Source organism: Ornithodoros turicata, chromosome 3 (assembly GCF_037126465.1).
Source record: "Ornithodoros turicata isolate Travis chromosome 3, ASM3712646v1, whole genome shotgun sequence".
Classification (NCBI taxonomy): Eukaryota; Metazoa; Arthropoda; class Arachnida; order Ixodida; family Argasidae; genus Ornithodoros; species Ornithodoros turicata.
Window position 1 is genome coordinate 60,299,951 of NC_088203.1, and position 71,893 is coordinate 60,371,843.

General features: G+C 46.3%; 4 protein-coding genes and 2 long non-coding RNA genes across 6 annotated transcripts in view; 4 read left to right on the forward strand and 2 right to left on the reverse strand.

Moving 5' to 3' along the window:
- The first annotated feature begins 3,091 nt into the window (after positions 1-3,091).
- On the forward strand, positions 3,092-7,250 carry LOC135387169 (uncharacterized). Its single transcript, XR_010420908.1, has 4 exons — positions 3,092-3,218; positions 4,616-4,855; positions 4,923-5,132; positions 5,209-7,250. It is a non-coding gene; the product is annotated as an uncharacterized LOC135387169 (long non-coding RNA).
- A 16,434-nt stretch (positions 7,251-23,684) lies between these two features.
- Positions 23,685-25,538, forward strand: LOC135389543 (uncharacterized). The gene is made up of 2 exons (XM_064619579.1): positions 23,685-23,750; positions 24,072-25,538. Exons 1-2 carry the CDS (start codon positions 23,685-23,687, stop codon positions 25,536-25,538), a joined length of 1,533 nt encoding a protein of 510 aa, XP_064475649.1.
- Positions 25,539-25,727: 189 nt separating this feature from the next.
- Positions 25,728-28,144, reverse strand: LOC135389544 (uncharacterized). The gene is made up of 5 exons (XM_064619580.1): positions 27,939-28,144; positions 27,129-27,409; positions 26,876-27,078; positions 26,587-26,789; positions 25,728-26,346 (listed from the first exon to the last, which is right to left on the reverse strand). The coding sequence occupies exons 1-5, from the start codon at positions 28,142-28,144 to the stop codon at positions 25,860-25,862; spliced, it is 1,380 nt and encodes a 459-aa protein (XP_064475650.1). The 3' UTR covers positions 25,728-25,859.
- A 90-nt stretch (positions 28,145-28,234) lies between these two features.
- Positions 28,235-29,577, forward strand: LOC135389546 (uncharacterized protein K02A2.6-like). Its single transcript, XM_064619581.1, has 3 exons — positions 28,235-28,247; positions 28,372-29,469; positions 29,555-29,577. Exons 1-3 carry the CDS (start codon positions 28,235-28,237, stop codon positions 29,575-29,577), a joined length of 1,134 nt encoding a protein of 377 aa, XP_064475651.1.
- A 40-nt stretch (positions 29,578-29,617) lies between these two features.
- LOC135389547 (uncharacterized protein K02A2.6-like) lies at positions 29,618-30,595 on the forward strand. Its single transcript, XM_064619582.1, has one exon. It carries the CDS (start codon positions 29,618-29,620, stop codon positions 30,593-30,595), a length of 978 nt encoding a protein of 325 aa, XP_064475652.1.
- A 23,684-nt stretch (positions 30,596-54,279) lies between these two features.
- Positions 54,280-71,893, reverse strand: part of LOC135387170 (uncharacterized) — a 17,853-nt gene continuing 239 nt past the window's right edge. Inside the window, exons 2-3 of the long non-coding RNA XR_010420909.1 lie at positions 56,617-56,805; positions 54,280-54,689 (exon numbers count right to left, since the gene is read on the reverse strand). This is a non-coding gene — a long non-coding RNA (uncharacterized LOC135387170). The remainder of the gene's footprint in view (positions 54,690-56,616; positions 56,806-71,893) is intronic.

Consider the following 71,893-nt stretch of genomic DNA (forward strand, 5'->3'; position numbering starts at 1 on the left):
CTCGTGTTCCAGCTACACACCCCTTATGAAAAAAATTGATGGTCTATACTCTGTTGACAAATGTTAATAAGAGTACAAAGAAACACGGTAGATGGTCTATGGAAACTCTACTTACTCTCTATTCCAAATTGGCCACCGTGTATGTATTAAGAAGTGTCAATTCAATAGAGACGTCTCTGTATAGCATAAGACAACGAAATAAACATGCCTGAGGCTTAATATTTGGCGTTCTTTTTTATTCTAGTGAGAAAATTATGCAATTTTAAAGAAGAAAACATGGTGTAGGGATGTCCTATTTATGTCTCAAATCCTCTCATTGATGTTTCATTGATGTTCTTGGGACATCAGTTTTGGGGGTAAAAGCATAGTCCCCGGGGTGTCTCATGGTGATTCCTAGGCTCTCTGAGAAGCTCACAGGGATGTCAAAATATCCATTTGCTAATTCATGGATGTCCCTAGGACGTCTACGGTTTACTTGGCAGGCGCTTTCGCTATGAGACTGCCCTTCGCCCATGTTCATCTTCTGCCTTTGTAACTGTTCGGAATATCGAGCATGACTTAATGAACTATCATGATGATTATGATGACAGTGGGGAGGGACCCACTTAGTACTTAGTGGTACTTGTTTGGCTGATCTATAGCACCCGCGGTAATCCGAAAACTTCCGTTACCTTCCACTACAGCTCTCCGTTTGCTCACTCTTTCATGCTCACTCACTCCCTGCTCCGTTTGCTCACTCATGCTCAACTCATTCGCCACATGGAGCATGAATGAGCATGCTTATGAGTGAGTTTTGCCGAGGTACGCAGGCTAGTTCCACCGGATTTCGAACAGGCAAGCAGCTCTTGGACTGGATTGACAAAGGAAGAAATTCGAGAGTTTGGTCAATGATGAAAAAAGGGGTTTCATCTTCGGGGACAAATCCGTTTGCGAGGGAGAGGGGACGACCAGTCGTCGCTGGTGATTTCACAGATTTCCCTGTAGCCCATACGGCACGTCACAGAATACCACAACGTTTACTATGTAACGTACACTTGGTAGGTAACTACTTGGTTATTTGGTTTTGCTGTAGCAGCAGCAGCAGCAGCAGTTTTTTTAAATTTTGAAACCCGTGAGAGACCGGGAAAGTGGCTGCTTTTCGAGCGCTTCTCCTACATGACCGGTTCATCGCAGAAACGTGTCCCCACGAAACCCACCGATGTCTTTGCCTCTCAAAGCCTCTCAAAGGCGCGCCCGCAAATACGATTTTTTGTCAATTTTCGGAAAGTCATGACCTGAAATTAGCGTACCTTGGACGCTTGTAACGCGAAAATGCCACTAAAATTATGCCGCCGGTTTTTTATATTCTGTACGACAATCCTTGTGCAACATCTCGAATAAAAATTGGCATTCGTTCACGACCGCAGCCGACGCGGTGATTTTTCAACGGAACGCCGGTGCGCGCGCTCAAGCTGTCCCATCGTCTGACCTGCGAACTTGAGTGGTTAAATAGTGATGTCGTGTTTAAAGCAATCGAGCATTTTCATTGTTTCGAGGACGTGAATTTCGAGATCGCTGATTTCGCAGTCGCATTGTTTAATACATATTTATAAAAAGGGAATTGTTGTGGGAGGATATGATATCGGTTCTCCCAGGAAAAGTGATGTATATAGCGGAGACGGTTGGTGTTTTCAACAATGCCAGTCGTCTTGCTGAAGGTGGCCGGATGGCATCTTTGTGATCGCATCAGTCAGTGTGTTCACTTCAGCAATGAGGACTGCGATTCCATTGTGTTGCTGCCATTCGTTTCAATTTGCTTGTTCGTACCGCGCACGCATTTCATATGCCCGCGGCGATGCACAGTGGCAATCGCATTTATTGCGAGGACTACTTCCACAAGCGCAGGAAGAAAATGCTGCGCGCGAAGGACTTCAGATATGTTTCTGCTAAGTATTCGAGTGATAACCGTGCTTGGTGCTGAACAAGCCAAGGATCCCAACGAATCAGATGTGTTCCGCAGGAATTGTGTATCCGAGAACGTTAACGCTGGCGGAGGAGTCCTCAACGTCCACTTCTTCGGAAGGCAGTGATGGGGATGTGCGTTCTCGATAGAAGATCAAGCGATCGAGGGCATGTATTCATTGATAACATCTCAAGAAATTGTTGTGCGAGAAAGCACTCTAAAATTAATCTGGCTTTGATTCTGGGGGGGGGGGGGGGGGTTAATAATACTCATATTTTGTATCATAATACAAATGCATAATAGTTCCCAGAACTCATGCAGTATTATAATACAAATACGTAATACTTTCCAGAAATCGGTATTATAATACTACTACATAATATTTTGATTTTGGGGTATAATAATACATAATACTAATACTAATGCGTTTTACACGAGTGATACTACTAAGACATTTTTATGCATACCTTGGGGTTTTTAAAGAGATAAAATTGAAATTTTCACAATTTGTGCATTACTTACTCAGATTGACTATATTCTCGAATTACGTTTTATTTCAGGCGGTCACATTTGAACATGTTCTCAAAGGGGCAGCACTCTAGTGCATGCCTAGCTATTCGGTCTTAGAAAAAGTCTGGCAAATGAGAATAGCCTCTCCGACGTGATGAGATAGCGCTGATCAATTTCGAGCACATTTGACGCCTTGCTCTCACTGTGGCAGAGTGTGAGTTCGTTCAGGGAAGAAACGGGCTGTCCGAAATTGCGGGTCCACAGTACAACCGCCTGCAAGAGTGACTGGGCTGGACGCACTGTATCAGACGATAAAGTCGTTGGAAATGAGACTACTCATTCCTAGGGACACTGAACTAGAAGGAATGCAGGATAGCCTCCAGTCACCGACAGGCCCAAATGGTAGTTCTGATTACAGTCACTAAGCCTAAGTGAGTGTAGGTCTGAGCATCCTCCTGTAATATCCGGAGCCCATCCGTTTAGCAAGCCTCGTTCCAGCGAACCTCGTTTTACAGACTTCTTCCTAGAGGGCCACGTTTTAGAGAATGACGTTTTAGCACAGGGGTGGCATCCAATGTATTCCTCCGTAGACGAAAGCGTGCTGGGCGAACGCAATGCATCCTGGACAGGTCCTGGTCGCACGTCACAGCAAACGTTAAGGCGCACGTGACCTTAAAGATGGCGGTGCCCGTGATCGGCGGCCAAACCGTTTGTAAACAATGCGGTTGTTGTTTCTGGACGACGTTTTGGATGTTTTTCGATCACGGTAATTTTTTTTATCCGATAATCTTGCAGTAAAACGCGCAGTTTTGCACACAAAGCCTCGCATTGTTGACTTCCAAAGATGTGATGACGACTGCGCGTTAATACTTACCGAGCCGATGCCATGTACTTAAACTAAGGGGAAATGGGCTACCATGTTGCGGAAGAAGCACCGCATAGTTTACGCTAGCAAAATACGGTAATCTCTTGGTGTTATGACGGCGAAAATATGTCGGTAAGCGGCAAAACGACATATAAACAAAGTCACATGACCTGAAAATGACGTTTTTTATGACGTGCGACCAGGACAAGATGGCAGTTTTGCCAAAAGCACCCGCTTGAGGGTAGTTACAACAATGGCGGGTTTGTGTCACCCCTGTGCGTTTTAGGTAAAATCAGGGTTGGTTACCGAAAATATTATTGTTTCCGATTCCGTTTCCGGTAACTGAAAAACTCGGCTTCGCTTCCGTTTCTGTTTCCGTTTCTGGACGATTTTCGGTAACGGTTACTGTTTTCGTTAGAATTTCGTTTCCGTTTCTGTTTTCGAGGTAATTTCCGGTACTGGTTTCAGTTTCTCATCCGGAACTCGTACCGTCTGGTTTTGGCTTTTTCGTGTCAGATATTCAAGGTACTAAATGGATACAAAAGAACAGCCACTCCAAACACAAACACTAAAGACTTGAATGCAAAGTTTGTCACGAATCTAATACACCGCAAGTAGATACCTCTCTAGATTGCGGAAATACGTGCATTTGAGTTTCAAAAGTATCCGTTCGTGCGCAAAAGTAGCACGTCATCCAAAACTTTCGCGTCCATCTTGCTGCGCAGTGGGCTTAACACGAAAGAAAGTCCCGAAAATAAACGCTCCACTGACACCTGCGTGACCGGCAGAGAGAGTACCGCCATGGCAGCGTCTGTCAGGCGCTTTGCAAAAGGTTCATCGCGGGAAAGCCGTCATCTCAAGATATTCGTCTCCTTTGGCACCCTTGGGGTTGTCTCATATTCTTGTAATGACGTTTTGATGTCCTGCTTATTGAAGGTCAATGGCGCTCCGCAGGAGCTGACTCATTTCGCGAGACCTCATAAGACTTTCCAGGGGGTCATCGACACAAGCTTCGTTGTCATTAGCGTCACAGGGCACCTCAGCAAAATGTGCTTCAGCGTCGTGTTCTCTTTCGGTCATTTCAGCTAGCTTCTTTATTATATCAATTAAATACAGTTTAAATGCGTCCGTAGCGTATTCACTGAGCAGTGGACTGTACCTGGGGTAACAGTACACAGCTGCTAGAAATATGTTGTTGTTCAGCAGCAAGCCTTCTCGCCTTTTTATGCTGGACAAAAGCTGCCGAGCCAATTCACTTTCGATGGCTTGAAGGTTAAGTTTCATTCGCTCCCATTCAGCAAAAAAGTCACCGGCAAGTAGTGACTCTGCTTGCAGCCGAACCGTTGCCACTTTAGCGGGTTCTAATGGCACTTGTCCCAAGCAGCCACCTCCAAGATCAAATCCGGAATTGCGAGGGAAAGTTCTTCCACAACAGCGGGCATGTCCATGAGAGATGTCGTAGGTAGACATCCACCTTGTAGGGACATCTAAGACTGGTCTCTTCCCGCAGCGTTTTCGGACCAACTCTCGCAGTGAAGGTACTCGCAATTTTTTTACAACCTTTCGTGCTTTACTCATGTAGTCTCCGCATTCTCTTTCTTTCAGGACATCGCGTACACTTAACTGAAGGGTATGGGCGCTGCACCTCGTGCTTGAGACAGGTACATTGCCTTGTCTTCAGAATCAACGTCCTCATCTTCACCGCTGGGCCCATCGTCGTCATCAGTGTGACCCTCTGACTCATTCGTTTGACGCGAGTTCCTATTGCTGTTCATCAGTTTGACGCAGCGAACCATGTTGGCGCCATTGTCTGTGGTAAGGGACAGGACCTGAAGTACGTCCAAGTTGTACCTTTCCAATGTCTTAGTTACAGCACTTGTGATTCGTGCAGCTGTGTGTGGTTCACTAAGTTCCAACAGCGCAAGCGTCTTCAACTGAAGCCTTCCGTCGGCAACGAACTGCACATTTATCCCCAAGAAGGACCTATACAGCCTGGTTGCGGCATCTGCCTTTAAACACAGTAGTTTGTTTTGAAGAGGCTTTCTTGTAGCGTCTCTGCACTTTTCTTCAGCAGCCGATATATTTCTTCCTTTACGTTTTTTCGATCGAAGAGGAGCCCAAGAGCCTCCATTAATGGTGACACAAGACGCTTAAACCCAGAGTCGCCAAGTACTGAGAAAGGCCGTCCGTTCCTCGTGACTAACTCTAGGCATCCACGTTTAGCGTCTAGGCTCAGCGTTTATTTTCACTTCAACACTGTCTGACACCGCCATCTTTGTTTATTTCATGCTTTGGGAACCTTCACTCGTAGAGACGTCGCTGGCAGAACGCTTGATGCCCTTATGGCCCATTGCCTGCTCCTTACTTGCAAGCTCATTGTAGGCTGCACCGCCCTGCTGGAAATAGTCCAGTTCAAAATAGCCCAGAAATCTCATTCGGTTTAAGTGGATATCACATTCACAATTCTCATTGAAAGGAGCCAAAATTTCCCATTCCGAATCGACAATTTTAGACAAATACCATATTGAAAACTACTGGAATTTAGTGGGTTTTAAAGAGAAATCACTGTAAATGTCAATGGGGACGAAGCGGAAGCACGCTTAATCACACCCACTGGAGGCCAGTCTAGTTTACCATTGGCTCGATGTGCTGTAGCTCTGATTTTCCCAGTAAACTCACATAGAAATTCTCATTGTCGATGCACCTTTTGAATGTGCAATGACATTCGATTCTGCTGCATCGAATGAGCAGAACGCATGTTTTTGCTGTAGAAAGGAGTTACACTAAATGCCGTTTCTGCGTGCACATTTATGTTTTCATACATCACAATACAGTAGATGTTAAAATATTACAAGTGGGACATATAAAGGTGGAAGTTATTTCAAATGTTTTGTAAGTGTGAATATTCACCAATCAGTTGAAAATCGCTAGCAAGACATAGTGAACAACAAGAGTAAAAACTTGATTCAGCACTTACATATGTTTTGAAAGATACTGTCCATCATCAACATACACAAAATAAATTTCCAATCAGTAGCTTCATAGTGATGTGCCTCCAACGTCCGCACAGCGTCGACGAACAAAACAGAAGGTCTTGAAGCACTCAACCATCATGGTCTTCTGTGCTTCGTAGATGTTTCACGATACCCCGTCCAGCCTGCCTTTCATGCGTGAAAAGTAACCCCATCCACCTTCGGTAAGATTCCGTTCTGGCCACCTGCTGACAAATGCCTGCGCACCTATGCCAGCTGCGTCGCACCAGCCTAACCTTCAAGAAACAGAATTTTTAAAAGATACAGGAACAGCAGCCTGTCAGTGTGAGTGGGTGTCAAATATATTACATACCGTTGTTCACAGCGCGGGAGGTAACACTGACTGCACATTTCGCTCTCCTCCCATCACCGGTTGTAATGCCTACGAACAGGGATAAAAACATGTGAGACTCTGTAGAAAGAACGGGTATGTTTCTAACATCGACTACATACAATACAAAGTAAAAAGCAACGCCAAAGTCCAGTTGACTGTGATTACACTGAGGGAAGGTAAAACGGGTAGGAACACTTTATTACAATTAAGATGAACAAGGCTTTCGTGCAGAGCCTGCACTTCATCAGGTTAAAGAGTAGCCGTACAACAGGACGTATATATACCAGTAGAAAGGGAGGGAGAAAGGGGAATAGAAAAGCAAAAACACAATCGAATACACTTATCTGGCTGAGGGAGTTGAAAAAACAATAAGTAAAATAAGTAAAAAGCGAAGCAGACCGGACAAGACCAAAACTACAGCCCAGGGTCATGTGTCACAGACACACAACAGGGGGAAGTTCACAGCGCTGACAACCGAAATATGCAAGGCGACCCTTCCGATGCTCCCTGTAACCGGGAGTGTCGGGGAAGGCTCAAGGTCGCTCCGTGGTCCCGCTGCCACCCCCCCCCCCCGGCCTGCAAACTAGAGCTCTACGTTAAACGTTTAAACCTCAAAACGTTTACACGTTTTCTTAAGAAACGCGTTTTGTAACACGTTTCACAGATAAACGTTTTCTTAAAACACGTTTAAACATGTTCTGTTAGATATACGTTCAACAGCACGTATACGTTTTTAAGCGTTTTCCCAGGATACGTTTAAACGTTTTCGTTCGCATAAACGTACAGCGGCACGTATACATATATAAACGTTTTCTTAGGAGACGTTTAATCGTTGTCTTTCCTCCTCTAAACACTGCAGCTTACTTTCCTTGAAAGACAGTGCAGGGTATCGTTAAAGTGGCATGTTACTTTGTCCCGCTCATTTCTGATGGTCTTGTGTTTAATAAAGAACAGTCACAGCGCAGAGCGCATTTTATTCCGTTTCTTGGTGGTTAATAGAGCGTTGCCACGACCCCGTTCGCAGCGTACACCGAACTACGCTCCGCGTCCACTCATGGCGTTAGGATCGCTGACACTCCAAAAACGGAGCTTTATCTCATCGACATCGTCCAGCACAATTACAATTCTGGGTGTTATCCTTTTCTCCATCCCAATTTGTTCATAACGGGAGGTGTACGGCTCTTTGTGGGAATTCGCGTCAGCGCATCATGCCACAAAAGTCGTGCTCATCCCCTTTTTACCACTCTGGCGCAAGAATGATATCATTCGGGACAGTGATTGGTTCTTCACGCCAATGTTCTGGTCAGTGTTCTGTGCTGGCCAATGTTCTGGTCCGCCAACAAATGTTCTGGTTTTAGAGTGCAATAATGGGAACCAGTAGGAAAGAGCAGGTTACATGCGTCAGGATAAAGTAGTCGCTCAAGGTGACCATCTTCCGCGTTGGTCTTTTCACCAAAATACTACTCGCGTAAAGAAGGTAAATACGGAATTTTTAGTATAAACTACCTAAATGATTCAAACGTTATCACCGACATTACGAGCTCGACATGTTTAAAACTGTAGTGAAACACGTCGGTTCATAATGAAATGTACGACGAAAATGGACACTGAGAGAGCGGCTTAAAAGCCAAGCCAAATATGAACTGAAGTAATAGACTACTTACAACACAGTGAGAAACTGGCGTAGTTGGTAATTACTGATGGGAACCATGGACGCGCCTGGCATAACGGGGACAACGTCTGTCTCTGTCCCCGTAATGCCTGGCGCGTCCATGTTTCCCATTAATAAAGATAAGAATTTGCTTAAATAGCTACCCGTTTCGAAAGGCGTTGCGTTTCGTATTAACAAGACGCTTAAACGCTTCACCTTGACATAACGTTCAACCGCTTCATTATAACAAGACGCTTAAACGTTTCACATTAACGACACGTTTAAACGTTTCGCATTTACAAAACGTTTAATCGAGAGATAAACTGATGTTCTGAGGCTGGAACAACATAGAGGGGACAGATACACACAAAGCCTCAAATTGCCTAAGAAATCAACGATGAAAGATGAAAGTCACTGAAAATGTTAGCCAGCTGTAGGGATCGAACCCACATCGTCGCTGGAGAGGCGTGTTAGCTTAGCTCAATTGGTAGAGCCCTGGACCGGCAATCCAGAAGATGTGGGTTCGATCCCTACAGCTGGCTAACCTTTTCAGTGACTTTCATCTTTCATCGTTTAATCGTTTCGCATTAACCAAACGCTTAAACGTTTCGCATTAACAAAACGTTTCGTAAGGAAACGTTTTCCAGACTATACGTGAATCTAAACGGCGTATAAAACGTTTAAACGGAAACGTTTTAAACGAAAGTCGGAAAAACGTGTTAGATCCCGAGCCCTACTGCAAACACATCCACCCCCAACATCCACACTTCCTGGATAACGGAAGGACGACCCACTTGAAGCATAATTAAAAGTTGAACAACTGTAACGGGCCAGCGTATATGTTTAACCCATGTGGCTGAAGGGAGCAAATTTTTGAGATCAGGTAGGATTCGGAATTTTTTCGTTTTATGTCATTTGTATATCCGAATTCAAGGAGTACAATTGATAGATGAGTATTAAAGTCATGTCCTGATGCATTAAAGTGTACAGAGACAGGGGTGGGGCGATTATTAACTATGTCAGATTTGTGGCCATAAAATCTTTCTCGCATGGAGTTTGATGTTTCACCAATATATTAGACGTTGCATTTTTTGCACATAATCAAACATAAAGAGAACAACACTGGCCGACCGATAATTTCGGGCATCAACACACCGGCTCGAGTGCAAACATATCCCTTCTTGTTGACCACTGCATAAAACACATTCCGTTGTTTCTTCCATCATACGTCAAGGACACCAATGATTTCCTAGTCAAAATTAACTCGTTAAATGAGCAATTTATGGATTTTAGTAATATGACTCTCGTTACCATGGACGTTGCATCACGATACACCAATATACCACATGACGAAGGTCTTAGCGCCGTGGAATCTTACCTCTCTTCCTTCCCTTCTGAGATCCTCCAAACTTCCGCCATTATTCACCTTCTTCAACTCGTTTTCCAATATAATAACTTTACTTTTAATGACAACCATTTTGTCCAAGTGCAAGGTGCAGCTATGGGATCACGTGTATCCCCGAACTATGCAAATATTTTTATGGGGCAGTTCGAACAGAAAGCACTGGACTCTTTCCCGACGAAACCTCTAGTTTTTCTTAGATACATCGATGACATTTTTGTTATTTGGTCTAGCGATGAAGATTCACTGCGCTCGTTTTTTGAACATTTTAACTCTGTTCACGATACAATCAAATTCTCTTGTGACCATTCTAACACCTCGGTAAATTTCCTCGACGTTAATATATCTATACAATCTGGCAAACTTATTACCGACCTCTACAAGAAGCCAACCGATAAACGTCAGTACCTACATTTCCAAAGCCACCACCCAAACTTCCAAAAAAGGAATATACCGTACGGCCAATTTACACGCCTTAAGCGCATATGCTCTAACGACAATGATTTTCTTGAACGCGCTAGAGAAATGTCAGTTGACTTTCAGAAACGCAATTATCTGCCGAACCTTTAGAGAACGCTCTATTAAAATGTAGTTTTTTGCAGAGAGATACATTGCTCTCCCATCAGCCTATTAAACAGCGCGATGATATCGCTTTCGTCACAGTCTACAACAAAACATTGAACAACGCTAGATCCATTTTTGAACGCCATCTGAACATACCGCACAGCGATGAAAAACTTAAAGATATTAACGAATGCAAACAACTCAGGGAAAAGAGGTGCTGACGCCAGGAATCGAACCTGGGTCTTCTTCCACAGGTTCGATTCCTGGCGTCAGCACCTCTTTTCCCTGAGTTGTTTGCATTCGTTAATTTCTGGGCGTTTGAGGCTTACTTGTCTGTGTCGTCCCTAATTGTTTGTCTGCCTCGGCCAAATCTCGTTGTTTAAAGATATTTTCCCCACTGCTCCAGTTGTAACTTTCCGCAGGTCTCGCAGTATTCGCAACATCCTCACCTCCTCGCGCTTAATGCGGCAGCAACCCGGTTGCTCTCCTTGCAATAAAACACGCTGTCAAACATGTAATTTCATAAACCCATGTACATCTATCTCTACACTCTTAGCCCGGTTACTTCTAGTAAAGGTAAACAAATTGCAATATTGTTACCTGTACACTAGATGGGTACAGCGTTACCTCTGCCGGGGTTACCTCTCTAAAAGTAACCAGATGCATCGTGTATTTAGAAGTAACACCGTTCCCGGGGCTCCGGGGCTGCACCCTCCCGTTCCTCGCGTCCGTGCATGAATGCAGCAAACTGCATGCAGGCACACACGCAACACGACACGGGTGACATTCCAAAATACAATGACCATGGGCTTTCCTGGGCACGTATTTTATTGTAAATATCAGGAAAACACAACCCAGCATTGGCAACGTAAGATAACGAAGATATCGTTTCTCAATGTGGTGGCATATGTGAGACTATGTAGAATGAACAGAGCTCCAAAGGGGCTTTGATGTGTTCACAGAATCGCGTGAAATATTGTGTTGTAAAATTGCAGGGGCGGCATGCATGCATACGGACCTTGTCCTCATTCTTGCTTGTTGCTGTGGGGACGGTGCCGCTTTCACCACCATAAATATCTAAAATGGAATGGGCACTCCTTATTTATCGTTCTCACGTTGTTTGGGTACATCATTAATAGCAAAAGCAGATCTTAATTACACTTGTGCAAGCACGAGTAATGAATGCAAAAAATATAGATACCTGATATGTTGGAAGACTCGGTGTTCGGTATCGTAGCGTCGTTTGCAGAAAAACGGGGGATTTTCCAATTCACGAGCTTCCATTTTTGTACATGTAGCGGCAGTGATGAAACCAGCCACAGTATGAAGTTCACATTGAACTTCCTCAATGCAAGGTGTAATGCAGCATAATTGTGAGGCCAGCGATACATGCACATAAAAAGAAAAGAGTACGGAAATGTTAACTTCCAACAAACACAGATGGCAAAAATTTTTGTGAATGGCAGGTCGTTATATGTAAGAAAATAAATACCATGGAAAACGTCACAGCTATGCCCTGTTTCCTCCTGTGGCTGCAAGTTCGCGTCCTGAACATGTTCTTCACCCCCTGAGGGAAATCAGTCGACATTAGTTTGCAGGCCCTTGACATATTAATTACCACCAGCCCTCCCGCTCCTCCACTGCCTGACTCATCGGGATTGGGATTTAGTTTGCCTGGTAGATAAATTCACCTGAATGTAATTCAATAGCAGATGTGATCGATTTCTTATTTTTTAACAGTTTACTGACTAGTCGGTGTTTTTGACTGATTGATTGTCTTGACTTTCTTCATTGGTATAATTCGCGAGATGCTATCTAGTGGTCAGTTGTACTAGCAAACCACTGATAACAACCAATTAAGGCATCAATGTGGGCAACCATTCCGGTCAATTAACCACATCGACCAATCACAGTGGCCCAAGTCATACCGTGCAATCAGTCGACCCATTCACCACGAAGTCAGTGGAATGGACGAAGGCAATCAGCCAGAAAATGACTGAGTCAATTCATCAACCAGCCAGTAAGACGACGAAATAACCTGTCATTGACAACACGACCCTGAACAAGTCAAAATCAAGCCGTATCAAGAAGTAAAGAAAATAGTAATCGCCCCCCCCCCCCCCCCACACACACCTGTGCATAAAGAAACGCAATCATAAAATTACTGTAGTGGTCAACCAGTTGCCTATTCATGAGGAACTCCATATTGCGCATCGTTTCATTAGTGAATCGAGTAGGCTTTAGTTTTTTAGCAATTAGCCCATACACCAAAATCTATTAAGTCCGTCAGAAAAAAAACGAAATGAAAAGTATAACCCCACGATAAGAGAACTAAATACTTCTCAGAACAATGTAACTACGAAAAATCCAGTTTCTTTTCGTTGTCATTGCTACGACACACAGACTATAGCGCTTATCACTCTTCTTCAACGCTGAATGGAAACAATTTGCTCGTAGCTAAATTTTATTACACAAAACCCAATGTCAAAATGGCTCTATAGGTATCGTATACCTTTCAGCGTATGAAACATGCTGGTACAAGACGGCGACACGGAGAGATACAAAGTAAAGTTGATGTAGAGAGCAAAGCTGGCAAGAGAAAGCAAATGCGCTAAGGCCGAGCGTTGACACTGCGACCAACAGCTTACATATGCGCAGACAGCACATCATGTATGACTTACCATAAGACAGGAACCAACAGCGAATCTACTTAGAACGATCATGATGAAATACGCACTTACCTATTTCACGTATCCTGTTATGTGAAACCGGGCTGTGCGCACAGTATTCATATTTTAGATGACGACTGCCGGACTCTACTATGTATTTCTTGCAGTCCTCACACTCTTTGCATCTGCCTCTCGGCACTCCCCAGAAGTCCTTGTTTGTAAACGTCATTTGGAAGCAGTTCACAACACATCTACAACCACGAGCGTGATTTAACTAGTCAGCCACAGAGGCGTCACGTTTCAAAAGATGCAACCGACAAAACACTAGGACGCGATGTAGTGTCCCTTCTCGTGTGATACTGTAAACTGTTGCCAGATGAGCGACCAAAAGCGATCAAAAGCGGCTGTGATTGCTTGCGAACGCATTACGACGTAGAAGTAACGGACTCCCACTAGAAGTAACACGTACAAGTAACAAGGAGAAGAGAAGGGTTTTCCCCACTTCCGTGCACTGGAATGTTATACGAATGCAGAAACAATAGCTTAAAGTAATAGGTGCGTACGAACTTACCACGGCACATGTGTTTTTGAGTATATGTTCACGAACATTTGGAATAACGTAGCGAACTATTTTCAACCCGGACGAGCCACTATGCGGCACGGCACGGAAACGTGTTACAACGCGCCCGCTTCGGACTCTGCGAGCGGCGACATCGGTGAACGGCCTGCTCAGTTGATTTGTACGGAATAAATTTGCATTTACTTAATTAATTAATTTATACTATGTCAGATTTTCGTTCAATTTTCGCTTGCAATATATGTCGATATGGTGCGTATTCTGCAATTTCATTTGTTCGAATCGAACGCGTTCCTAATTCGAGGAACGCGTCCTAACATGAACTAATTCGAGTTCATGTTCTACACGGACGTACGGCGCTCGTCCTAATTATATTATTACTTAATTAGAGAATGATGATGTACCATTGGTCATCATTACGCTCGTTCCTTCAGCAACTGGCTTCTCACTTAGGCGGCCATGCAACATGTTGGATCCCACTAAATCAATTGGAAAGCAGTTTCTCATTGGTACACATTAGACCAATTCCTCATTCCTTCTATTGGTGCAGTCTGTAATGCACAACATGTTGGATCTCATTAAATAAATTGGAAGTCAGAGTTTCTTTTGGTTTTAAAGTTTAAACCATTTCGTTCAATTGGTTCCTTGCTTCGTGATGTGGTCTTCGCCACACAACATGGCAGAGCCCGGTTTCGCGAAGGCAGCTTCCCTGCTTAACTTTGACTTCAGTCAATGAGAAATAGTCGGCTTTTACACGTTGAACGAATTCGCAGTCTGATTTCTCATTGAATCTCATTAAAATTTCGGGGAAGGCAATGAGATCATGCCCACTATTTCCAGCAGGGCGTGCGCATGTTTCAGGTGCTTCTTGAGGTTACCTGCGTGACGGCCCTGCGAGCAACAAGACACATATACCTGTTGAAACGGAAAATACACTTCAAGGGACGTCTGTAAATGACGAAACTGTCCTTTTCCAGTCTGAATACTCGCACCTGGGGGGTGTCTCCCAGCACGGCAACAGCGACAGTGTCACCGCGTCAGGCTAGCTGAGGGCGACTAACAGTGAGAACCCAGTGCGGCACGATTGTGCGAACGTTTACTCTGAGCAACAGAGATCGAGTTTTATTGCGCATATCGCAAATTGTATACGTGTATTGCGCATGGGCAAAAAAAAAAAAAAAAAAGAAAGAAAGGAAAGAACAAAGATGCCCGCAAACCGAAACTATGCCATGACGAAAACCTATCACCACGCAAGTCAACACAAGTTAGTTGCACAGACTCGCACAACGAAATATGCACAGCTTTGTGTAATCCGTGTATGCTGTGTTGCTATTTCTGACGCTGATGATTTGCTACCGTACATGCTTTGGAATTCCAACAAAAGCCACAAGCTTTGCCAGAAAAAACACTTACTGATGTTGGTGCTTTGCAGACTGGGCTTGCGTGACATACAGTTTTGTCACTCTCCATGTCGTACTTGAAGTACGAAAAGACAGGGGATGAAAGCGGTCTTCCGCGGCCACTCATGCTCGAACTCACACATAAACGCGAGCACGGACAAGTGGAGGGATCACCAGTTGCGGTTTCGAGAGGATTGGATTGGATCGGTTAGGAGCCCTTTTTGTTCAGAAGCCCACTCATGTGCCGGCGCGGCGTTGGCGCCCTAGTGAGCAGATATCTCCCTGCCTACTTCTGAAGTCCCAGTATTATTTCATGAAGTTAAGAATGAATTATGACTGGAAGAATAGTGGATATATATACTTTTCATAGTAACGCGAAAAGACTGAGAGAAACGTCCTGCGAATTGGGTTTCCGTTAACGTTACCACTCTCGAATTTTGTTTCCGTTTCGGTTTCTGGTAATGGAAACCAAAACAATTTTGTTTCCGTTTCCATTTTTGTTTTCTGCTGAATTTCGGTAGTTACCGTTTCTCGTTTGCGTTTCCGTTTCCGGTAGCCAACGCTGGGTAAAACAGCGACGCGTTACGTCACAGCAAACCAACAATGTCCCCTGGACGTCTGCAGAATGTTCCGGCTGGGACAATGAACACCTCCTTAGGACGTCCATCATTTATGAGATGTTTCTGGGACGTTTATTATATCGCCAAACTGACATCCTCGAGCGTCTACAATAAGACGTCCGAGCAGATGTTCAATGGCCATGATTTGGACATTCCACCAAGCCCCTGTACATCCCTTGTTTCTTGATTTGCAGTGCTGCTCTCTGTATTTCGTTCCTCCAGTAAAGTGACACACACACGCCATAAAAGAGGAAGCCAAAATATTTTATTAGTATACCTTAAAAACAAAATATTAAACTTTATTAAAAGCTTGTGCTTCTCATCACACTGATAAATGGCAAAACTGCACGAAATTCGCGAATTGCGATTAAAAGCAGAATAAGTATAATACTGACACGTGGATAAGGACACTGTATATGGCGTGATACTGATAAACGAATTATACATGGCATTCGAGCTAATGTACATGAAGGATATGAAAAGGACTAAGAACTCAATGCGAATGATGATGATGATGATGATTCAGGTTTTCTTGGCGCATAAGCAACGAAGGCCTCGATGCGAATGAAACCTGCTAGACATTATTTAAAGCTTTGTGTACTGATGATGAATGACGCATAACTATTTAGCCAACATTATAATTTCTTGTTTTTGACTTGAGGCATATGTTAAATCTCTGTGATGATGACGAAGCCGCCATCATCTCGTGACTCCATTCTTCTGTTATTAAGCCATTAAACATAGTCACACCTACCCGCTGTCCTGTTTTCCACAAAATGGTGCCGTGACCAGGATTTGAACAAACGACGAACGTGATCGCCTTACGAATCTGACCAAACTGAACGACTTAACCGGCAGCGAAGGCATCACCGGGTAACGACAGGACGCTAACCTGGCAGAATGGAACGATCTCACCTCATCCACAAGCGACAGGAGCTGCGAACGCAGGTGGGCATCTTCATGACCGACCTCGAACGGCAACGATCCACCGAAGAACTGCAAGACATAATCGTAATTCAAGTAAGGATGGAGCAACTACGCAGATTAAACGTCCACAACAACGAACAAATGGACAGCAAGATAGAATTGATGCTTACCGAGGCCGAATTTGAAGAAGGGCACACGAAGCAACTAGTTCTCCAAGACGAGATAGAAACTGCACTTCTCAGAGCTAAAAGATACCAAGCGGCAAGAACAAATGGTGTCTCAGTTTCAATGTCAACCTCAAAACCGAGCAGCCGCGCGCCGCCCGGGACATCATCAACAACCACACAAGTGCCATCAACTCTTGCTAAATTGCCTGCAGCGCACGACATAGTCCAGCCGCCGGATTTCACTTTTGTCAACTTCAACGGCGATATGCCAGGCCAACCGCAGCATCTCAACCCCGATATAGTGATACAAGACTGCACTTACACACGCACGGCTCTGGAACTACGAGCTGCACAAGTGACGTACTTTGATCTACCAACTGGAACGATAACGCAGGAAGAGGCTGAGAGGCCTACGGACAGACTAGGTGAAGAACCTAAAGCGATCAAGCGAATCGGTGAAGCATTGAGGGGAAACGTCCTCGAAACGCCACAGACTGCAAAATGACAGCCTGAAGAACAGAAGGCTTCAGAAAGGCGTCAGACGTTTGCGCAGCTGGAAGTTCAATATAGACGGTACGTGAAAAGACAGCCGAACCAAGGCGAGGGAGTCAACAAGCCGTATACAGGTTCGGACATACGACCCCAAGCAAACGATGGAGGACAGGGAGCGGAAACGCCGACCAGCATGTTGCTCTCAACGGCAGACATAACTGTGAAAGCAGATTACAATGAAGAAGAAAGAAGGACCAAGGTACCTGATGGCAAGTGCCTACCCAGAAGAGAAAAGGTGACAGAGGATGATTGGTCGACGTCAGAAGGTTATTTGAGCTCAGTAATGGGACGATCAGTAACAGGAGCACTATCAGAGGTACCACGAATGCAGGACGAACTGTGCGATCAGCAATCACCACCTACACCAAAAATTGTACAAGACCATTATGGCATCCTTCCCGATACTGCTGGAAATACATATTGTATGAAGGCTTCTAGGCAGAAGAACACCGTCATCAGTGAACTCCGACACTGGAAGCCAGCGGCCTGCTAATTTGGGAACATCCCAATTAGGGAGATTTCAAAGGGGGGGGGGGGGTACGTTTGTTGGCAAATGGACTTGCTATGCGATATAGGAGAAAGCCGATGTTGGGAGACTTTTATGTGCATTTGTAACAGGGGCACGCTTGACTCCAGCAGACTCATCAGGCACAAGTTTTGCAGCAACAGACTTTACCCTCCCCAAGAAACTATCTGGGTCTCTGGCTGTGACGAGGCCATGCCACTTTCTCAGAAGAACGTGTAGACACGAAACTATGTCTCTGTTCTCTAGGCCATACTCAATTGCCTTCAGATTCAGCACTACTCGTTCAGCACTGCCTCAGTAACGTGGCTGAACTTCAAAAGCCCACCTGGACTTCCCAGGGAAGCTACATAGTAGTTGTTGTTGTTGAACAGTTAGTTAACAAGTCATTAAAAAAGTAGTTTGCATAATACATCACAACCATCAGTTACAGTTGTACATCGCCGTCGTCAGTTACGTGGACAGCGACTGCAAACACTTTCCGTTCAGCGTGCTTATCATGAGATCTTGTGCGCGGTTTCGACCACACATGTACAGCTCAAAGTCGGGAGCTGGGAACACGGAGGAGAAGGGCCCGCACGGATAATATCGTAGTCCGATCCTTGTCTCGATTTCGAAAAAACAAACTGATGTTGCTATTAACGTATGTATTATTAACGATGTAGCGTTTAACGTAGTTCTTGTGCTCCTCCGACGTAACGTGGGTAACAACAGTGTCGCACGGAATGCTGATGTTGCAGTCTTAAACTGTGCAGAACACATGCTGCCCTTTCCGGGACGCGATCACGCGTCCCGTCCCATTTCAGTTGTCTATTGCTTGAGAAACACGTGCAGATACTTGTTTCGCTTACACGGAGCCGTGATCGGCAATATGCGAGGCAGAAACACAGCAAAGGGGCCCTTGTCGCTCGAAAACACGGACGAAATGCGCGGAAACTAGAAGCGCTAGAACTAGAATAGAAAGCGGCAGCGATACCGATGGCAATCGGGCTGGTATGGGATTGACGTTTACGTCTGTGTGGCCAGACAAAACGCAGGCGTTCTAGATATAGAGGGGGAAACTGCATTTTCCGGGAGATTTGCTTCTCGATCGTACAACCGTACAAAACGGTCTGAATCCGAAGTCTCCCGGATGAATCGGGAGACTTGGCAGGTATGGAAATCCCAACTAATGCCAAAAGCTCCGCCGTGGCTGCAAGATTCACCGCTGCATGACGTTATTTTTGCTCATATCGTCGGCAACACGAGCAATAGTCGACGACCCGCACGGTAACGCCTTCCGCGGGGGGCAGCCTGTTAAATCTTTGTGATGACGACGAAGCCGCCATCATCCCGTGACTCCATTCTTCTGTTATTAAGCCATTAAACATAGTCACATCTACCCGCTGTCCTGTTTCCCACAACATATATAAAGTCAGGGCCGCGTGGGTAACGTTGTTCGTATAGTCGCCCATGTTTTAATAAGCATAAGCAAGTCGGCGTGCTCATCATCACTACTGGATAGGATCTGCAATGAGGTGCATGCTTGCGTCCTTCTTTGCGGAGTAGAAACATGTTCGTCTGTGTCATCAGCGCTTCGGACATCCCCTCTGACATCATCACAGGACGACGCGCCTGACGGTTCAGGAGTTGCATTTGACAACGAACACGCTGTTACCTCTGACATTATACACGAGAGTGCGGTGACATCACTCTCTATTTCGGACAAAACAGCAAAGCTGCTGTGAACTTGTAGAAGGACGTGAAGGATCAAGCTCAATGACGTTCAGGGCCTGCTCAGAATTCCGCAGCGCCCTGCGATAAGCGTACCCTTTGTCTCTTGCTTTGGGCACGATGAACAAAAGTTTGTGTGGTCCTCGATCAAGGGCGTGAAAGGAAAAGGACCGGAACAGCCAGCTGATCAGAACAAATGAACGATTTTATTTCGCGCGGCCCGCGCACCTAAAGTATAGCCGGCACTGCACGAGAGCGTCGTCGTCGGTGGCGCCACAGGAGCTCCCCCTTCGGAGACCGGAGCGTTTTTAGCCGCTTAGCGTTTAGTTTAACGGAGACGGGAGATCACAGAGAGCGGTCCGAGCGCGTGGACGACGTGAGAGTGACGGCCCACGTCACGGACTTGCTGGGAGGCTTACATGAGGAGAATTCAGGGACACTCCCTCTGAACGCTGGCTTCACCTTACTTCAGAAATGCCTTGATGTGCATTAAACAAGATCAGCAATGCCACTGGTCACAACAGCTGAAAGGAGGAACTGTCGGGTAGGGCGGGAGAGTAAGCCAGAGCGTCGTGAAACGACTTATCATTGTTTCGCTATCCTTCTGCCAGCACGGTTATCAGTTTATCATTTTTGTTTCCCTGATTTTTTACCAGACGCCTCCTAAACACGCTGAAGAAGCAATCTTGTTTCGCCGCTTCGGTTGTACGCCGATTTGAAAGCTCGCCGTTTTCAGGCTACAGCTTAGTAGTAGCTTCTCAGTACAGCTTAGCAAAAAAAAAAAAAAAAAGAAAAAAAAAAGCCTCTGAAATGCTGCGATTTCGTATTGAACTTCTCTCAGCCTCCCCTGCTGCTTGGGGAGCAGGTGTTGAACAGAATCCTTGGAATAAATTAACTCACGGATTGTGTTCAAGAAATGTTCCCCTAGGGCCGCAGGGGAAGAATTTAAATACAAGATTCCAGCGCTATAGGAACTTTTGTCCCAAGCTGTGTTCACGGCATAGGTGGATAGAATACAAAAAGCCCATCACAGGCTTAATCATGAACTGCACACAGCAAGCTTTATTTTTGTTCTCAAAATTGGCGCGCGCAGGGCTGCATGCGCATTGACCGTCGCAGTGCATAACGAGGACGTAGAGCATGTTACAGGATATGTGGCCCCTGAGGTGATAACTCAGTAATCAAAAACAATCTTTAAAAATATAGATTGAAAAAAACGGGGATATTGAGTTCCGCCCACGTTGCAGCAAGCTCATTTGCAAGCGGCTTTTTAAAAGCGATATCAGGTGGTCGTGCAACCTTCATGACGCTTACCAAACAATGCGGCCTTTCTAATACATGACTACAATTCTGCTATCCTCGTGCTTCCGAAAATCCACCAAAGAGAAAGTTAGTGAGCTAATTTTGGAAATATTCATCTGACACATATGTACTGTTGGATGAGGAATTTGCACCACGCTGCGTTCATGTCTATACGAAAACAGAATGAGTATGCCACTCATAATTACGGAGTCCAAAGTTTGCGATATTCGATATCTTATTTTACCCACACAGTGGCTACCTCTTCCTTTTATCAATGCTGCGTTTTAAGTGACCAAGAGCAAAATAGCAACTACGTTCTTGCACACTATATATACGTCGTGGCGGAAATGATACGTCCGGCGTGCTTGACGAAAACAAAAATTCGCTAGACTCGCACCGTTGATTGCAAGAAATTAAATCAAAAGCCCGCAAAACAATGTGATATAAATAAGCTAAGTGGTTAGAAGCTTTCTTATGCCCTTGAATTAGTTGCAAGACTTTCGTGCAGTGGTTTCGCAAAAAAGGTAGCTAATTAGCCCTTTAAGGAGCTACTTTTCGAAAAAAAACAGATAGCTTATTTGTCGTTCGGCATCAGAAACATCAATATTTTTCACTGCAATTGCCAATGCCTTCGTAATGAAGATAAATGCGATTTCGAATAACTCGTGGTGTGTGCGCACCATTCGGGTTTTTTGACGGCGTCTTTCTTCGTCACTTTTTTTTTTTTAATGCGAGAGCTACAATTCTGCTAGCTCGAATATTTCAGAAGTCAGCCGTAATTGAGACTTCCTACTTATTATTCACTGGGCACGCGCCTACTCCCGGTCATATTATTTCCGTATATATCGTATACAATATAGCAGTAGTACGTGCAGTAACCAAATTACAAAGCTGGGTCGATTAAGAGGAAACTCTGTACAATGATATACATGGATATATAACGTCCATGCGCTGTCGCTGTTGGTCTACAGGGTGTCCCGCCTAACGTGTAACGAAATTATATTTGAAGAGGGCGATCAAACGAAAGCGATCGCTACTTTTCTGCTACTTGAGTTAGAAACACGTGCTACGTCAAAAGTACCACCTGTTTCTAACTCGAGCAGGGGCAAACTTGCATTGTTTTTCTTTTATTACTCTAATTAAATATAATTTGGCGACATGTTAGGCGGGACTCCATGTATGTGGATGTACTATGTATATTGCATGTATACTTCCATTTAGACACTGTCTTATGTCTTGGTAATGTGGCTCTTTTCGATATAACTTTTTATGCATGAAGGTTTTGGAAAATGACATGTTCATCGTTATGTAATGCGCACGCCGGACGTTTAACGTAATACAGTGCATTATTAAGAGTAATAAACTCATCTTCTGGGAGTACACGACAAACGTACGAACAGCCTCCGCTGCACTGAGTATATCATAGTCCCGCCGCGAAGCACGAGCAAGGAAAGCAATCTTGTGGATTGTCCTTGAGGTCGATGCTCCGCCGCAGGCTTCATTCGCCGTACATCCGTACATCGCTCAATTTCACATTCTTAACTGCAAAAATATATCCCCCCGCTCGAAAAAATAAATAAATACTGTCGTGTTCGGCTGATATCGGCACATAAACGATCGCCCCTGGGAACTGTGGGATATTGCGCAACACAGTGTAACACGCTCTCAACGCGTCAGTCGCGCACAGACTCCCGTAATGGAAACTATACTCCTATGTACTCTGATGTCAATTAAACAGTTGGAAAATACAACAAATGGCGACGAGGATGGGATGTCTCACACCGATGTGATCTCCGACATCGATGGACGACTGATCGCGTGTGTCTTACGACGTAGAATCATCGATCTGCCAACTGTGAGTACAGGAATTCGCTACTAAAATGAGTGCACCCCTTGTCGGAAGACTTGATGCCTTTGATGAAAACGTCGAGAGCTGGACCTCATACGTTGAACGTGTAGAGGAGTATTTTGTCCTCAACAATCTTCAAGAAGACAAGAAAGTGGCAGCGCTTATAACCAGCATGGGAGCGAAAACATATAACACTCTCCGCAAATTGACATGCCCGAAGAAGCCTTCGGAGTTAAAGTTCAACGAGATCAAAAAGTACCTCACGGACTATTTCTCTCCGACGCCGTTGGAAATGTCAGAGCGGCATCGTTTCTACAATCGTGTTCAAGGACAGTCTGAATCAGCAAGCGAGTTTTTGGCTGAGTTACGTAAACTCTCCGAACATTGCAATTTTGACACATTCCTTTATGAAGCCCTTAGAGACAAATTTGTCTGTGGCCTGCGAAGCACCTCTGTTCAACAGCGCATGCTCACCATGAAGGATTTGACCTTGACAAAGGCGCTTCAAGAAGCGGTGTAATGTGAGCTTGCAGCCAAAGGTGTGGAAGAACTACATACCAAAAGAGAAAGCATAAACGGAGCCGCGTCTAGTGTTTCGAAAGTTCGAGACGAGGAAAAGAAGCGCTTCCGCTGCAACAAGAAGGGTCATGTTCCTTCGAAATGCCGATACCTCGACGCTGTATGCCTCCACTGCAACAAGAAAGGTCATATACGTCCCGCCTGCAGAAATCTTGCAGCAAACAAGTCGTCCACTGAAGCTAAAACGAAGCGAACCAAAAAGAAGGACACTACAAATACTTCAAAGGCTGAAAATGTTGGAACCATTCGCCAGGATGTTGACTCAGAGCTACTTGCGCACGTCACTGGTGGTGGGTGCGAGCCCATTTGGTTAAAACCAGAAATTGAGGGTCATGTAATTCCAATGGAAATGGACACAGGGACAAAGTATACTATACACCCTTTTCGAAAATCAGCGCCATCTATCGCCGCGCGTCGGAAGCCCCTAGCGGCGGCCATGATGCAGTCGAAGCGGCTAGTGTCATACTGTTTCGCGTGGGTGGCGTCGACTGCTGTTGTTGTTCCGCATGCCGTACCACTGTTGCGTTCCCGTTTGCCGACAGCGCGGCTACGTCGACGAACATGGACAAAAGGTATGTACAGAAATAGGGTTTACAACTCTTCATCTGTTACAAACGCCGCCGTAAACATCAATCGGATAGTTTCGATTTCTTGTTGCACGTAGTAAAGTCGAAAGGTGGACTGATTTCCTTTCTTCTTTTTAGTATTTCGTACTCAGCAGATAACCTAAACGTAGTCACACATTGCAACGGCACTTGTATCGCGAAAATATTAAGTAGTAGTAATGACAGCGTGATAAAACACGCGCACTCGTTTAGCGCTTGCTGCACGTGAGCGCGTGTGTTTGGTGCAGTTCGCTGGACGTTTTCATCACGCACTTCTCTTCTTTTTAGGTTTCCTTTCACAGATTTCCGGAGGACAGTCAGGTTCGTAGGCTGTGTATCGTCGCCATCAAGAGGGATCCGGGGAAGCATTTCCAAATTACGAAAAACACAAAGGTGTGTTCACTGCACTTTAAGGAGGACGATTTCCTCAGCAATGTTGCAAGCGGAATGAGGATACTACGGGATGGTGCGGTTCCATCCATCCTTGCTTTCAACAAGCCAAGGAGGGAGCGCAAGGCGCCAAAACCGAGAACAACTATGGCAAGTCCCGAGTATCCACTGTGCTCTATCGAAAACTTTGAAAACACACTGGACGACACACATGACTCCTCACTAGTCGAAGCTTGTTCATGTGGCAACGAAGAAGAGCTTCAGAAAGTTAAAGCAGAATTGACTGAGCGCGACAGAGAGATCAGAAAGCTTCACCGAGAAGTGGAAGAAGCACGAGCAGAGATAAAGGAGAAAAACGCCACCATATTTAGACTAGAAGCAGAGCTCAGCAGTGCCAAGCAGGAAAGTGCTCATTTGCAGGACCTATGTCCTCCTTTCTCTGTCAACAAATTTACGAGCAGTGCAGACGACATAAGCTTCTATACTGGCCTCCCAAGTTATGCACATTTTAACGCACTTCACAGTTATCTGGACCCCGGAATCGACGGAAGCAACATGAAGTGGCACGGTTCTAAAGGACAAGCCGGTGATGTCTCACGGGGCCGCAAGCGAAAACTAAGCACAGAGAATCAGTTATTTCTTGTCCTCGTGAAGCTTCGGCTCGGACTCTTCCACAGACACCTAGGACATTTGTTCAGCATTTCCATAGGCACAGTGTCCAGAATACTGACCACCTGGATTGATTTCATGTATGTGAAGCTTGGCAAGCTACCGATCTGGGCACCCAGAAGTGTGATCGATGCCACCATGCCTCCACAGTTCAAAGCTAAATACCCCTCGACTAGGGTTATTATCGACGCCACAGAAATCCGATGCGAGGTTCATAGCTCACTTGCACTACAGTCTGCAACCTATTCGCACTACAAATCGACAAATACCTTCAAGGGACTTGTTGGAATTGCACCTGATGGACGGCTCACGTTTGTCTCAGAAATGTTTACAGGCTGTGTGCCAGACAGAGAGATAGTCGTCAAAAGTGGGTTTCTGGACCTAGAGTTTGCCGCAGGTGACTCTGTGATGGCAGATAAAGGTTTTAAAATAGCAGACCTGCTAGAGAAGAGAGGCGTAGGCTTAAATATCCCGCCCTTCCTTAGAAGTCGACAGTTCAGTGCACAGGAGACATTGGAAACTCAGGAAATTGCAGCTTTGCGGATACACGTGGAAAGACGGATACAGAGAATCAAGACAAACCACATATTTGACAGATGCCTACCAATATCTCTAGGACCCATCGCAAACCAGATATGGACAGTTTGTGCCATTTTGTCTAACCTCCAAAGCCCACTGATCAAGGACATTGAATAGCTGAGCTACCAGTGAGACACCAGAAGTACGAAGCCCAGTACACCTCATGTGTGGCATATTCCTGTGTGCATATTTAAAAATGTATATATTTATTTACAACTACTTATTCAGGCTATTTATTCTCTCTTGCATGGATGAAAGGCAACTAATGTAACCAAAATGACTTAAAGTATTAAAATCAAACACTGCTTCAAGTTTTAAAAGTTTATTAATACATAACAAAAGTTTGTTCTAGCGCTGCTATCTATCAACATCTTATCTTATCTTATCTTATCTTATCATCCTATCTTTCAACAAGCACATTACAAATGTGGTGCAAGCCTATGAACATTCCTGCCTTGCAAAATATGGTAGGGCATCACTGAAATAAAACGTTGTGAGCTTCGCCTTCATATCACCCCATTCCTGTTCATCATATCTGATCCTTTCCACGGTCAGAAATCCGGGCCCATACATCACAAAGTCTGCCCACTGCAAACCTGTTAGTCCCATTTGGCCAATAACCTGGGCATAATAGTCGTGGTCCCTTCTAAGCTGGGGGTGCTCGTTGTTGAATGTCATATAAAATCTTTGCTCCTTAAGTAGTTCCCCTGGTGTGTCACGGAGTGAATAGGGGCACTTAACTTCCAGCACGCCGTGTGGGCTCCTCTCGGTGGGATCAAAGACAATCCTATCCGGTGTAGCACCGAGCCATGGAGTTGCAGGGTCGACAAACAGTCCACAGGATAATAGAGCAACGTCATGGCCAACTGAGCACATGACTGGTCTGTAACGCTGGACAGCCGCGGCCTCATTGCTGATGCCATATCTGTAACATCAAATGACCCATGTAGTGACGCAGGTGCTGCATTGTGAATGCACTAATGCCTGCTGGCACAGATACAACGATATTACCATCAATTTTGCCATCTCCTAGTGAAAATTTTTAACAAGGCAGGAAAGTATTCAGATCTAAAAGTGGCTCCACAACCAAAGAAACAATGCCACTTTTAAAGATAGGAGCGTATAGAGTGAGACTGCAAAGGATTGCATGTGTTGAACGACGTACTGGACAGCACGAACTCTGGAGAGATCCTTTCGCCTGAAAAGGTTATCCAGCCCTCGTCTTGTCCATGTTGTTCGTTTCAAGATGGTGCCAAAATTTGATGCTGTCACTCGGCGATTCCTGGCTTCATTCCATGTTGCGCTGGTACTCTGCTGCCGTGAGTTCTTTTCTAGGTCCCTTGCAGCACTCGGTGTCAAGCACAGCGGCTGCAAATATATGCAACAACATGAATAACGACAGCATGGTAATAAACCCTGCTGGGTAAGATGAACGTAAAGTGAGGTGACCTTACCATCAGAATGGCTTGGTATGGCGTAGGGAGGCTATCAGGAACTTTCCAGGGATTGCTGTTCCTGTAAAAGGTGGCACTAAAGGCATCCTGAAGCTCACAGTGTGTCCCACGAAAGTTTGGAGACAAGAAGGACTCCCCGATGGCGTCAGTGATTGTTGGTACGTTAAAGGTGCCCCACAAAGAGACTGTCCGAACTTCGTTTCCTGGAACTCATGCCTTGCGTCAAGAAGAGAAGCAGCAAACCCTTTATCACCGTCGAGCAATGCAAGGGCTCTCCCAAATCGTTTTATAGCTTCGGTTTCCTCTTCCTTAGATTGTGCCTTCTTTCTTGCGTCGTAAAGTCGCACAGGGATCCTGTTCTCGTTTCCGCTTTCTTCTGGTCGCCTCCAGTCAACCGCCTGTACTGCAGAACCGTTAACAACTTGTTGCCTTGGCACTCGCCATTTTTGTGGTAAATCTGTGCAGGAAAGCTCAGCCGGTGCCTCTTTAAAGCCTTTCAGCTGCAGCAGTGCCAAAAATCGCAGCGAACCAAGGCTGTGGTTACATGTACGTTTTGCTATAGGGCATCCACAACTGCTATCTATAACAACGCCGGTGTTGTTGAGACAGATGAGAATCGTATATGGGTCGCTTCTCTTCTTCTGACTCCGGTAACATTTGCATGTCACATACAGCATGTTGTCCCTGCGGAACAAGCAGTACAAAATTATGTCTCCTCCTCTATCACACTGAATGTCAAATGCTGAACATCATATTCCTTGAAATGATACTGTTTTAATGACGGTCGACGGCTAGTTGTTAAATGTTTCGTTGTATGTCTAACGGCATGGTGGCATTTGGCAATATCGACTGGCACAGTGATAATCGAAATATAGCTGAGGAGCGGTGTGTATATTTACAGACATTTAAGAACATCCAACTTCACCTAAAAACATTTCAGACATCTTCAAGCGACGACTAAAGTTATAAATGGTTTTCGTCACAGCGCCGAGGCACAGTGGCGTTCTTCTTTGCTTTCCTCGCTCTCTCTGATTGTTCCACACCAAAACTCTCTAAAACTTACGTTTCGTCCTTGTAGCAAGCCTTCAGCGTCGATGCAACAACGTAAGATTCCGTTGTGAACTTGTAGCTGCGGCGGTAATGTCGATTGGCTAGACTTTTCCTGGCGTGAAAGTCTTTTATGGCGTTGTCCACCACGGTGGGCAAACGAGATATGTCATTTACCCAGCCCGTTGTCGGGTATGACACACGACAGTTGGGTTCTCCCATCCTTATTTACTAAAGAAAAGGAACGCAATGCACAGGCAGATAACCGCAGATAACGCTCAGATACCTCCGCCGCGGAGAACTGACTGCATCATGGCCGCTGTGAGTGAGTGTTGCCAGACCAATTCCTTATTTCGGAAAGGGTGTACATTTCAGCCACATTCCACTGGAGCCTACCTCCATTAAATTTCGAACTGTGACAAGTGAATGCTTCGTACCTGATGGCGTAGCCACGGTTCAAGTAAAATTTCGAGAGAAAAGTTCAAGGCTCCAACTCTATGTTGCAAGAACCCCAGGACCAGCACTGTTTGGCCGAAAGTGGATTCAAGAATTCAAGTTGCTTGAAGAAACAAATGGAATCTTCAAGACGTCGACTGCAACGAAAGCTTCTCAAGAAGAAGTCGAAAATAAGCTGAGCCAGATTCTAGAAACTCACAAGGTCGTATTTAAAGACTCCATCGGGAAGTTGAATGGAATCAAGGCAACCTTAAACCACCTGAAGGAAAATGTTCAGCCCAAGTTCCTTCGTGCTCGTCAACTTCCATACGCACTCAAGGAAAAAGTCGTTGCCGAATTGGACCGACTAGAATCGGAAGGTATTCTGACCAAAGTCAATGTCAGTGAATGGGCTACTCCCATAGTTCCTGTAGTCAAGCCCAATGGGACAGTCAGGGTATGTGGAGATCTCAAGAGCACCATCAATCAACACTTAGTCGTGGATCAGTATCCTCTACCACTGGTTGAGGACATTTTCGCGAAGTTATCTGGTGGTCAGAAATATACAAAAATTGACCTCCGGCAAGCATTCCTTCAAATGGAAGTGGATGAGAAGTCCAAGCATTTGCTAACTATCAATACAGAAAAGGGACTCTTCCGGTATAACAGGATGGTGTTTGGTATTGCTCCCGCACCTGCGATCTGGCTACGCACCATCGAACAAGTTCTACAGGGTGTTCCTATGACACATGCAACGCAAGACGACATATTAGTGAGTGGTACTACTGAAGAGGATCATCTAGAAAATCTTTCAAAAGTCCTCAAGCGCCTGGAATCGTTTGGTCTGAAAGCAAACCTGCAGAAGTGCTCCTTCTTCCAGGACAGCATTGTGTACTGTGGATACAAGATCAGCAGCGAAGGTTTACACAAGACCCAAGACAAGATCCGTGCTGTACTTGAAGCTCCAGCACCGCAAAACGTCAACCAGCTGCGTTCCTTTCTTGGGCTAATCAACTACTACGGAAAATTTATTCCGGACAGCGCAAACCTTTTGCGACCTGCACGCACTTTTGGAAAAATCTGCGAAGTGGAAATGGACAAAAGACTGCAAAGTAGCCTTTCAAAAAGCAAAAAAAAAAAAAAATAATAATAATAATAATTGCGTCTGACACAGTCCTTGTCCACTACAATCCGCAGCTACCACTCCGTCTGGCTTGTGATGCCGGACCACATGGTCTCGGCGTAGTTCTTTCTCACGAAATGCCTGATGGGACAGAAAGGCCAATCGCATTTTCCTCGAGAACCCTTAAAACGGCAGAAAAGAACCACTCACAAATTGACAAAGAGGCCCTAGCCATTGTCTGGGGCGTACAGAAGTTCAACGCTTATTTATATGGCAGACATTTCACACTTATAACGGACCATCAATCGTTGACGCAGATCTTCTCTCCAATGAAGGGTATACCTGCAATGCAAGCAGTACGTCTCCAACGCTATGCTCTCTTTCTCTCCGGCATGGACTACGACATAGTGTATAAGAGGTCGGAAGACAACGGCAATGCTGTCAGTTTGTCACGCTTACCTCTACCGGACGTTCCACCGGAGGGCCCAGATGAAGCTGAGCTTTACCATTTAAGCCAGTTTGAGCAACTTCCTGTTACTCATTCACAACTGCGAGACGCAACCCGACGAGATGTTATTCTGTCCAAGGTATATTGGAATGTCATGAATGGCTGGGACACTTCTAACTCGGATGAAGATCTTGTGCCTTACATCCGACGCAAAGATGAACTATCTGTGCAACAAGGAGTTCTAACATGGGGCACTCGCACCGTCATCCCCGCGAAACTCGTACAGTCAATTCTTCACGAGCTTCACCGTGGTCACATGGGAATCGTTAAAATGAAAGCTCTGGCACGATCCTACGTATGGTGGTCAAACATCGATCGTGACATCGAAGCTGTTGCAAAGAATTGCGAAGGTTGCCTGAAGAACCAAAATGAGCCACCTAAGGCGCCATATCATCCGTGGGAAATTCCTAACGGACCATGGCAACGAGTCCACTTGGACTTCGCCGGGCCATTCCAAGATAAAATGTTCCTAGTAGTTGTGGACGCCTTCTCCAAATGGCCTCAAGTAATCGTCATGAGCTCTACTACTGCTTCTCACACTGTAGATGTCCTACTGACGATCTTTGCCAGAAACGGCATGTGTGTCTTCACAAAGAAATGCAAATGACCATATCTGGGGTAGCTTCTCTGCAACAGGAAGACTTCGCCCTTGCTTCCACGTTTCGCGAGCACTCTTTTTTTTTCTTCTTAATATTATGTGTGAATCATCCATGCAACGTCTGCCAACTACTACACAGTAAATCATTTTACACATTTATTTGCTCAAAAAAGGTGTATTCTCATAAAAAACACCCTTTTCTATTCCGCAAAGGGTGCAAGAAGAGCATTACTAAAGGTGTAATATCGACATACACCACGTTTTATCCAATGTCGATCATTAAGGGTGTAAAGTGGGGTGTTGAAACAGGTGTTTACCGTCTATACACCTTTTTTACACCCCATTTGGATTGGGAATATGATGTTAAAAATTGTGTTTTATTTCGTCAGAGAAAAATTATGCTGGTTTCACAGCTCCGCTCAGCAAGTAGTCACATTATAGACGATAACCTGAGTTAAAAACAGAGTATTTGACAGGGAGGTATGTTAGAAATTTAGCCTATATCTCTGACTCGTTGCAAGCGTGGGTGTTAGTTGCAAAAACGCATTCCCGTCACCGTTACGAACGTTTCCCGCCCCACCACATGTAACGAACGTGCCCCAACAAATTGTATTTCAGTATATGATCCATCCGACACGCCAATATAGGCTACTGAGGGTGCCCGAGGTCTCTTCAAGCCTCGGCACTCACGTTGGTCCCACAGTGTTACCAAGCTAACGAGGCGTGCCTGCGACGCATTGCGCTCCGGTTTAGGCTCTACGATGTAACCACGGCTGGAAGTCTGCCGTGTTCACGGTGCTGCTTGCCCTAGAAGCCAGAACTTCGAATTGTATGTCTCGGCCACTGGTCTCAGCTTGCTGCCGCGGAAGCTTCTATTACACTATTTGCGAGGGAATAATTGCTAGCAAATAATTCCATCATAAAAGGTGTTTTCAATAGAATACTCCCATTTTAAGGGTGTTATTGTTTTTAGACGGCCATTATAACAGCGTTTTATTATGAATACACTTAACTAAAGGGTGTATTAGAAAACACCCATCATTTGAGTGTAAAGGCAACACCAAAAAGGTGTGCGCCATGGGATAAGCCATTTCCACCAAAAAAGTGTAAAAAAGTTTACTGTGTGGAAGCGGATTTGGGAAAACCTCTTTCGGAACTTAAGGTTTCTTTCACGTACAATAACTCGCGATACGACTTCGTCTTACCGGAACACGTGAAAGTCGTGGAATTGGACCCTCGTCTCACTCGGGCGCTCGACACGACGCTCGTCTCGCGCGAAGCAGGCCGTGCGATGAAGTCTCCCAAAACGAGCGAGCGCGAAGCCACCTTCGTCTTATTGGAGCACGCCGCACTAGGGTTCGGAATCCCGAGCCGTTTTTACAATCCCGAGATTTCGGGATTTCGAAATGTGGATCCCGGGATCCCGGGACGGGATCAGGATTTTTTCGCAACTATAAACAGGATGTCGTATTGGACTGTATCCACTTGCACAACCATGCTATCACAAATTGCGATATAGTTCGCGCCTTCTGTTATCCCCACGGAACATTCTAGCGCGAAAAAAAAAAAAAAAAACTGCTCACGGGGCAAAACTTGCGTATTACACAGATCATTCGCACCGTGCAGGAATGTCAACTGAAATGCCGCAATGAAATGCGTCTCCTCTTGTTGTCTGCTACGGAATATCTTGTGGCTGCGCCCCAGGATATTTCCTGCAGTTAGTAGTGCACGAGAAGATACTTATGACGTACAGCAATTCTGCTTACGCAGCCGCTACAATCAGTGACGTATTTCGCACCATCCGCTGGAGTATTCTGGGGAATGTCACTTGTGTGAATACATGGAATAATGCGGTTTGCTCGTCTTGCACATTCATCCACAGTGACTGTTGTGTTCCAGTCTGCAGCAGTCGGGTGTATAATTTTCTGAAAAGGCTGTCTCCATTTTCTTTTTACTTTCAAAAAATAAATAATATATAAGATATATTATTTATTTTTTTAAAGTAAAAAAAAAATATATATATATATATATGTTTACAATTTGATCGTGCCCTCCCAGCCAAGGACAGCTGTTTCGGTCTACTTGGACCTCGTCAGCCTGGCGCAGGGAAGTGACACGATCTTGGATCGGCGGAACAGTGCGTCTCGGGGAGGCGTCAATGTTCCACGGTGACGGCGTCACCTGTGGAGGCCGCAGTGCAAGCCAGCAAGTACATATACAAAGGAAAAATAGCCGAAGCTCTGTAGCTGCACGTTGAGCACATGTTTACAATTTGATCGTGCCCTCCCAGCCAAGGACAGCTGTTTCGGTCTACTTGGACCTCGTCAGCCTGGCGCAGGGAAGTGACACGATCTTGGACGGATCTCCTCTTGGACGGATCTCCACAGGTGACGCCGTCACCGTGGAACATTGACGCCTCGCCGAGACGCACTGTTGCGCCGATCCAAGATCGTGTCACTTCCCTGCGCCAGGCTGACGAGGTCCAAGTAGACCGAAACAGCTGTCCTTGGCTGGAAGGGCACGATCAAATTGTAAACATGTGCTCAACGTGCAGCTACAGAGCTTCGGCTATTTTTCCTTTGTATATATATATATATATATATATAAGTTGAAATAAACGAATGCGGTTGACCACGAAAAATAAAGGTATTCAATAAAGATCAGAAGTGGAGACGGTGCTTCTACAGGACAAGGAATAAAAGGGGAACTTTATTAAAAACTAAGAGGGAGTATTCGACGTTTCGACAGCAGCGCTGTCTTCAACAGGAAGGTTCCTGTTGAAGACAGCGCTGCTGTCGAAACGTCGAATACTCCCTCTTAGTTTTTAGTAAAGTTCCCCTTTTATTCCTTGTCCTGTAGAAGCACCGTCTCCACTTCTGATCTTTATTGAATACCTATATATATATATATATATATATATATATATATATATCACGCGTGTCCTCGAAGCTTATCCCATGCCTTTGAAATTTTGTCAGTGCTCGAAAGCGCTCGTGGTCAAGAACGGAGCCGACAGGTTGACTTCTCATCTCCGTCACGTGAACCTTGACATGAGAGTGGTTCATGACCACCAACAAATCGAAGGCGCGATAAATGCTGTCATCGCAGAGTCCTCGCAACGCGGAGAAAACTATGCGAGAGGAGGATCTGGTTTCACTTCTAACGATGTTCAATGTGTCGACTTAAAACTAACGCGCTTGAAACCGAAGCGGATTGGGTGCACGATCGAGCTTTCCGAAATTCGCTACCCCTATAATTCGCTGTATTGGACACGGAGAGCGTTTTGCACTCGTTTACGACGCCGTGAGTGTCTATCTATTTACAAGAGGCTCAGACTAGCGTCAGATTAGCGAGCACATATAAATTCAGCGATATTGAACAACAGCACAGTCAGATTTGAAAAGGTAAAAGTTTTCGTTTACATGAAATGGGATCGTAGCTGCAGCCAAGGGGTGTGTTCCGTTTGAAACCATTAAAAATAATCTTTCAAAAATAAACGCGTAAGTACCCACTGTTAAAAATATATCTCCCAGAATATACGCTTAAAAATAAACGCACAAAAATAATCGCCGAAATGTCCCCGTTTAAATATAAACGATAAGGAATCCACGGTTAAGAATATATCGTTAAAAATAAATCGTTTCAGAATCCCCCCAAATCCACCCTGCAGTTGCTAGAGTCATGTGGTATGGCCCAAATCAAGGTGAACTGCAAGCAAGGGGCTTAACCTAACCTCACAGGACCAAACTAGCCTAAACTATCCCAAACTAACCGAAACCAAACTAACCTAACCTAACATAACATGATATAGCCCGGCGTAAATTGCAATCAGCCCACCTCCGTGCTAGATGGTGAGGGGATTTTGAAACAGTTTATTTTTAATGGTGGATTATTAAACGGTGATCTCTAAGCGGGAATAGGAAGCGGTTTATTATAGGAGATATATTTTTTTAACCGTGTATTTTTTAAGCGGATTATTCTTAAATGTTTTATTCTTAAACGTTTATTCATAATGGTTTATTCTTAATGGTGGATTTCGGGGACCCCCCCCCCCCCCCCAGCCAAGCTGAAGCAAAGCCAAGCTGCCAACAAATGGCTCACAGGACAGGCGTTGTATTCGTCCCCTCCCATCCATGAGTCCGCAAGCACATATAAAAATAATAAAGACATAAAACCAAGAGGTAGTCACACTAAAACCCGTGTCTAAACGATTGAATCTTAACACACACATAGATCAGTCCGACATCTCTATATTGTTCGTCGCAACCACATTGAACAGACAGCATTGACCGTAACCAATCGACTGAATCTTATTAACACACATTTCGGTTAGTCCCACATCTCCATTGTGTTCGTCACTCATACGCAACCACATTCCGGAGAGAAAGAAAACGATATTCAGCTGCTATGCTCCACAGCTCTACCGCATGCGCTTGTGAACACAAACAGGGACAAATCTGAAAGCGAAGGACAAGAAAGCTCACCCCTGAAACCTGAAGTCCAGAAAACGAAAGGACGCGTTGCCTCCCCCCTACAACAGCGCTCGTTGTTACGCTTAACGGCCATCGCTCATTGCATTGGACAGGATGCCGGAACTGCCTCGTTGACCAAGAGATTGCAAGAAAAAACACGCGCGACGTCGGCAATACATAAACTTAACTTCGCAACACTTCTGTGGCGGGTCTGAGCTCCCACCAATCAACCGAACGCGAGCGAACAAGTTTGAGCACTTACCGTTGCGCTGCGCCGCTGACGGAGCCCTCTATCGTCGCCGTTTCCAAACTGGCGAGCCGAGGGCAGAGGGCTTCTTCGCACTTATATTTCGTCTCAATGCAGCACTCTTGCGCTGTTTTCTTGTGCCTGCTTGTAACGATCTTTAACTTTATTGACACTAGGTTGTTCGCGGGGTCAGTGCAAATGAAAATTGAAATTTAACACCTTGAACCTCACGCTTGCAAGGCACACGGATTGTAGTCATTGTGTCATGACAGCAACAAAAGCAAACTAACTCGATAATTTTTCGCAGAGCACAGAGGCAACGCTGTGTTATAGCTCCTGTGAAAATGGTTGCATAAATTTGCGATGCAAGTCTAAATGTGGCCAACACATGACATGCTTTCAGACGTCTAACGGTAAACGTCTACTGTGAAATTTCTCGGACATATCTAGTAGACCAGCTCTCCTTAGACAATAAGCTCGCGTGCCCACAACCTCACTAAAACACAGCGTGACATCATCAAAGCGCTAGCTGACAGAGATGATATCATTATCAAGCCCGCAGATAAGGGTGGGAGTATCGTCATCTGGCCCACAGATAAATATATTTCTGAAGCTCATAGGCAACTCAACAATACGCAACACAACCTCAAACTGGACCATGACCCAACAAAGGAGTACACGGCGCTATTAACCCATACCATACAGGACCTCCACGAACGAAAGCTCATCACACGTGATGACCTCAGATATCTCACCCCATCAAACACAGGCGCAGGTCGTTTCTATTTACTGCCCAAAATCCACAAGGTACACGCCAACGAGCTCTATACGGCTGACATCCCCGGCAGGCCAATTGTATCTAATAACAACACACCAACAGAAAGACTCTCGAAATTCCTGGACCACTATTTAAACCATATTCCGACAACACTGCCATCGCATGTGCAAGACACACCCCACCTCCTCAGAATAATCAGAGATATAAACAACACTCGTACATTTGGTAGGGGCACAATACTAGCCACGCTGGATGTGACATCACTGTATACTAACATTCCACACAACGACGGAATCACAGCCCTCTGCAATACCCTTTCTACAACAAACACCAGAAAAGACACGGAAACCATACTCGCTCTAATGGACTTGGTCCTTAAACTGAACTAGTTCGAGTTCAATGGCGAATACTACTTACAAGTACACGGTACAAGTATGGGCACACCTGTTGCACCCACATACGCAAATATCTTCATGGGGTTCTTAGAAAACAAAGTTCTCAGCGCCCTCTCATTAAAACCCACTGTGTACCTTCGATACATCGATGATATACTGATAATATGGGAACACGGGGAACATGAATTTCAAAAGTTCGTAGATCTACTGAACACCGCGCATAGCAACATAAAGTTCACATCACAACAGTCAACTCACTTAATTAACTTCCTCGACACCACAATATCACTAGACGACGGTAACCTCACCACAACCCTGTACACAAAGCCAACTGACAAACAACAATACCTTCAAGAGTCACCACCCGCGTCACTGTAAGGTTGGAATTCCTAATGGGCAGAGTGTAAGACTACGCAGAATTTGTTCAAACGACACAGACACAGATTACGCTGAGAAGCTTGACGAACTCTGCAGTACACTTGCCCAAAGGGACTATCCAGACTCCCTCCTAACCGAATTCCGTCGCAAGGCACTCACACTCGATCGAAACGAGGTTCTGGAAAATCGGAAAAATCCTGACGCGTGCCAAATAAGCTTCATCACAAGATATTCCAACGCACTTCCAAACATCAAAGCCATTCTACAGAAGCACGAGCCCCTCCTCCAAAGCAGTGACCGACATAGCAATATATTCACCCATCCCATACAGGTGACCCACACCGACGCGCAAGAAACCTAGCAGACTCCTTGGTCAATGCCAAAATTAGCAAAACGAGCACCCCGTACACGGGAACACGACCCTGCAACCTCCCGCGCTGCAAAACATGCAAGCACGTTCAACACGCTAACTCCATCAAAAGCACTGCGAGCAATTACACCCACCCCGTTAACCACGCATTCACATGCACGAGCTCCAATGTCATATACTGCATTGAATGCGGTGACTGCTCTATGCAATACATCGGTGAAACCGGCCAACAAATGACCAACCGCCTTACCGGACACAGAACCGACACGTCCAACAAACTCCCCAAAGCAGTCGCCGAACACTTTAACGTTCCTGGTCACAATTTTGACAACATTAAACTATATATTCTAGAAACCGGGTTTAGATCCACACGTGACAGACGTGATAGGCAGTCTTATCTCATACACAAGTTCAACGCTCTTCACCCGTGCGGTATCAACAAATCACAAGGCACCCTAGAAACACTTCACAAATAAAATATGCTTTTCCCTTCTATCTCCATTATCATTTGTTATGTTCTGCATGGCCACTGCTTTCTGCTTACTTTATTGCATGCCAAAACTTTGTATTACTAATATATATATATATATATATATATATATATATATATATATATATATGTATAAAAGAAACCTTTGCTCGTTCTGGAATTTTCCCCACTGACCTCCTTATCTTTCGCTATACTTGCAAATTCTTGCCTGTTGTCCCGTTTCGTCCACGTGTCCGTGAACCTCCCATTTTTCTGTAACCGGTCTGGAGCCTAGATCACTACGTTCACATAATCCTCTCCATACTCTAACAAAGCGGCCATTCACTCCGGCCGTACAAGCCCGTACGGACCCTTTCTTCCCTCAGAGCCACAATTCGCATGAACCTTTAAACACGTCACACCTAACCCTTTAAATACCATGCCAATGATGAGGACGGTGCCCAGAAGAACAGTCTCTGTTCGAAATACCGGCGGCTTCTGTCCTGAGGCAACTCCCTTCCTACATCTCTACCGATTCGCTGGATTTCTACCCAAATAATGTATAGTGTTATGGACAGCTTGTAGACGTCTAAATTTATCGGTATCCCTAAAGTCTCAAGTTAGCCCATTTTTAGACGTATACTAGCACACCATCTGTTACCTGGGTAGTCCCAAGGGTCCATCCGGAACAGTTATGGAGACGTTCTTGTAACGGGCGTAGATCCGACGCCAAATCTCTTGAAGCTGCCCCGGAGAGAATATAGGAGAATATGGCCAAAGTCCACCATGTCTATGACGTAAGGAAAAAGCATGACGAGCTCGTCCCGGTGACTCTCCTTGTATAAACATTCATTCTCAACTTCTTACCAAGAAGCGTCGATGCGGGGACAAGTTTGTAAAGCGTGGTAGCCGAACATTTAGACGCATTGGTCACAATGATTACGCCAACGCAGAGCGTTTTCGAATCAACACCCGCAAACGAAATGAGAGCAAAACCAAAAAGGAGACGCAACCCAAAGCTCACCCCAAGCAGCACAATGTACTGAAAGTCAAGTGCAGTAGGGGTGGACGGGTAGGTGGAAGGCCTTGAACACATTCGTAAAACTGAAGAACATTGATAAGACACATACCGGCCACCACCATTGCACTCGACTTTCAGTACATTGTGCTGCTTGGGGCAGGCATTTTCCTCTGGCACAGGTGCCTGGACGAGAAAGAACTCTCCCCCTACCACAGACACTTGAAACACGCGTTGGCGCTGAACTCCCCTCCCACAAAGAAACTCCTGGTGACGTGCTAAGACAGAGAAAGCTACGTCGTTCATTATGCATTGCTCGTTCTGTACGTGAGGTTGGGCATGAAAATAAACCGCGTTCACAGTATCCTCTCGTTTCGTCAAGACATTTTTTTAGCGAACTTTCGTGCAGAGAAACGTCGCGTTAAGAAATCCCGCGACCACGAAATTCGAGCGGCTTGTATCGGCGGCATGGTTGTGTGATGTGTCGTATTGCGTGGGATTCCAGATTTTTCGTTGGCATACACTTGCGGCACTCGGGGCTATCGACCGCAGAGTGGTGTCATGGGTTGTACGATGATCGGCGCTATGGGAATCCAGGTTACTTCATTGGTATACAGTTGTGGCACGCGGGATAACAGCGTCCGAGTGCTGTCATGGGTCGTAGGATGATAGGCGGTATGGTAATTGAGATTACTTCATTGGCATACAACAGAAGCACACCGGGCGATCGGCGGCAGAGTGGTGTCATAGGACGTAGGATGATGGGCGCTATGTGAATCCAGAACACTTGATTGGCATACAGTTTCGGCACTCTGGGTGATCAGCGGCAGAGTGCTCTCATGAGTCGTAGGATGATCGCTGATGTGGGAATTCACATTACTTCATTGGCATACAGCCGCGGCACGCGGGGTGATCGACGGCATAATACTGTGATGGGTCGTAGGATGATCGGTGATGTGGGAATTCACATTACTTCATTGGCATACAGTGGCGGCACGCGGGGTGATCGACGGCATAATGGCATAATGCTGTGATTGGTTGTAGGATGATCGGTGGTGTAAGAATCCAGATTGCTTCATTGGCATACAGTGGTGGCACGCGGGGTGATCGACGGCATAATGCTGTGATTGGTCGTAGGATGATCGGTGATGTGGGAATTGACATTACTTCATTGGCATACATGCAGTTGCGGCACGCGAGGTGATCGACGGCATAATGCTGTGATGGGTCGTAGGATGACCGGTGGTGTAAGAATCCAGATTGCTTCATTGGCATACAGTTGCGGCACGCGGGGTGATCGACGGCATAATGCTGTGATGGGTCGTAGGATGACCGGTGGTGTAAGAATCCAGATTACTTCATTGGCATACAGTTGCGGCACGCAGGGTGATCGACGGCATAATGCTGTGATGGGTCGTAGGATGATCGGTGATGTGGGAATTGACATTACTTCATTGGCATACATGCTGTTGCGGCACGCGGGGTGATCGACGGCATAATGCTGTGATGGGTCGTAGGATGACCGGTGGTGTTAGAACCCAGATTACTTCATTGGCATACAGTTGCGGCACGCGGGGTGATCGACGGCATAATGCTGTGATGGGTCGTAGGATGACTGGTGGTGTAAGAATCCAGATTACTTCATTGGCATACAGTTGCGGCACGCGGGGTGATCGACGGCATAATGCTGTGATTGGTCGTAGGATGATCGGTGATGTGGGAATTGACATTACTTCATTGGCATACATGCAGTTGCGGCACGCGGGGTGATCGACGGCATAATGCTGTGATGGGTCGTAGGATGACCGGTGATGTGGGAATTCACATACTTCATTGGCATACAGTTGGGGCACGCGCGGTGATCGACGGCATAATGCTGTGATTAGTCGTAGGATGATCGGTGGTGTAAGAATCCAGATTGCTTCTGTTGAGGAAGCGCCAGAGATGGGAACAGAACAGGCTTTAATGAACAGATGATTAGAACTACTGTACAATGAGTGAAGGCGTGCGCGAGCACCCCCTTCTTCCTTTTCCTTAACACTCCGGCCCGCGACTTGATGAGGTGGTCTCGACTTTGTACTGACGATCGATGATGAACGACTCGTGCAGGGACACCCGACAGCGAGCCTGGCGTCTAGGTCGTAACAAGATTGTTAGCGTCCACGATCGACGCCGGTGCTGCTGCGTGTATCGCTTCTACACACGTTGGTGGGTCGTCTTCTGCTGAACGCTCGAGAAGTCTATTCTCCCCAAGATGGGGTAGCGTACCGTGTTCTTCCCGTTCGTCAACTTCTTTCGCACAGGCTCTCACCAATGCGTTCACCGGTTGCTCTGATATGGCTGCTGCATCGTCTGGTACTGGTCCTCGTTCGGGAGGCGGCGTATCGTACCATCGTCTCTTGGGTGATGCATGCGCCGCTGCTACTGTCTCCCGATACTGCCCAAACTTATCGTCGTGCTTCACAACCTGACTTTCTTCCATTGCTTCTTCCTGTCCTGTGTCCAGAGGGGTGGGAAGCAAGCGACGACCAACAGCTTCCAACACAGGTTGTGCTGACGCGCCTGCGACCTTATTGTCTTTACCCTGTACGGTCTCTGTTGCAGAAGCCCCAGAAGGTTGATCATGAGCCACCGTATGTATGACAGTGCTACCTGCTTCAGTGGTTAGAGGAACGGTACCATGCGAAGTTGAGCCGCTACGTGTTCCGAAAGTCCAGCTGTTGCTCCATGTTGCCTCCTCCAGTTTACGTTGCAGCGCTTCCGTAGTACTATGGCTCTCCCTAGTCAAGCGCTGCGTCTCAACAAGCGACGCCGTCAGTGCAAGCTCCTTCCTCTGTTCAACATCTGTAAGTGACCTCTCACTGTGAAGCACGTCTTCAGGTGGAGAAAGTGTGTTCTCAGCATCCGCAAATAGAGTAGCTGGTGATTTCTCCGTCGTCGTCTCCGCAGCCAACCTGGCCTCTGCTGGGCTGATGCGTCCTGGTGCACGTTCCTCGTCAAGTCCAGTTAATAGAAGTCCCTGCAGAGGCACGCCTGATGACGTTGCTGTCAGACCTATTGTTGCTTGCGGAGCGTCTACCGGTGCTTCAGGTTCTGTGATTTGGCCCTTAAGTTCTGAGTCAAGTGTGACAACTGACGGCAGCGTGTCCGGATTCCCATACTTGTCCTCCAGCACCTTGACCGCTGTGGCGTACGTGGCATCGGTGAGCTGAAGACCCTTTATGAACGTTGCGGCCTCCCTGACGAGCACGGTTACCAAGTACGACATCTTCTCTGCGATGGTCAAGCACCTATTGCTGTGGACTAGTGCCTCGAACCGGCTCCAAAATTCTTGCCATGATTTGTGGCGGCCATCAAACCTGAGTAGTGAAGCGTAACCCTGTAGCCCCGAAATCCGATTGGCCGCTGTCGACCCACAAGTCGCCGTTGTGGACGTCGCTCACGCATGCTTGGCGAGTCTCTTCTTCAAAAGGCAATTGACTTGAAATATGCGGTCTTGCCATTCCAACGCTGCATTTAACTCCGTTTCTGCTTCTTGAACTGTGAACAGAGTGCTTAGTCTGCTCTCAATATCCACAAGGCTCGTGGAGAACGTCCTAATCCTTTGTAACAGCACCTCACAGTGACTGACGTGGTCCGAACTGTTGTGTGATTCTGCAATGACTTGTTCGACCTCGCTGAGTATCGCAGTCAACCTCCGACGGGTGCAGGTTCTCTTCACGAGAAGCAACTCCTGTTCCATCATATCTCTGGCCTGAAGTGGTCCTCCTGATTCTTTTCCTGGGCGAAGAACCTCCCGCGGGCCCAGGCTGGGTTTCGGCACCATTTGTTGAGGAAGCGCCAGAGATGGGAACAGAACAGGCTTTAATGAACAGATGATTAGAACTACTGTACAATGAGTGAAGGCGTGCGCGAGCACCCCCTTCTTCCTTTTCCTTAACAGCTTCATTGGCATACAGTTGCGGCACGCGGGGTGATCGACGGCATAATGCTGTGATGAGTCGTAGGATGACTGGTGGTGTAAGAATCCAGATTACTTCATTGGCATACAGTTGCGGCACGCGGGGTGATCGACGGCATAATGCTGTGATTGGTCGTAGGATGATCGGTGATGTGGGAATTGACATTACTTCATTGGCATACATGCAGTTGCGGCACGCGGGGTGATCGACGGCATAATGCTGTGATGGGTCGTAGGATGACCGGTAGTGTAAGAATCCAGATTACTTCATTGGCATACAGTTGCGGCACGCAGGGTGATCGACGGCATAATGCTGTGATGGGTCGTAGGATGACCGGTGATGTGGGAATTCACATTACTTCATTGGCATACAGTTGGGGCACGCGGGGTGATCGACGGCATAAGGCTGTGATGGGTCGTAGGATGATCGGTGATGTGGGAATTCACATTACTTCATTGGCATACAGCCGCGGCACGCGGGGTGATCGACGGCATAATACTGTGATGGGTCGTAGGATGATCGGTGATGTGGGAATTCACATTACTTCATTGGCCTACAGTGGCGGCACGCGGGGTGATCGACGGCATAATGCTGTGATTGGTTGTAGGATGATCGGTGGTGTAAGAATCCAGATTGCTTCATTGGCATACATTGGTGGCACGCGGGGTGATCGACGGCATAATGCTGTGATGGGTCGTAGGATGACCGGTGGTGTTAGAACCCAGATTACTTCATTGGCATACAGTTGCGGCACGCGGGGTGATCGACGGCATAATGCTGTGATGGGTCGTAGGATGACTGGTGGTGTAAGAATCCAGATTACTTCATTGGCATACAGTTGCGGCACGCGGGGTGATCGACGGCATAATGCTGTGATTGGTCGTAGGATGATCGGTGATGTGGGAATTGACATTACTTCATTGGCATACATGCAGTTGCGGCACGCGGGGTGATCGACGGCATAATGCTGTGATGGGTCGTAGGATGACCGGTGATGTGGGAATTCACATACTTCATTGGCATACAGTTGGGGCACGCGGGGTGATCGACGGCATAATGCTGTGATTAGTCGTAGGATGATCGGTGGTGTAAGAATCCAGATTGCTTCTGTTGAGGAAGCGCCAGAGATGGGAACAGAACAGGCTTTAATGAACAGATGATTAGAACTACTGTACAATGAGTGAAGGCGTGCGCGAGCACCCCCTTCTTCCTTTTCCTTAACACTCCGGCCCGCGACTTGATGAGGTGGTCTCGACTTTGTACTGACGATCGATGATGAACGACTCGTGCAGGGACACCCGACAGCGAGCCTGGCGTCTAGGTCGTAACAAGATTGTTAGCGTCCACGATCGACGCCGGTGCTGCTGCGTGTATCGCTTCTACACACGTTGGTGGGTCGTCTTCTGCTGAACGCTCGAGAAGTCTATTCTCCCCAAGATGGGGTAGCGTACCGTGTTCTTCCCGTTCGTCAACTTCTTTCGCACAGGCTCTCACCAATGCGTTCACCGGTTGCTCTGATATGGCTGCTGCATCGTCTGGTACTGGTCCTCGTTCGGGAGGCGGCGTATCGTACCATCGTCTCTTGGGTGATGCATGCGCCGCTGCTACTGTCTCCCGATACTGCCCAAACTTATCGTCGTGCTTCACAACCTGACTTTCTTCCATTGCTTCTTCCTGTCCTGTGTCCAGAGGGGTGGGAAGCAAGCGACGACCAACAGCTTCCAACACAGGTTGTGCTGACGCGCCTGCGCCCTTATTGTCTCTACCCTGTACGGTCTCTGTTGCAGAAGCCCCAGAAGGTTGATCATGAGCCACCGTATGTATGACAGTGCTACCTGCTTCAGTGGTTAGAGGAACGGTACCATGCGAAGTTGAGCCGCTACGTGTTCCGAAAGTCCAGCTGTTGCTCCATGTTGCCTCCTCCAGTTTACGTTGCAGCGCTTCCGTAGTACTATGGCTCTCCCTAGTCAAGCGCTGCGTCTCAACAAGCGACGCCGTCAGTGCAAGCTCCTTCCTCTGTTCAACATCTGTAAGTGACCTCTCACTGTGAAGCACGTCTTCAGGTGGAGAAAGTGTGTTCTCAGCATCCGCAAATAGAGTAGCTGGTGATTTCTCCGTCGTCGTCTCCGCAGCCAACCTGGCCTCTGCTGGGCTGATGCGTCCTGGTGCACGTTCCTCGTCAAGTCCAGTTAATAGAAGTCCCTGCAGAGGCACGCCTGATGACGTTGCTGTCAGACCTATTGTTGCTTGCGGAGCGTCTACCGGTGCTTCAGGTTCTGTGATTTGGCCCTTAAGTTCTGAGTCAAGTGTGACAACTGACGGCAGCGTGTCCGGATTCCCATACTTGTCCTCCAGCACCTTGACCGCTGTGGCGTACGTGGCATCGGTGAGCTGAAGACCCTTTATGAACGTTGCGGCCTCCCTGACGAGCACGGTTACCAAGTACGACATCTTCTCTGCGATGGTCAAGCACCTATTGCTGTGGACTAGTGCCTCGAACCGGCTCCAAAATTCTTGCCATGATTTGTGGCGGCCATCAAACCTGAGTAGTGAAGCGTAACCCTGTAGCCCCGAAATCCGATTGGCCGCTGTCGACCCACAAGTCGCCGTTGTGGACGTCGCTCACGCATGCTTGGCGAGTCTCTTCTTCAAAAGGCAATTGACTTGAAATATGCGGTCTTGCCATTCCAACGCTGCATTTAACTCCGTTTCTGCTTCTTGAACTGTGAACAGAGTGCTTAGTCTGCTCTCAATGTCCACAAGGCTCGTGGAGAACGTCCTAATCCTTTGTAACAGCACCTCACAGTGACTGACGTGGTCCGAACTGTTGTGTGATTCTGCAATGACTTGTTCGACCTCGCTGAGTATCGCAGTCAACCTCCGACGGGTGCAGGTTCTCTTCACGAGAAGCAACTCCTGTTCTGTCATATCTCTGGCCTGAAGTGGTCCTCCTGATTCTTTTCCTGGGCGAAGAACCTCCCGCGGGCCCAGGCTGGGTTTCGGCACCATTTGTTGAGGAAGCGCCAGAGATGGGAACAGAACAGGCTTTAATGAACAGATGATTAGAACTACTGTACAATGAGTAAAGGCGTGCGCGAGCACCCCCTTCTTCCTTTTCCTTAACAGCTTCATTGGCATACAGTTGCGGCACGCGGGGTGATCGACGGCATAATGCTGTGATGAGTCGTAGGATGACTGGTGGTGTAAGAATCCAGATTACTTCATTGGCATACAGTTGCGGCACGCGGGGTGATCGACGGCATAATGCTGTGATTGGTCGTAGGATGATCGGTGATGTGGGAATTGACATTACTTCATTGGCATACATGCAGTTGCGGCACGCGGGGTGATCGACGGCATAATGCTGTGATGGGTCGTAGGATGACCGGTAGTGTAAGAATCCAGATTACTTCATTGGCATACAGTTGCGGCACGCAGGGTGATCGACGGCATAATGCTGTGATGGGTCGTAGGATGACCGGTGATGTGGGAATTCACATTACTTCATTGGCATACAGTTGGGGCACGCGGGGTGATCGACGGCATAAGGCTGTGATGGGTCGTAGGATGATCGGTGATGTGGGAATTCACATTACTTCATTGGCATACAGCCGCGGCACGCGGGGTGATCGACGGCATAATACTGTGATGGGTCGTAGGATGATCGGTGATGTGGGAATTCACATTACTTCATTGGCCTACAGTGGCGGCACGCGGGGTGATCGACGGCATAATGCTGTGATTGGTTGTAGGATGATCGGTGGTGTAAGAATCCAGATTGCTTCATTGGCATACAGTGGTGGCACGCGGGGTGATCGACGGCATAATGCTGTGATGGGTCGTAGGATGACCGGTGGTGTTAGAACCCAGATTACTTCATTGGCATACAGTTGCGGCACGCGGGGTGATCGACGGCATAATGCTGTGATGGGTCGTAGGATGACTGGTGGTGTAAGAATCCAGATTACTTCATTGGCATACAGTTGCGGCACGCGGGGTGATCGACGGCATAATGCTGTGATGGGTCGTAGGATGACCGGTGATGTGGAAATTCACATTACTTCATTGGCATACAGTTTGGGCACGCGGGGTGATCGACGGCATAAGGCTGTGATGGGTCGTAGGATGATCGGTGATGTGGGAATTCACATTACTTCATTGGCATACAGCCGCGGCACGCGGGGTGATCGACGGCATAATACTGTGATGGGTCGTAAAGGAACCGAGCGAGGTCGGCACGAGCACAGCCGCGCGAGAGCGAAGCCAATGATGCACGGCATGCACCGCGGCAGGACAGGCGCTACACTCTTAAAAATGAACTTCACCTCATAGCACGCTCCTAGCCAACCATTATCTCGAATGATATCGTTATCTGCCCTAATTTGTTGAAAACGGGGGGCGTACGCCATTTCTGTGACACTTATGCTGTTCATAATTGTCACAGAAAACGCGTGCGCCCCGTGTTTTCAACAAATCAGGGCAGATAACGATATCATTCGAGATAATGTTTGGCTAGGAGCGTGCTATGCGGTGAAGTTCATTTTTAAGAGTGTAGTCTCAGGCAGGTAATAACGCTGGGACACAACCCCGTTGTTACGGTTGCGGCGAACGCGGTCATTTTCGTCGTAACTGCCCGCAGCAGACCACTACCATCCCCAGACAACCCCCGCAGGGAAACCCGGGACGCCGGAGGCGGTAATTGGGAATGACTCAGTTCTGCCGTCGGCTGCTGAAAACATCGATAAGAAGCAAGCGAATTCTAACCATGCTATCTTGTCTGATAACGTAGTGGCCTCGGTCCCGCTCGCATGTCGAGCGCAGTATGACATATGCAACATCGGACCGTTTATCGTGGCGCACGTTCTGGGTAAGGACGTTGCAGCTATGGTGGACACTGGAGCGGCTGTATCCCTGATAGGTGACACCATCCACGATTGGTGCCGGGAGCGGAACATTTCCGTACGGACAACCAGGACCTACCTAAGGCTTGCATCAGATACAGTGGTAGCAGCCGGAGGAGCAGTACATCTCACCTTGACCGTCGATGGACAACGTGTCAGACAACGCTTCATCTACCTGCCCGGATTTGCGGGACTGATGATCCTGGGACGCGACTTCATTATCCGGATGGGACTCATCCTGGACTTGCGTCGCGGAGGCTACCAGCATGCAAGCGGTACTACCTTCTACTCCTTCATGGAGTGGACGACGCCGGAAACGGAACAGAACCGGACTGGTGAGGAGACCCAGGATCCCGGAGCTGGACAATCTATGCCCGTTGAGCTATTTTCCGGAGCAGAACATCTAACAGCGACGGTCGTACAGGTTGGGACAAAAGTTTACGGAACACGCGAGCGACGTACTTTTTCTTCGGTGCGACACCCTAGCGGCAGCCGGAAGCGGGTGAGTTCACTGTTTCTGAGGGATGGAAGGGTGCGCTGTGAGCGACACACAGCGGTAACTCGTACTTCCCAGGTACACCCAAGCGACACTGGAGCGACCACTGCGTGTCGCTAACAGCACATCCGTCCACCCCTCCGAAACAGTGAACTCACCCGCTTCCGGCAGCCGCTAAGGTGTCTCACCGAAGAAAAAGTACGTCGCTCGTGTGTTCCGCAAACTTTTGCCCCAACCTGTACCCGCTGTTTTGGAGGACGCCCTGAAACAATTTCCAGGAAGCCCAGACCATAGGTCGGCGCAATCATGATCGCAGTGCCTTATCAAAGCCTGATGATCGCGATCATGAGTGCAATCACGAAGCACTGGCAAGGCTGCCGCGATCATGATCGCGCCGATCTATGGCCCAGACCAGCGACGCATGCTCGCTAAAGCATTGCGGCCATTCTCCTGTATCTTCACAGAGAGACCAGGTCTAACCCATGCATTGGGGCACCGGATAGAAACCGGCGACGCAAGGCCCTGGCGATGTAATCCTCGGCCTTCGAGCGTGTATAAGCGCAAGCTCCTCGATGGTGCGCTGGATGAAATGATCGAGACTGGTGCTGTGAGACCTTCCCGCAGCCCGTGGGCTTTTCCGGTGGTTCTTGCGCCGAAAAAGGATGGAACCGCAAGGTTGTGAGTGGATTACCGCCGACTGAACGATGTGACGGTGAGAGATTCGTACCCTTTTCCCTCGATGGACTCGATCATGTATTCGTTGGGATCGGCCCACGTGTTTACAACTTTCGACTGCAGTAGAGGATTCCTGCAGATCCCGACAGCACCGGATGATGTTGAAAAAACAGCATTCACCTGTCACAAGGGATTATTTGAATTTGTCAAACTACCCTTTGGACTGTCTAATTCCCCCGCTAGTTTTCAGCGAGTGATGGACGAGGTGCTTGGCGATGCGAAATACAATTTCGCTATGGCGTACATGGATGACGTAGCAATTTTTTCACGTACATTCCAGGAACACCTTTCTCATTTGAAAGTGGTGTTAGGACGCATGCAGGCTGCAGGATTGACTATCAATCCCAGGAAGATGCAGTTGACTACCAACAGCATCGATCTCCTCGGGTTCAAGGTGGAGTCCGGCACGGTCAGGCCGAACGAGGACAAGCTAAAGGCTATCCTAGAGTACCCCCGCCCGACGAATGTTAAAAGCTTGCAGCGCTTCCTGGGTATGATTGGCTTTTATAGACAGTTTATACCGCGATGCGCAGACCTAACGCAACCGCTAACTTGGCTTTTGAGGAAGGGAGCACGATGATCGTGGGGTGAAGTGCAGGAACAGGCGTTTACCCCTGTCGCTAAAGCGATTGCGGAAACTACCCGCTTGTATCTCCCAGACCTGAACCGCCCATTTGTTCTTCAAACTGATGCGAGCGATTACGGCCTTGGTGCAGTCTTGTTACAAGAGCACCACGGTAAACTCCAGCCCGTGGCATTTGCAAGCCGTACGCTGACGCCTCCCGAGCGCGATTATAGCGTGACGGAGAAGGAGTGCCTAGCAATCATGTTCGCACTACATATGTTCGACATGTATTTGGATGGTGCGAAATTCACTATTCAAACTGACCATCAGGCACTGTCCTGGTTAAAGTGGTTGAAAAATCCATCCGGACGGCTCGCACGTTGGAGTTTAACGTTGCAGCGATACGACTTCTCGGTGGAATACCGGAAGGGAACCTCAAATAAGGCGGCAGACGCGCTATCTCGAGCACTGTTGCTCCTTGAGGACGTCGTTATTCCGCAGGAGCTTGTGGCCGCGGTTAACCAAACCGTCTCGGAGGAGGAGCTCTCGTGGGGACAGATTGTAAGCAGGAACGACATCCTGGAAGCGCAAGAAGACCGACGGCCTTTGTCAGCGTGTGTCAAAGTGGCTGGACACGGCAAACCTGGAAGGCACGGAAGACGCTGAGGAAAGGTACGACTCCTATCAGCTGAGCGAGGATGGTCTCCCCGGTACATTTCCCAGGCGGACGACGAGGAGGTTGGTGATAGCCCCTTTCGGATCGTAGTTCCAAGGAAGCTACGTAAGTCATTCCTCAAATACTTCCATGATTCTGCATTGCCGGCTCACGGTAGCGGCAGCAAGACTTATTCTAAGTTGTGTCGTATCGCGACTTGGCCAGGCATGAGACAGGATGTTTTGCGATGTACACGCTGCTGTCCAATATGTCAGAAGTCTAAGCCGCGTGGAGGACAGCCTCCCGGCTTGCTGCAACCGATTGTTAGCCAGAAACCTTTGCAGATAGTCGCATGTGACGCAATGGTTCCTTATCCCAGAAGTACCCGTGGTAACCAGTATCTGTTAGTTATTACAGATCACTTCACGAAGTGGGTTGAGCTTTATCCGGAAGTTGGTGTCCGCTCGGATCTGGGACAGACTGCTGGACGTTTTCTCCTGGTTTGGATTCCCGGACCAGCTCATCACGGATAATGCCTCGTACTTTACAAGTAAGGTGTTTGTTGATAGCTGCTCTGCGTTGAGCATACGCCACGTAAAGACGTCCCCTCATCACCCTCAGGCGAACATAACTGAGTGGGTTAATCGCAACATCAAGATGATGTTGGTATCTTTTACCGAAAGGCATAAAGATTCTTCGCGATAGAATTTCGACTGCCATTCGTTTGGCACGAGAGAGTCTTGAGGTCGCAGGACTGGAGCAGTCTCTCCAGTACAACAAAGGTCGACGTCAGGCTGGGACGAGTAGGAGACCTGGTTCTAAGGCGAACACATCCTCTTAGCGATGCAGCGAAAGGCTTTACTGCCTCTCTCGCTGATCGGTGGGACGGTCCTTATCGGGTAAGCGCGCAGCTATCTCCGGTGACAACGCGAAAACGGGTCCCGTCCACGTACAAGACCTCAAGACCTTCCGTAAGCGTATCTCGGACAACGGCAGGTGGGAGGAGGACCACGATCCAGCATTGGAAGCCCACTCTCCCTCAAGTCCGTCTAGGGCCGGTCAACCATCCCCCGAAGCGACTACTACCCAGGGCGGGGTTCCCGGGATTACCCACTATAACCTTCGCCCACGTAAGCAACCGAGGTGACGTCTTTTCGTTTTCTTGTGTGTGCAGGCCCCGGTCCCGGACCCCCCGAAGGCCCTCCTTTTGCCGGCACTCAAACACGGCCACTACGGCTCCGACCATCCAGTCTACGTCATCACGTCATCACGTAGCAACTGGACTGCCCCGGCCGGCAATGTTAAAGTCGGATATGTTTCGCGCCGGCGCTGGCGTCCCTTGTCGAAAGAGCACACTTGGTGCATCCCCGAACATTACAGTAGATACCTGGCATCGCTGTCAGGTAAAGCTCTGTTCAATTTCGGCAGAAAATGAATTTTTTTTGCGTACACAAACCTCGCAAGGCCGTGCGATATGGTTGGGAGGAGAGCAAACAGAGGGCGGTGACCGCGCTGACAGTATTTTGGGATACTGTTTCTTCGATATTTTGAAGAATTGTCCCAGTAATTCTTGTGATTCTAAAAGTAGCGTTTATCGGAGATTAGTGACCGGTCATAAGTTCATTGTGTATTACTTAGGTATCACGTGACGGGAGTACTCCCATCAGGACTTTTTTAGCTGTTGCAGCGCGCAACCTACCGTCCGATTTAATTTTTCTAATTTATGCTGTGTAATAATTAACGCATTTTGAGTGCTTAGGCTCTATGTGAGGCATCACACAGACAATCACTACCAGGTCGCACACAGAAACAGGGGGGGGTCAAATTTCACTTCCTTTAAAGTTAATCGCAAGTGTACCGTCACTAAGCAAGTGTGCAAATAGCATTAGGAAGCATGTTGTCATACACTGACTCCGGAATAATGTTATTATTTCTTTTCTTTTTTTTTGTGGCTCACATACTAGCGTAATGTGAGAAAATAACTACATCGCGTTCAGCAACCTCTATATGCCAAAGTAATTCTATCTTGCGAGAAATGCTTCACCTGCGGCACAAACACCTTGAAGCAAAGTCGGCGGTACGTTTAGAGTGCATTCATAAGTTTGGAGGGATATTTCGGGGAGTTTCCGATACATTTTCGGACTGCTGTTCGAAAGGACACGACACTTTGTTTATCTGCTCCGAACAATACAGTTGCAAAAAAAAAAAAAAACGAAAAAAAAAAAAACAGTTTTTAACTGTGCTATCAACACGCTCACATTAGGTTTGCAACTGATTGTATGACGAGAACTAGCTTATCCGTAGTCCATATGTTACGTAATATGCTATACATACGTGTTTGTGTTTCACAAATATGAGCTAAAAAGTTAAAAATGCACACAATAACACAAATTATATTCTTAACCGAACCGTACTCTCCGGATGCCTTAACGAGCTGGACTCTCGCCCCCTCTCTCTTGGTCAAAAATTGCTTGGTCCATGACCACATTAAGCGCACCAACATTCTGCCCTGAAAGCTTTCTGGATACCATAGGACTTCGATCCTCATTGTGAAGGGACTCATTATTTCATTCCCCGCATCACCACCAGCAATGGGGTAGAGTATCGCCCCTGGCGATGAAACCCCCATTAATCATCTCACAATAAAGTTGTTCTTGTTATATTCCGAGCTATTCGATTGCGCTTAGCTTATGAAAGTTAGTGAAATTGAGGAAGATCGTCATATGAGTTTGTCTGATTAGCAAGCAACTAAAAGGAAGAAAAAATTATGCTTCGCCGTTATCTCACTTTTTTCCCCTGTGTTCCACGTCTTCCATATTATGAAAACTAGCGGTAGCGGTAGAAAGAGCCCGCCGCTACCAATGTTTGTAGCGGAAACACTTTTTGTTACCAATTTAAAATGTAGCGCGATCGCTACTCCGCTACTGGAAAAAGTAGCGAATATGGTAGTGCACTGTTAGAAAAAAAGGTATAAATAAGGTATAATAATGGGCTCTTATACCTTCTCCTTCAGATGTATACATTTGGAGGGTATAGAAGAGGTACAAATTTCCTATTTATACCTCCAACCCTTCTCAAGAGTATGAAAGAGGTATAAAGGAGAGCTAACGTACCATATTTATACCTCATCACCACGCGTTTATACCCGGTACCAGGTATAGATCACCGAGGCTATGCCTTTCACGGTATCGATGAGGCTGGTGATACCTTCTGCTTTTTTATACCTTTATGTTTTTTTATACCTTTACATCCGCAACGTGCTGTATCACGTCATTATTATTTTTTCTTGAGACGGTATCACCTATGTTAAACGGATATTTAATTAAGAAACACAGACATCACTACAGTCCTATTTGAATCCACATGGTGAGCTTATGGCTGCATAATTTCTGTATAGCTGGAATGTTAAATCTAGATGTCCTCACCCTTAAGGATGCGTACCAGACGAAGGCTGCTCCACAGTTTTTCATGTCGCCACCGGTATATCAGTATTTGTTGCTCTGTAAATGTCTGCGTTTGCGTGTGTTTGTAGTACGTGTGTGTGTATGTCGAAGACTTTTCTTCCCTCCAAAGGTGATTTTTCTAGTTCCCTCCTCTGAAAATTTGTCCCAAACTGGATTACAATATAGCTTTGCAGCGGTATATTTTGTGTACCCAATCGGTATAAATTCTAGACCTCCACTAGGGTATAAACTATTTATACCTTTCCGGAAGGTATAAATTTATACCCTGAAAGGTACGAGTTATTGCACAGGCGACTTAGAAACAGTGGGCGCTACTAGTAGCGCCGCTATGTACAACACTGACAGCAGGAAGGAGTGGAGTGGGCTACAGGGGAGGTTATATCTTACGGAGTAGAAGTATGCATCAACATCGTGACTGGACGTTGAGCTTTCATTCTCAGCGTACAAACAGTGAGAAAAGGCAAAAGTTAAAACCCGATAACATGAAAATGGTCCTCATATGCTCTTGCTTCCGCAACCTTTCGCACTATGTGTAGGTGCCGTGCTGTATAGTGAACTGATGTTCTCGTGAATCTCTCTTTCAACGAGAAAGTAACTGCATTGTAACTACAGAGCTTATCCTAAAAAATATTCTTACAGTGCGTAATGACTGTGCCTATATGCTCCTATTAGACAGGTTTTACCGCCCATTTTTAGTGCCTCCACATCCGGTCTCTATTCACGAGCCTTCGTGTTTGACGTAGAAAAGGTAACCGATGCATCTGTCGATTCAGTCAATTACATCATGATGAGAAACAGCGTTATGTTTATTTAATCTGGAAGCTCATGAGCGACGACTAGGCCATGACGCCGTAAAGTGCGTTCACTACACGTATTCTTCTACTTGAAAAAGTATATGTAGTATTCTACAGGCGACAAAAACAAGTATAATCAGGAACAGGCCTCCAAGAAGGAAATAGAGGTGAAGGCATGTCCATATACTGGATTCTTCGGGGCAGGCTTCAAGTATCAGCTGTAAGCTGCCCGTCTGTTTAACTCGAACACAGTCTACATATATTGGTTGATTGGCCAGGCCGCTGTCCAGGAACATTTCTATTGGCGAGGATAGTTGCAGTTTCTTTCCGCAGGCGTTGGTGTCTGATACAGCGAGGCGTAAGAAGCTCCAGGTATCCAAGTGCCGTGGACAGCTTACGTCTGCCTGTAAGAATGATCAGTAACTAAGTAATCGGCGAGAGACGATCCACACAACTTCTCCAGCAACTTGGTCTGAAGTTGTGTAGATGTGTTCACACGGACGTCAAGCAGTGCATTTTTATCACAACATCAAATACGAAGCCTTCGTTTCATGGAACCATAGACCTATAAAGGATTTTCAATGCGTCCTCAGCCAACAGTGACAGTGTTGCTATATGTAGCATCCGTGTTGCATGATCCTTGCGTGATGCAGGTACGAGTGACATAGCACTCTCTGTCGTACGTACCACGTTGAATTTCGCAAGGTGCAGTCCGCAACTAATATCAGCTGTCTTCAATTCGTCAAAATGTGCACTGTGCAGTGTAATGTAGTGCAAAGGAAGTGCAAGCCAGGTGCTACTCTTGTAGAAAGTACACTCTAAGACACAAAGGTAAAATGTTCTACCCATCTCGGTAGAGCTGCATTGCAACCACATTTCTAGTCAAACCATTTTTACCCTTTGGGTATAACTGCAGAGCAAAAACTGTCGTTCTACCAGCTTGGGAAGGAAATTCCACCCTTTTTTCTTTAGAACAAACGTGAGAGAGATAGAGAGAGAGAGGAAGGAGCAAGGGAAAGGGACTTCGCCGCTTATACCCGCGGAAGAGAAGGCGCGCGTGGATTGGCCAGAAATGGTAGAAGTACTGTCGTTCCACCAGCTTGAGTAGGAAATTCCAGATTTTTTTCTTAAGAGTGTACAGTAGAGCCGAATAGAATAGAAAAGTGGAAGCCTAAGATAGTTTGTCCCAGACGTCTCCACGATGTCGCGACGTCCTGATGGACTGTTGTATATTGACCCCATAACAAACACCGGCCTACCTAAAAAAATACTCACAACCAGAGCTACCCTATTCATGTAGTTTGTTCCGTGAAACACGAAACGCTGCACGGACGTCGAAGGGGGGGGGGGCAATTTCGTGAACTCGTACTGCACTCCCTTGGCACCTTTTCCAATCGAATGGAGGGTAGTGCAAAGTCTGCACCTCCGCAGAACCGAATGCCGGAAGTTGCGCCGTTTGCACTACACTTTTAGTCTAATAACCTTTAGTAAAGGGTAGAAATCGTCCGAAACGTTGCTAGGGCACCTGTGGATAGAGGTTACTGTCTTACCCGCCACTCATACGTAAAGGTTACACTGCGGACATTTCAAAGCAGTAAATACACAGGAAGACGAACCAACAAGACATGTGCTTTCATGAAAGCTTATTGTCTTGTTGGGTCTTGTTCCTGTCCCTGTGTATTTGCAACTTTGCGGTGCCCGCTCAGTACCAACTACCACACTTGCCAAGTCTTTTCAGTAAAAGTTGTAATTTGGCCAGGCGTGGTTGCTTCTACACCTGCTCCCTCACGGACGCTACACACTAAAATATGCTGAAAATCAGCTCTCATTAGGGATAACACAAACTGCCTTTTGCGACATATACCTGAAGAATACGTAACTCAGCTGAGGCATGCATACTGCTCACTACATGCAGAGCTTCACATGCACAACCATTAAAAGAAAGATAGAATCGCAGTTGGGAAATATTAATTCTTTAATTGACAAACCTGACACTGCAGCAAAGACAGAAGCATGAGGACGTCATAACACAAACACTTGTGCTGTGGTGGACGCCATTGAGTTTCAAAGAGGGACTCTATACCGTCCTCAAGCTGTTGCGCCTTCCGCCTAGGACGCCGAATCTATTCCTTGCGACATGACAATGGTACAAGACTATGGTAAACCAGAGGCACATGAACAAGTGAAACACAAGGATCGTTGAACAATTGAACCAGGAGGGTCGGAGTCGCTCGAGGAAGCGTAACCAGGCCCCCACAGCTACCCGTCTTTGCGGCAGCAGCAGGTGATACATGCGGTAAATGTAGATAATCAGTTAGCAGGAAATCTCACCTGGCAAGCACTTCTGCGATGCCCTTTGGGTGGTTGCCCATGTGGGGTTAATGATGATGTAGAATGAGGATGCCATCTTCGGAAGGTATTCCAAGCACTCTCTGCCTCAATTATGCACAGGAAAAGTGAGAATATAACGCCAGTCCAAATGCGAATCAACATGCGGAGAGCCTGTGATGGACGGCGAAACTGCGAGTTCGTACCGAATACAAAATTACATTGACGGTGACCGCTACACACAGGATGCGGTGATATAAAATACGTAAAGCTATGAGCCATATTCATCGAGAGCAGTTTTACGTTTCATGCTGGTTTACTTCCCTTGGGAAATATTTCGGCGAATGATGAGCGAGTTTTTATCCACAAAGGCATTGGACATATTTTTCGAGCCCATGCATTCTGTCCCGACATCCATATTGGTATGCGTTTACCTTAGCAATATACCTCGTTTACGTCTCCTTCCTCACACAGCTTAAACTGCACGAGTTAACAGAGGATACGTCTGTACAGGAGAACTTTGGTGATTATTGGCATTATTGGGGAAGGGGCACAAAGCATCTCGTATCTTGAACGAAGCAGTAAAATATATGTAATAAGCTGCATGGTGTAAAGGTATAAGCGGCGACATTTTCTTGAGCTTGAGGAGGCAGTAAAGCAGATACAGAGAAATGGACAAGACGCGACTCATAACCAGAAACTGTCCACTTCCCTGTCTGATGTGCCCTGTCTTCAAAGTCAAGAAAATGTCGCCTCACGCAAAAATACAAACACACACACATACATACGCAGTGTGTAGATGCAGAGCAGAGGGTTCAGGACGAAACATAGTCTACACGCGCTGTAATCATGCCTGGAGCCTATTTTGCGCCACTTAACCGGAAAGAACAATAACGTACATTTGGAAGATAAACCTACAAAGCTCCTGGTATCAAGCTGTTGTCTTCCGACTGATATTCCATTTCATACCAACAAAGATGACATCACTTCGGCACACATACTTACTGCTGGATGAACTGCTATTGTGAGGTCGAAATGTGTGCTAGGGAGCTGACACTATATGTAAAGATGAGTGCGGTGCGGGATACCCGCGGATACCAAACAAGACTCAATACCAAATACACAACACATTGTGCCCAAAATATTTTACAAGACGTTCCATATCCAGTCGTTCCGTGGTGTGCGAGATGACGACAACTTTGTCACTTACTGGCACCACGTTCTATGCTTACTCTTTGAGAGAGAGAGTCAGAGGGAGGGCGAGAGTCCAGCGGATTATGAGACCGGAACGGTTGGTAGTGTTGCCAATAAAAATGGGGTAGGGTATCGCCCCTGGCGCTTAAACTCCCCATTGTTGTTATTGTCACTCTTTCGCTATGTTTGCCACATAGGGCTAATTTTGGCTATCTTTCGACACTACGACTGTCTCGCTTCGCGTTAGTAAGTTGGCAATAATGCAACTGTTGCCATAGCGTTTGACTGTTGGAAAAGTGACTCGCTAACGGACAATGTACCCAGAGTCAATAAACCATTTCGTGTTGTGACGATCATACGGCATAACTGAAACATGCGTGCACATTGGGCTACGGGTGCACCTGCGGTTATGCGGGTACCAGTCGGGATGTGCGGATGCGGGTTGCACCAATGATATTGCTGCGGATGCGGGTCGTGGTCCCACGGGTGCGGTGCGGTTGCGGGTACGAATTTTCATACCCGCACTCATCTCTAACCATATGTGCTCGCCCGCCCGATTATACATTAAGGATTAGACGCAAAACACATTCCAATGGCCACCAGCATCCTCAGTGGATACTGAATAGTGCATAATAGTCTGCCTTTCCGCACAGACATTCAGTGACTAGCATAGCCACTTTGCTACTCCGTTAAGATGCAGACAACCCTCAGCCACATAAGATTTGTAGAGGAGACTTGCAGAGGTGTCCCTGTGCATGAGTCCTGATGGACGGCGATGGAATGTCCCCAAGGGTCGGATGAGCTGCACTATTAGCGCCATACAGAGCGAAGCACAATCTACTTGTGTTCCCACGCTGTTGTCCTATTTTTCACTGCAACTTACTATTGCTAAAATTTACTTGAGGTGGTGTTTAAAGGCATGCCCTTGCGCGGCTTGTCTGGGCAAGAATGAACTGCATAAAATATGAATTATTCGATTGGCATTAAAATGCCTTTCACCAACCCTGGTGATCAAAGAGGAGGGTGTTGCGTCTCGTGAAAGGGATAAGGTTAGTTTCTCGAACTTGTCTGGTGGTGGTAAGTCATAAATGAATGATTTTTTAATTTCTTTACATTTTCATGATTTGCTGGAAAAATAAGGCAGTGCACGGCCCTCTCACGACATTCTCATGGTAGATGCAACGAGGCAGTACATACGCGTTCCCCCTTGGACATACGCAATAATTCTCTAAGTAAATAATCTCTAAATAATTCTAAGTGGAATCATTTCCACACCACTCGCGTTGGAGGGTAGAAATGTTTTTGTATGGAATATGCTGCTGTATGCGCCACGTTCAAACGCTTTAGTAATCGTGATGTGGGTTATGCTCGAGCATTACAAATGTTCTAAAAAGGAGAAAACTACGCAACCGGAGTGTTCAAACATTTCGAGTCTCGAAATAGCTAGACCAGGGGTGCTAGACTCGTCAAAGCAGAACTAAGTTCAAAAGATGACGTCGCGCGGGGGGAGTTTTGAACTTCCGAAGTTCAAGAAAAATGTTTCCCTTTCCCAGCAACTGAAGTTGGGCCTATGTCAGTGCCGATCAAAATCAGTGTGTGAGCGACCTGCCCACTGGCACGAGCGTGATAGAATGAAGAACGAGAAAGCGCACCGCTTCTATCCGCTCCTGTGAAGAGTGAAATGCAGAGCAGTACATCCTTGAAGGACTTAAAGGAGCATTAAAGTGGTATCTAACATGGCCCAAAACTGCTGTCATCTTGTAAAGCAGTATGTGAAAAGCATTCCCACAAAATATTTCTGTCCAAAGTTGTATCACCACGGTGCAATTAATTTGGAAAATCGCTGCCGCGTTGACAGGCCGGAGCGCTCCAACTGCAGACCACACCCACTCTAGTGTGACGTTCGTGGTAGAGAGCCCCTCATTCGTTCGTAGGAAAGACCGTCTGCTACGAACATTGAGAGCTGCTTCTTGTTGACTTCTATTATTGATATGATTTATATCACGTTTTCTTAAAAAAGAAGAAGCATATACGCAGCCTGAGAAAATAAGATTACGATCACAAGAGTAATATATCCGCGGCTTCTGTGCAATCTCAGAATTCACAGCAGCAGAAAGCTAGCGATGGCGGCGGTATTGTTGCGCCACCTGTTAGCCACTGAAACAACTGCGTGGTGAAAACTGTCGGACAGGCTGCACACTGTCGAGAAGCACGGGGTTTTTGCTGTACAAACGCAGTTAATTTCGGGCTGCACCACTCGTTCTTCCCGTGGTGTCTGCGGTCCCAAAAAATCGTGGTTGTGTCGTGGACAGCCTTCAAACCCTCCGTTTCGGACATCACGAAGCCGGAGAACGCATGGCGTCTCCGAAGCGGTAGCAGACGCTCCGGCCTGGGCGATGTTCCTCACCTCGATCATGTGATCCCAAGTCCAATGAGGAGCGCCCTCACCACTTGCGTCACATAGTGACGTGTGTGGTGGCGCTCATCACGTGCCTATCGTGAAGGCGAAGGAGGGTGTTTCGCGCGCGGGAGGTTCGGGGAGCTATTGCAGGCGTCCCAATTTAGCTACGGTTGCACTAATTCTGGGAAAACTGTTTTCGGCCGCCTAACATTCCATACTGACCATACTGTGGGCCTCTAGACGAACTTTGTTTCTGTTTTTGGTCGGTATGGAATGCTAGGCGGCCGAAAACAGTTTTCCCACAGTTCGTGCAACCTAGCGAAATTGGGACGCCTGCAAGAGCCCACCGAATCCCCAGTGCGCGGAATACCCTCTTTAAGGGAACTGTAAAGTGAATTTCAACCCAGGGTTATCTTATGATTTTATGAAAGCCTAGTAAGACTACATCTCAGTTACGAAATATTTCTTTTTAAATCCTTTCATTCTTTGAGTAATCGAATTTCAAAGACTGCATTCGAGCGCAAAGCTCAGTACTCCCTCAGACACAACACTGGGTTGGCTCGTGTCGGCTACGGCTAGTCTCGCTTTTCTAATCCGCCCGGTCTGTGGCGAAGGCGTAATGTTGTTTTGAGGTCCACGTCGTGTGATGTTGATTTTTTCAAACTTGAATGCCCTCGAGCTTGCGATAGTCCAGCAGTCACGCCCGCAAAACGTTTGTTCGTATGAGTGCACGCGGTAGACGCAGTATGACACGACATCATCCGAAGAATCGTCGACGGATGATGAATTACCGTCATTGCAGTCACCTAGCCGCCGTGGGAAACACTCACGTGTAATGAAAATGTTGAGAACCTCGCAGCGGAAATATGGCATTGCTCTTTCGGTTCAGGTGTCCTTGTGGCAGATACGTGCCGATGCCGACGGCAGAAGAATGCATGCCTTTGTTGCCGCGAAATGAGACGTTACTGAAGCAGCACAGCGGTTGCATTTCAAGAAATCTGTACTTTAAAATACTGTGACTGAAGAATGAGTTGCTCCAGGTATCCTCTGCTACGTGAGAGAAAGCGACGAGTACGCTGTTAAGAGGAACAGCAGAGTGAACAAGTGAGTTCGTCCATGTGTGCCTTCGATCTGTTATTAGTTAAGTTACATATCATGATTTTACGTTGTCCATGATACATGCTGGAAGTTTCGGTACGTTGCCTACAAGCAGTTTACCAGGTGGCTCTGGGGACCATTAGGAAAGCTGAGAGAAAAGCCCTGCAGAAAAGTCCTCGAAGCATGTGCTGTACATGCCATAAGGGAAAACTTTCCTTCTGAGGCATACAAAGGTTTTTGCCTTTTTGACGTGTGGTGCAGTAGGTGATGTCTGACCATGCGTATGTCTGTTTGCTTTCACTGAGATGAAGCTCTCAATTTTCTTTCAGGTGCTTGAAGGCAGCATTGAATGCCTCCCATCTTGACAGCAGTACACTGGATGGTTTGGCTGGTTTGGCTTTATCACAACAGTATCCCTTTCATGAACAATAGAGGTCTGCCATATACCCTTCTGGAACAACCAGACAGCCATTACACAGTAAAATACATTCTACAGACATCAAGGCTTGTAATGTTGCTTTATTGATCAGTGTGTTTATGAATGAGCATACAAGTGATAGCAGTAAACAAGAAAACAATGAAGGAGAACATCCCCATACTGTATTCACATCAATTTGCAAGTGCTACTTCGCACCAACCAGTAACGCAATGTATGTATGCTTTTTTTTTTAAATTCTGTGCAGTGCACAGGTGTTTGCCGCAAACACGTTCCAGTCCATAAGCTCTAATAGAACATACGCTATCACCTTGCCTATAATTGACTTATATTCAGCTGCGATCGTATCAAGGGTCAATTTCTATGTTCCACATTGAAACACTAGAACCCACAAAACATTTTATGTATGTGGTATAGTTACGAGAAATCGCCTTCTTTGAGGCTTCAGGTTGTATATAACACCCATTCTGGGGTTTTTGATCTGTTCAGTGGTGACTTATTTGGCGTCGTACGCCAACTTCGATGCCACCTTCATGATGGGTCCAAAGCAAGGCTAGTTGTTGCCTCGCCATCTACATGGTTTTGTCTTTGTCGTAGTATTTGTTTTTGTTTTGTTTTATTTTATGTAATTATGGTGTTTTAATTCATTTCTTTGTATTGACTGTTTGTGTGGTGCACCATTAGGGAGGCCCTCTGGCCGTTCATGGGCACCAGAAAAATAAAATAAATAAATACATAAATAAAACATCTCGCGTTCATGACTTTATCAGTATAAGAAGGCCTTAGGCGGGGTCATGCCAATGGCATCAACAGAGGCTTCTCCTCAGAGGCATCCCTATCGTTGACAAAAATTTTATACCTTTTCTGTGTCTGTGCACATCCATCTTTGCAACACTTTCTCAATTTCTTATTATAAATTTCCCATGTTTTCCCTCATACTAGTCCAATTGCAGCCATTGGTGCGGGCTCAGGCCTTTTGCAGACCGCTACTATTTCACTGCAGCTCACATCTTTGCAAGTTGTTGGTGTTTCACTCAGAACGTGATCTACATCCTCCGCGAAGATAAGATATGGTCATGGCTAAGTGTCTTCCCTATGCTCTTTATATCGAAACATGGCCCCTCATGGCTGTCATGGCTGTTGAAAGCGTGCCAGGTCAAACCTAGACACATTATCTCGAAGCTTGTATACATTGTTTCCTGAATGACAGCTGATTTGTATACGTAAGCCCATACTTCTGCACATGCTAAGTAGAAGCTCTGCATTTCCCTCAGAATTGGAACTACACCTGTAAAGGTGGTTACAAGTACGCTGCATCCACTGGTTTAGCTCAGCACGTGCACGGCACTTGATGGCAGGTTCAAGCTTTTTCTTTACCCATCGGTATCTTAGCCCTCTATTACAAGATCCTCTTGTGGACTACATGGCCACTAAGCATTCCTGAGCATGGCATTTGCATATTGCAATTGTACAAGGTTGTTCGTTTTACCTTTTACTACATGTACCTTTTATGTCATTGTTGCAGATAGAAGTGTTGTAACTGAAAATTCAACTACGCAATGCCTGTGTGCCTTGTTTTGTATTATTTTTTCGTGCCCTCAATACTTTCTAACAAGAATTTGGATTTCCTCCTCACTATCATCTTTGTTCCCTTTCTCTAATGTACATCAGTATAAATATCTGTACCATGTGTGTCTGTATCATACCTAATGAAGGACGGACTCTATTCGAAAGCTTGTGTTTCAGTAAGATTATTTGAATGTTTCAGTCTCTCATGACGTGAGTTGATAATCCTACCTGTGTCGCGAAATGGAGCCTGCGACCTTTCTGGTAGGTGTTGTAGGTGAGGTCTGTTGAGGTTACTTCAATATTAATTAGCTCGAGTAACCACAGAACTGGTCAACAGCAAGTACTACAAGGTGTCATTTGAATCTGTGAAAACATAAGGCACTATGAATTCACACCTTGGCTACACTGGTCCCATTGAAAAGGATTGTGCAGGACAGCAGGATGTTCTCTGCAGCCATCTTGTTCACTTCTCGCCGACGTTTCCAAGATAAATTGTGTTCACTTGGGCACTCTGCTTTTGTGGTGAGAAGCGTGACGCGAACATCTGTGGCCTCTTTGTGAGATGCATCGGAAGTTCTCAATATGATGCACATTTGATGTACTTCTTCTGGTCTGGTGAAGCAGAGGGAACAACACTGCAAAGTAGAAGAGATTTCGGTATCTGCAAACTGTATCAGCAGGCCATTCAAAACTATTGTCTTCAGATTTCCAGAATGACTCAACAGCTGGTTCCACCAGTGGTGAAGATATTGTCATATCATGCACCTGCAAGGCATGCAGAAGTTCAAATGTTAAACAAAACAAGAGCTTGACCCACCTGTGAGCATGAGTGTGTATGGGCAATAGGTGTTGAATTCATCACTGGATAAAGGTTGAGAGGTGTTGACGGTAAATCATGCGTTGACACGCTTTCACATTCTTGTCAGTCACGATGGAAGCATGTGTCGCTGATATGAATGAAGAATGCGGTCAGTATCTATAGCGCATAATTTATTTGACACTTATATTCTCCTGCGAGAGCTCAGGGCTCCCCAGGGGAAGGGGGATATTGCGTTTGGTACATTACGCACCGTAGGCATCACAAAAATCGATTTGAATTTCAAGTGAACCACACATATGTATTATTCCTGTGTATCGGTAAATACATACCTCATCTGCACTGGTGGTCGCATCCTCAGACGTCACATGTTGAAACACTGGTGTCTGGGCTGCCGTCCGTGTGAGAAGTTTTCGACCGTTCGCTGCTACCATTTCGTACGAGTCGTCAGAGAAATGGGTTGAGCAAATACGGCGTGGCTCACGAATGTCTTGACCAAGCGCTTGCAACAACTTTCGTTTCCGTGCATTTTTCATTGGAATCTTGTGGTACACAACGTCCCTTGTCGAAATAGCACACTTGGTGTATCCCCGAACATTACAGTAGATACCTGGCATCGTCTCAGGTGAAGCTTTGTTCAACTTCGGCACGAAATGAACTTTTTTGCGTACATAAACCTCGCAAGGCCGCAACAAACGCCGTCGCCGTGCAATATGGTTGTGAGGAGAGAAGACAGAGGGCGCTGACCGCGCTGACAGTATTTTGGTATACTGTTTCTTCGATATTTTGAAGAATTGTCTCGGTAATTCTTGTGATTCTAAAAGTAGTGTTTATTGGAGATTAGTAGCCGGTCGTAAGTTCATTGTGTATTACTTCACGTGACAGGAGTACTGCCATCATGACTTTTTTAGCTGTTACGGGGCGCAACCTACCGTCCGATTTAATTTTTCTAATTTGTGTTGTGTAATAATTAAGCCACTTTGAGTGCTTAGGCTCTATGTGAGGCATCACACTAGCAAACACTACCAGGTCACACACAGAAACAGGGGGGTCAAATTTCACTTTACAGTTCCTTTTACACCTACAGGATAGCCACGTGATGAGCGCCGCTACGCGCGTCACTATGTGACACCAGTGGTAGGGACGCTCCTCATTGGATCTGGGATCACATGATCGAGGTAAGCAACCGGCGCAGGCCGGAGCGTCTGCTACCGCTTCGGAGACGCCAGGCGTTCTCCGGCTGCGTGATGTCCGAAACGGAAGATTTGAAGCCAGTCAACGACACGACCTCGATTTTTTGGAACCGTTGACACCACGGGAAGGACGAGTGGTGCAGCCCGAAAATAACTGTGTGTGAAACAACTTTGGACAATAATATTTTGTGGGAATGCTTTTCATATAGTGCTTTACAAGATGACAGCAGGTTTTGGCCGTGTTAGATACCACTTTAATGCTCCTTTAAGGTCAAATCATACATTGTTAAATATATTTAGGCTGCGCGAACATTATAATATTTCGGATCTCGAGGCGCTTAACTGTGTTCCGAATCGAATACAGAATTATATGTTCAATTTTGAATCGACTCAATATTTCTTCCCAACTAAATACACACAGAAACAGCATGACTGGAGGCCTGATCCCATGGCATCACAAAACACCTGCGCTACTGGGTAATGGTAAAAAGGAAACGGAAAACTGTTGTACGATTCACGGAAATTGCGGGCCGGGCAGTCCTCCGTCAAATTATGTAAACGTAAAAAGAAAAAAAAAAAGTCGAAAAGACGACGCACCTGGTGACACGGCTTTTCTTGTAACCTCCTCACTGTTGCTTCAGATAGCTGCGTCGTTCCAGCCTTGCTGCCGCTATCAGCAGAAGCATGGAAGAGGGAACTGACAAGGTATATTTAGCCAGGTAGCGAAGGCGAAAAAAACAAAAAACAAATCTGACCCGGCAACACTGTCATCTCCGTGACTCGAGCGACCCTGGGTGTTGGTAGCACAGGTACGGTCGTAAACAAAAAATATTTTCGACGCACGCATGGGTCTCGTACATACTAATACTTTATTCATAATTTAAGTATAGGACAAGCTATCTCTTGCCCCACTAGTACACGTATACCTAATAATCTACCACCTGAATAAGTTTCCGTATCCTGCTCCACTGCACATGTGTAGCATAGGCTCGTTTGCCCGTGCATTCTTGTATCCGTGCCCTGTGTCCGTGTATTGTAATGCGGAGTTCGCACACTCTTTTTCGATTAAACAGGAAGCGACGTTCACATCTCGAAGCTGTTGACCAACATTAACACGTGTGAACAAATTAGTGCTATGCATCCCGCGTAGCTAGCCCCGCGAAACAAAGGTTCCGGCATAGCAAGGCTGGCCATGACAGCGTGAGTGTTAGCGAATCAGCTGTGTACCAACGATGCCATGTTTTTTGCAAATGACCCATCATGACCACCCATTGAAGAAATACAAACGGCTAATCACTATATGTACGTTTAGGTCTAGGTGAGGAATGGACATTAAGTAAAACTTCCTGTTTATTTGTGGTTATCACGTACCCTTCGTCAAAACCTGTTATAACTGTATGTATTTCGAGCTGATATGTGTCAATAAACCTGATATGATTTATTTTTCTCTGTTCTCGCCTGGTACTGCTGCCCTGGGTCATTAGTATGGTTCTGTCAGGAAAAGGGAAATGGAATACAACGCAAACGAAGTTCGCAAATGTAAACACGCCATGGATAATTATTAGGGCCCGGAACTTTAGGCATTTGCCTCGAAACGCCTATAAACGCCTAAGTGCGACATTTTCAGGGTTGCTTGCCTTTTTATCGACTCTATTGAATTGTAGCCTTTTTGAACATTTTTAAATGCCATAACAGCCTTTTGTTAGAGCTGCAAGTGCGAGGGCACCTTTCAGTCTCACGCTGAGGGCTGCATTTTACTTTTCGTTTCTGCGTTTCTGCGTTTTGCACTTTCTCTCTCTCTCTTGTTTGGTTTCCTTCAGTACCATGGTTTGCTAGAAGGGGTTCATGTATATTTGAACAAAATATTTGGCCTTTCTTAGCCTTTCAAGGGCTTTGAAGGCGGAGAACTAAATGTATTGAGTATCGCGCCCTTCTAGGCCGCCTGAGCATTCGTGTCCAAGTTGTCAAAGCATGTACGGTATACCATAGCCTTTTTTTCCTGGATGGAGCATTGTGAAACACCGACAAAGTCAAAGAGTGTACCAGATTAACGTGCCTATTTTTGTATTTTATTGCGTATTTCGCTGTCTTTGAGGGCCTAATTGCCTGCCTATTTCCATTGTTTTTAGTGCCTAAATTTCCGGGCCCTAATAATTATGCACTGCTTATTATTCATGCTGCTGACGTCATATCTGACGTCATTTATTTACAAAAGTAGTAGTCCGCGCAACGGATAGAAAGCGCTGGCAGTCTCTATCATGGCGTCATCTGAAGACGCAGGGCCCTATGTGAGTTTCGCTACCTGTCTATATATACCTTGGAACTGAAGGGGAGACTCATCGTTTGTTTCCACAGTATTCTACATTACGTGACGGAGTAATTAGCGCGGGGGAGATTTTGCGCAAAGAAAGTTTTCCCCAGCTATTTTCATTGTATTAAGGTAATGTGTTTTGTGTTGAAATTGGTTGAGGAAACGAAATGCCCTTTTTGTTTCGGGCAAGAAAAAACACAAAGACAACAACAAACAAACGAAATAAAAAAAAGTTGCGCTGACTTGGCACATTCAGAATATTTCTCGCGACTGAAAATCAATCAAGTGCGCGCAAGTCACACCAAAGATTTCTCGATGACAAGCGCCAGTGACACCCCGAAGTAGAATTTTAAGCCTCTGTTTTGTAACACATTACATGACACACCATGGGAGGTACAGTGTTATAAGTGGAGAACATCACAATCTTGTGCGCAATGATATCATTATCCGTGACGAGAAGCGCATCTTGCGTGAACCCTACACTCTCAGAACATCACTTCACCGCATAACACGTTGTCCGCAAACCATTGACACGAATGTTGTATGTGTCTTATCTAATGTCTTATCTATCTTATCTATGAATGTCTTATCTAACGAATTGGAAAATGTCCAAAACCGTGCCGCGCGGTTTATCACCAACAACTATATACTCCCCCAAGCAGCAAAATGTACTGAAAGTCGAGTGCAATAGGGCTGGACGGGTAGGTGGAAGGCCTTGAACAGACGCCTGAAACTAAAGAACCTTGATAAGACACATACCGTCCACCCCTATTGCACTCGACTTTCAGTACATTGTGCTGCTTGGGCCACTACCGCTACCATTTCCCAGCTAAAGCTTCACCTTGACATACCACCCTTATCAACCCGTCGATACATTTCAAGGCTTTGCCTTTTCCACAGGCTCTATCATTCTGACATCCCTTCGTTCCCCTACATCACACCAGCTCACTCCATCTCTCCACGCATTGACCACCATCTCAAGGTATCACGTTTCCGCTGCAGAACGACGGCGTTTTCTAACTCATTCTTTCCTAAGACATGCGTTGATTGGAATAACCTCCCCATCGATGTCATCTCTCACCTTCTCCCTGATCGCTTTCGCAGTTCACTGTCCACATTTGTTTAATAATAATGTTCATTCTTTACGTCACATATCGGTTACTGGATTAATTCGCACAGTTCCGTTTGGTTGTTCTTATATGTTGTTCTTATATGTTTCGCTTGTTCAGTTATGATCTTTAAGTTCAGACAGTGTACCTTTTTGCTTATTTGCTATTGTGATGAAATGCTATCTCCGTTGCCACCTTTGCCACTCTCCCATGTAATGCCCTCTGGGCCTTTGGGATTAATACCTGAAATGAAATGAAATGATAGGATTACCGCTTCTGATTCGAAGAGCGAGGGGGCCGTATAGCAATTTGGATATATGATAATTGCTATAAAAATGCCTATGTCCCTCTCTCACTTCAAATCAGAAGCGACAAGCATATCATTCGTGGCTGTAGTTGGCGCACATCATGCTATGCGGTGAAGTTGTGTTCTGACAGTGTAGGCTCTGCGCAGATGGTCACACAGCGAAAAACAGCGTTTTTCGACAGTGGGTAACAATGGCAAAAATGCTCATTTGGCATTTCAAACGTATCTTCATACTCATGGTAAATGGGGAGTTAGAGGCGCAGTAGTAAAAGCATGGCCATAAAAGCAGCCGCAATCTTTCTAACAAACTTCAACGTTCGCAACTATCTTTCCTTCAACTTTTCTCGGTGGAAAAAAAGGTGCGCAACGTCATTTTGACGTCACAGAACTTCTGCCAAAAGCTGCATTTTCTCTTTCCTTGAACTTTGGTTTGATTGACAACACGGGCCGTCACGTGGGCCAGGGAAACGATCCGACGACTGTCTTGCCCCATATCTCCCGAATTGTTTACATTGTTGGAATCTGCAATGACACCATCCCCCCGGGCAACCAAAACGTCATTTTGACGTCATGAAAATATTTCAAAGTGCGCGCGTCTCGGTAACCTTGACCTGTGGTTTGATTGACAGTCAGGAGCGCTCACGTGGGCTGCGGAAAGCATCCAATGGTTGCCCTCCCTCCCATCTCTTCTTCTTGTTTCTTCGTGTTTTCGTGTTTCTTCGTGTTTCAAAATACGACGAGTCTAGCACCCCAGTTTCACATAATTCAGCATCACGCGTACAGACGCATGATCGTGCGAAGTTTCAGTGCTTCTATTCGCATCTTTAGGTTCCCTTATAGTCGCGCTTTCAGCAATTTTCGTCTCAGCACCGGTATTCTCGCTCCCGTAACTTACCATTGCGAACCCGCGTCGACATTCACTCTACGTGCAGGTGCACTGTACTGCAAAATTACTTGTTTCCACACGCAAGTTAGAGGGTCGTGCTGGGAGTTCGGTATGCGCAGAACATTTTTTCGAGACCGCGCATTCAGCAGGACATAGTCATTTGTGTACGCTTTCAATTTTACAAACGTGTAAATTTTATAAATATTTTAGGAGCACTACACAACGTAAGAGGCTCAATCTTTCAACGGAATTAGTGTTAGGAATAAATGACGGAAATAATGGTGGGTTTCATCCCAACTCTTCAGTTCAGCAAACGGAGCCTCCTTAATATATGAACAATTTGAAACTGAAATGGAACATCGAAGATCAAATTTTCACCCAGAGAAATTACATTAAAAACGACCGCGCATTCAGCAGGACATAGTCATTTGTGTACGCTTTCAATTTTACAAACGTGTCAATTTTATAAATATTTTAGGAGCACTACACAACGTAAGAGGCTCAATCTTTCAACGGAATTAGTGTTAGGAATAAATGACGGAAATAATGGTGGGTTTCATCCCAACTCTTCAGTTCAGCAAACGGAGCCTCCTTAATATATGAACAATTTGAAACTGAAATGGAACATCGAAGATCAAATTTTCACCCAGAGAAATTACATTAAAAACGAACGCGAAGCACTCCCCTTTTTATGTTACATTCAAACTCTGAAACGCTAAACCGCTGTCAGCGGAATGTGTTTTGATTCCCAATGAAAAAGAAGGTGGATAATGCTTTTTCGTATTGTCCCCGAATTCTTCGGAATGTTCAAGCTACTAGTGTAATGACCACAGTGCACTACGTCTGACGCACGTTTTAACCACGGTACTGGTCATCTTGGTCAATCCTAGGCCTCTATTTAACGCGCCCATTGTACACCAACTCACAGTCCCGATTGGATAATCCTACCCAGGACGCTGCCGAGTGTTGCGTCGCAAGCAGCCTATAAACAACGTAAGCCGACTGAACAGACAATATATTCGTGTATAAGGTCTGCTTACAATGCGTTCAGTTGACATGTGGGCAACTCTCGCAAATAATTTAACGCACTTGTGCATCATTCGCAACCACAGATTGAGAAGCTACCGGTCAAAAAGAACTCGTTACAACGTAACACTGTACTCGTTAAGTTACAGTGTGTAAAATGTAGCTAAGTTAATAACGAAGTTCTTCAGTATGAAATGTAACTCGCAGTTACTGAGTTACTTAAAGAAAAAAGAACTAGTTACTTCCAAGTTACTTCGGACACAAAGTACCATTATGAAGGTGCAGCGCGCGTGAGCACTTGAGCTTGAGTTGCCTGCGGAGGAGTGCAACACGCTTAGATCGTTTTCGTTTATGTCCAACAATAGACCTCTCCCTGTTTGCAAACAAATGACGTCATAGTGTTCGACAGCGCCACAAATTTGGTTGAATTGAACTACGCTCGAAGCTAGAGGTGAACAAGGTCGCGCCCGAAAGCCACGGTCTTGAGGGGATTACGATATGGTCCCTTAAAGGGACGCGACCCTATAGGTCCTGGTTTTCTTTCAGTGGGAGGCAGCGAACAAGTGCCCGTTTGTGGAACCCAGCCCTCTCCTTCCGATTTTTTTCGGTTTCAGTCTGTCTATCAATGTCATGATGACGTTTCTGTGGTAGAGGTCTATTCGAACGCTTTGCATCTTACTCCCTGTGGGCGCAGCTTCATTGCAATGGCAGCGGTTGTTACTTCCTGAATAAAATACTGTCATAGATTGAATATCACGTTTTATGTCAAAAAATGCCATGAAGGAACCGGAGAGAAAGCAAGAAAATATGTGGACGTGAGTGAAAAGCGAGTTAAAAGTAACTTGGAACTTAAGTTACTTTGGCAAAGTTACCTGAAAAGGAACGAGTTCCCTTGAAAGTTACCACGGCGTAAAAGTACCGAGTTAAGTTACA

What these genes read in the sequence shown, in the direction of transcription:
- LOC135389543 (XM_064619579.1), top strand. Translation starts at nt 23,685, where the DNA reads ATGCCGTACCACTGTTGCGTTCCCGTTTGCCGACAGCGCGGCTACGTC. An exon ending in TCGACGAACATGGACAAAAG is followed by an intron (nt 23,751 to 24,071) that starts GTATGTACAGAA and finishes TCTTCTTTTTAG; the next exon opens with GTTTCCTTTCACAGATTTCC.
- LOC135389544 (XM_064619580.1), bottom strand. Translation starts at nt 28,144, where the DNA reads ATGGGAGAACCCAACTGTCGTGTGTCATACCCGACAACGGGCTGGGTA. An exon ending in GCTTGCTACAAGGACGAAAC is followed by an intron (nt 27,410 to 27,938) that starts GTAAGTTTTAGA and finishes ATGTAACCACAG; the next exon opens with CCTTGGTTCGCTGCGATTTT. An exon ending in AGCCCTTGCATTGCTCGACG is followed by an intron (nt 27,079 to 27,128) that starts GTGATAAAGGGT and finishes CATGAGTTCCAG; the next exon opens with GAAACGAAGTTCGGACAGTC.
- LOC135389546 (XM_064619581.1), top strand. An exon ending in AATGGACAAAAGACTGCAAA is followed by an intron (nt 29,470 to 29,554) that starts GTAGCCTTTCAA and finishes TACAATCCGCAG; the next exon opens with CTACCACTCCGTCTGGCTTG.
- LOC135389547 (XM_064619582.1), top strand. Translation starts at nt 29,618, where the DNA reads ATGCCTGATGGGACAGAAAGGCCAATCGCATTTTCCTCGAGAACCCTT.